The sequence below is a fragment of the Podarcis pityusensis genome, assembly GCF_964106645.2.
Source record: "Podarcis pityusensis genome assembly, chromosome: 16".
In the NCBI taxonomy this organism is placed as follows: Eukaryota; Metazoa; Chordata; class Lepidosauria; order Squamata; family Lacertidae; genus Podarcis; species Podarcis pityusensis.
Window position 1 is genome coordinate 2,048,058 of NC_138041.1, and position 72,089 is coordinate 2,120,146.

Below are 72,089 nucleotides of genomic sequence, written 5' to 3' on the forward strand. Positions count from 1 at the left end.
AAAAATCCAGGGAGTCTTCCCTCTCCTGCTGCGACAAGCTCCCCTCCCCCTGGTCTCCAAGAATGCACAGGATAATGAGAAGAGTGGAACAGAGACCAGAGTCATGCAGGCACAGTTTGAGACTGCTTGGGAAATATCTGGGAGAGGAGGAGGGTTAGAGAGGGTGGAAGGCAGAGACCTTCAGTCCTGGCAAGTGCTCCACTGTCTCGCCAGAGTGGTGCATGCTCTAGTTATCTCCTGCTTGGACTACTGCAATGCGCTCTGAGTGGGGCTACCTTTGAAGGTGACTCAGAAACTGCAATTAATCCAGAATGCGGCAGCTAGACTGGTGATTGGGAGCGGCTGCCGAGACCAAATAACACCAGTATTGAAAGACCTACATTAGCTCACAGTACGTTTCCGAGCACAATTCAAAGTGTTGGTGCTGACCTAGAAAGCCCTAAATGGCCTCGGCCCAGTATACCTGAAGGAGAATCTCCACCCCCATTGTTCTGCCCGGACACTGAGGTCCAGCTCTGAGGGCCTTCTCAGTAGTGGCGCTTGCCCTGTGGAATGCCCTCCCACGAGATGTCAAGGAAATAAACAACTATCTGACTTTTAGAAAACACCTGAAGGCAGCCCTGTTTAGGGAAGTTTTTAATGTTTGATGTTTCATTGTGTTTTTAGTATTCTGTTGGAAGCCGCCCAGAGTGGCTGCGGGAACCCAGCCAGGTGGGCGGGGGTATAAATAATAAATTGTTATTAGTATTATTATCCATAGGGGCAAGACCTGCTGGGAAGGGTTGCTGAGTTGTATGCTATTTCCTTGAATAAAGATTTAATTTCACGGACAATGAAGCCTTGCATCTTTCATTCTGACCTGTAGCCCTGACATGGGGGTATGTTTTACCCTTTAGCTGTTGCTAAACTACGTATCACATCAGCCCCAGCAAGCAGCAAGGCTGATGGGAGTTGTAGTCCAACAACATCTGACCACTGTAGCTCACATGTTGTTAACCTTGAGGCTTGATGACTGAAATGTGCTCTGTTTGGGGCTGCCCTTGATCGTCATTTGAAAGCTCCAGCTGATGAAGAATGCAGCGTCCAGATTGCTGCCCAACAACATGAGACTCCATTGTTAAAGCTACTCCGCCAGGTTCAAAGTTAACTTGTATTAATTTACAAAGGAATCACCTGAACCCTTATAGCACAGCTCAATTTGTATTAGATGCTTGATGTGGGAGATTGGTCCTAAGCTGTGAAATGGCAGCCGTTATCCTACCCTCAAGCCTAGAATGGTTTACTGATCATTGGTGTTCCAGATGTGGCCAGCTCCGCCACAATCTGGGGACATGAACCGAACACCCATTATTGTAATGAACGTGGTGGAATCTCCTTTGTTCGCAGTTTGAATCAAAGCACATGACCAAATACCTCTTAACACTGGAGTTGCACAAAACTCCATACACCATTAGATGACTAATTTTCATTGCTTGCATTTATAGATTCCATTGAGAAATGTTAGCATCCCTATAACTAATAATGAAAAGGTTGCAATAGCTGACCTGCTTGTATAAACTTCTAGGTGGTGATAAACCTCGTGTGCAACTTTACAAGGGCAATTTGGCTGGAATGTGCAGACGTGTGATGAGATACCCATCGGAATTGCCCTGGGGTCCCCTTCCTAATTAACCACAGCGGTTAATTACTGTGGTTTTGCCATGGTGATGCCTGAAGGCCCAAGGACCCCTGTGAGGAAAGGTTTCAGCATTTGGGACCTTAAGAGAAAAGGCAGGTTAAGTTTACAGACATGATAGAAGTTTATAAAACTATGCATAGCATGAAAGTAGTGGAAAGTTCTTTCTCCCTTTCTCATAGCACTGGAAAACATGGGCATCCAAATTTTGGAAGATTCAGGACCTTCTTCATGCAGTGCACAGTTAAACTCTGGAACTCAGTCCCCCAGAAGACTGTAATTGCCCCCAACTTGAATGGCTTTAAAAGTGGATGAGACAAATTCATGGAGGAGAAGGAGATCAGTAAATGCTAGCCACAATGGCTGTGCTCAACATCCTCTGCCAAATACAGTATTCCTCTGAATGTCAGTTGCTAGGAATTGTGGGTCAGGACAGTGCTGTTGTGCTCATGTCCAGGTTTCAGGCTTCCCAGATGCATCTGGTTAGTTGTGGTGTGAACCATACCCTCCAACATTTCCAATGGAAACAGAGATGTCCCATTCCATAACAATCATTCTACTATTTATAACCCACAAATCTTAATGGGTTGCCCCAGCCACTCTGGGAGGCTTCCAACAAATATAGAAACACAACAAAGCATTAAACGTTCAAAAATACTTCCCTGTACAGGATTGCCTTCAGACGGCTTAGGGGTCAGATAATGTCATACCCTCCAACATTTCTCCAATGAAAATGGAGACACCCTATGGAAAAGGGAAGGGACATGGGTGGCACTGTGGGTTAAACCACAGAGCCTAGGACTTGCCGATCAGAAGGTCGGTGGTTCGGATCCCCGCGACAGGGTGAGCTCCAGTTGCTCAGCCCCTGCTCCTGCCAACCTAGCAGTTCGAAAGCATGTCAAAGTGCAAGTAGATAAATAGGTACCACTCTGGCAGGAAGGTAAACGGTGTTTCCGTGCGCTGCTCTAAGCACTAAGAAGTGGTTTGGTCATGCTGGCTGCATGACCCAGAAGCTGTACACCGGCTCCCTCAACCAATAAAGTGAGATGAGCGCCGCAACCCCAGAGTCGGCCATGACTGAACCTAATGGTCAGGGGTCTCTTTACCTTTACCTTTTTAAAGAAAAGGGAAGGACAGATCCTGAAGCTGAGGTTCCAAGACTCTGGCCACCTCATGAGAAGAGACCCTGATGTTGGGACAGATGGAGGGCACAAGGAGAAGGGGACGACAGAGGACGAGATGGTTGGACAGTGTTCTTGGAGAGACCAACATGAGTTTGACCAAACTGCAGGAGGCAGTGGAAGACAGGAGTGCCTGGCGTCCTCTGGTCCAGGGGGTCACGAAGAGTCGGACACAACTAAACAACAACAAAGGAAAAGGGACATTCCAGGATCAAATCAGAAACCAGGACTGCTTCTCTAAATCAGGGACTTCCCTGGAAAATAGGGACACTTGGATGGTCTAGTGAACAGGATGCCAGACTAGATGGGTCGTTGTCCAAATTCAGTAGTTGCATTATATGATCTTAGAATGATGTTCCACACCCCCACATGAGAGGCAGGAGGAGAGATACTGTCATGTTTATACATTACCAGAACAAAGGGGATCCATAAAGTTTTAAATTAAAAGGAACCCACGGGAGGGTGCACTCATTATGACCCACAGTGCAATAAATAATGACAGCTCTTTGGGAGGGGTATTTCCTGGTCAACAAGGTCCTAACTGGATGGTAACTAATTAGAACATCAAAGGGGATTTGATGCTCAAATCACGAGTGGCTGGGAAACACAGCCAGATGGGCGGGGTATAAATAATAAAATTATTATTATTACTATTATTATACGCCAGAGACAAAGTATAAAAGGAACCAGAATGCGGATTGCTGATCACACAACACTTCTTGGTTCCAGCTGCTTCAAGATCACGGTAAGATTGACTCCGTCCTAAGCTCTTCTTGATCTTTTCCATTCCTAGTTTTGTGACGTGTTCTTTAGCGATGGAATGGCTTTTAAAACTATAAAGGAAAAGCAGGTCCACCAATAACATCACAAAAGTTATCCATATCTAGGCAATGATGAATTAACATGAGAAAGTTAAGTTTTGACTTCTTTCCGTGATATGACATAAGATTAGAAGGGCCCTGCTGGATCAGGCAACAACAGCAGCAGCAGCAACAACAACAACAACAACAATAAATCACGTTTTCTTATAAGCAAGAAACAAGTGGAAACGGGTCATTTTAGCATTTTAGATTATGCCTGTTTTTATGTCAGTTCTTAAATAAATGATTTCCAGAAGGAATAACGCTTTCAACTCTGTTTCCACAGATCTAACTCAAGTGAAGACCATGACTTACTACGGTGGCTACTGCAGGCCCTATGGCTACTCCTCCTGTAGCACCAGCTGCTATGATCCCTGCTGCTATGGCAGCGGTTATGGGCACTGGTATGGCTCAACAACGTGTCGTACTGGGTGCTATGATCCATGCAGATATGGAGGGTACAGTGGTTACGGCTGTTATGGAGGATCTGGCTGCTATGGTGCTTACGGATCCAAAGGATGCTACCCTTACTCTCGATGGGGATGTGGCTGGTAAATGACTATCCCACCCTGCAGGAACAGGAGGAAAGAAGACAGATGGCCAAGAAAAACCCACTGGCAGAATATCTGATTTTTTTGAAAATGCTGAGAAACCTATCTACCTCCTTTTGCATGCTAGACTCCTCAACGCTTCAAGCACAACCACATTTCCCTTCCACCTAGAAATCAGAATCCTTAGGCTTCCATGTTGTTGTGTTCTTTCTGTAATCGACTTGCTATTAAAAACAACTCATTGCATCATAATGTTCTTTGTTCTGTGACTGAATTTATCTCATAGCATGATAGAACTGTAGACTTGGGAGGGACCTAAAGAGTCGCCCACTTCGACCCCCTGAAATGCAGGAACCACAGCTATCTCCCTAGCCCTCCTATTAATGCTAAAGGTGGTTTAGAGATGGGGAGTGTTTTTCAACCCTGAGGAGCACATCCTCTTCTGGGCAACCTCCCAGAGGCCACATGCCACTGCTGGGAGGAGCCAGAGGCAGAAGTGGGTGGAGCCAATAATGTAAATGTGACCTTTGTCCAGTAGGATAGCTTCCACATATCCTGTGATATACCCTTATCTGTCCTCCATCCAGACAGGCAAGAGATATGGTCAGAGTCCAAGGCCACATTCCAGCCAGGCTAAAACTCAAGAAAGGTGTAAAGCCAGTGAGGAGTGTGTCATAGGGTGGGTTTGGAGGGCCAGATAGAAAGGGCAACATTTGTGGTAGGAAAAGACTGGGGCATACAGAGGTAGAGATGGTCGTATATGGAGTGTACTGCTCATTCTCAGTCTTAATGAAGCAACTTTTGAGAAGGTACAATTGCAGCTTCTGGTAGAATTTGGCTGGAGGATACTTCAGTTGGGCAAATGGAAGGAGCATTTAGGATTGAAATCTAGTCAGTGGCAGAGTTAGGGAAATGTAAGTATGGCGTTCGTACGGAGCCCCTGGTTGTCTCACGGACTATTGACCTGTACACCACTAATCCACTGCCACCAACCAGGTTCTCCCCGGTAAATCACTTAGTCTCAGTCAGGTTCTCAAGCTAACAATGAAGATTGTAGGTTATTGCAAACACACATAAACTTAAAATGCATTTGAAATGCTGTTACCCTTTACCCTCTTAGTCTTATTTTATCCTGGCTCTAACTCTTCTACCTCCCCTCACACAAGAACCAACTGCACTGTCTATTTCCATCTGTCTGCCAACTGCTTTCCCAACTGCCTTTTCCCAACCAACCAACTAACTGTCTAAACCATGGGCTAAGCCCTTTTATAAACAGGTAGGCTCTGCCTCTGCCTTTTATATTGGTCTACCTATTAACTCTTTCTCTCCCCCCCCCCCCCGTAAAGACATTTTCAAAAGAACAGGCAAATGCCACAGTAGGTTCTGGACTTGATGGTCTTACAGAAACCCACCCTCTCGAGAGCAGGGCTGGGGGACCTTCCTCAGCCTGAAGGCCACATTCCTTAGCCACTTCTGGTGGCCACATGCCAGTGGTGGGCAAGACCAGAGGGAAAAGTAGGGGAGCAACAGATGCAAAATTCACCTTTGCCCAGTAGGCTAGTTTCTGCACACACATGCCTATCATCCTTCCTACAAGCAACAGACACAATCTGAGGATGGAGACAAAACTAGAGTAAGCTGACTCTGCCTGTAATTTTCTCTGGCGCCACCTACTGTTCAACTCCCTGCTTTCCACCTCATCAGTCCCAACGGGCAACACCAGTCAGTACTGGAGGCTGCTAATATTTAACGGGCAGAAATTGTGTGAAGTGGGAGAGGTGGGTGTGAAAGAGGTATTTCCTGGCACTGTTTATATACCTCCCTGGAGCAGGATCTCAACCGTGGGGAGGGCACAGGAGCCAGCTGCTCATGAGAGACTGATCTACTGCTAGCTATGAATTATCACGCAACTCAGTTCATGCCGGGGGCTCATTCATCCAGATCAAATCCCATATGTGTTTGGAAGCTGACAGAATGAAAATTATGCCTCCTTCCAATCTGGTGCAGTGGCTAAAAACCAAACTTGCAGCGATGGTAAATGTGCGAGTTATATCCATGACTTGTAGCCTGCACTCCAAGAATTGAGGGAGGCAAGGAAGCCAGCCAAAGAAAGCTGCCCCTTTCTCCTTAACTGCACCTTCATCAAGTAGACATCTCTGTTTTTCTTTGTCTGCATCTGTTAAACAGTCCTTTAGCTTTCTCAGGCTTGAACTGGCCCAACCTGCTCCCGACAGCAGATTCAAGTGGGATTCCAGTTAGACAGGAGTAAAAAACAAGTCCTGAGAGAAAATGCTTTCCAAAACAAAATAGAATGTTACTTGTTTGTGGAATTCTCTCCCCTGGGAAAAAGTGAAAATTGAGCTGGAACACTTTAAAAGGGTACTACAGCGGATAGGGGCCAGTAGAAAACCGCAAAGGGTCGCAGCAGTTTCCGAACCATCTTCAGAGGCAGCCCTATGTATAACACATTGCAGTAATCTAACCTAGAGGCTACCAGAGCATAGACAACAGAAGATAGGCTATACCTGTCCAGATGGGGAATAACTGGGTCCCCAGTCAAAGCTGATAGAAGCCAGTCTGGGTCACTGAGGCCACCTGAGCCTCAAGCAACAGAAGTGGATTCAGAAGTACCCTCAAGCTGCAAACCTGCTCCTTCTGAGGAAGTGTAATACCATCAAGATTTGTGTAATATGCGCCCCCTCTTTCCTTTTTCCTTTCTCCTTCTGTGATGGAATTCCTATTTGGGGACTTCCCTGGCTTTTTTCTGGCCCACGTAGGATAGATGGCCTTGCTGAAGTTTTGACGTTTTCATCCCCAAAATTTTTTGATTTGAGTTTCTACTGAAATGAGGCTGCATTTTAATGTTGTACTTAATCTTGTTTTTAAGTTGTATTTTAATCAATTGTTTTTACCTGGTGTTAGCTGCCCTGAGCCTGGTCTTGTCTGGGGAGGGCAGGGTATAAATAAAATTTATTTATTTGTTTGTTTGTTTCTTTGTTTGTTTGTTTGTTTGTTTGTTTGTTTATTTTTGTATTGTCCCAGTGAGCAACCTGGCCGCTGAAGAGGTTGAGGAGAATTAACAGGGACACATTTCCCCTGTCTCTCTCCCCACAGGGCAACCAAAGTAATTTCTGTGCCAAAACCTTGATTGAAATGCTTAATAATAATAACAATAATAATAATGTCAAGTACTCATATTGCTTTGATGAAGACTAGGGGTTTTAATATGGGGAATGTGCACAGGGTACAAATGGCAGGAAAAAGCATAACAAGAGTGCAAATGAACTAACAGTAGTATGAGCACACACAAGTAGTTTCTTATTGGGTGGTATCAAATCCAAGAACTTGCTCTGTACCAAGCCCCATTTGGTCTCATTTAAGGCCCCTCCCAACATTCTTCCAAAGATCACCCAGTTCCTGCAACAACAATCATCAGTCATTCACTAACAGGGCACTCCTATGCATGTTGACTTAGGAGTAAGCCAAACTGAGTTCAGCAGGGCTTACTTACAGGGCAACATGTATAGGATTGAAGCCTAAAATGATCACCAAGAACAGAGGGAATAACACTGGTGTTCAGAGCACTCCACAATCATTTATCTTGGTGTCATCTTTGCAATGACCCTGAATTGCTATTGCTTATCCACGTATTGCAGGTGGGTTGGGTTGTATCCCATGCTAATCTTACTCAGAGTAGACCCATTAAAGTTAATCACTAACTTGGGTTCATTAACTTTCAGTGTGTCTATTCTGAGTTAAACTTAGCTGAGGGAGGTTCATCTACAGCCAAGAGGTCAGGAAACTAGTGGTGATGGTTCCTCACTAGGCTTTGCGTCTGCTGGTGTTACCAAAAGAGCCTTGTATTGACCATGGAGGCAGCTCACCACCATCGATTCCCTTACACCAGCTAAGCAAAGCAAGCAAGTCCTTGGGGTCAACATGCCGTTTTGTTCCCAAAGCAAGGCAGCAAGAAGAAGGTGGTAGTCATGGTGGGGACATAGCTCAATATCTTCGGAAAGGAAAGGTAGATCTGCTCTTCAGAGGACCTGGACACTCACAGCTTCTTCTGAAACGGCGAATGCTTACTTAGCCCTTCATAAAAGCAGAACCAAGAGATCTACTGTCCGTGTTGAAGCCATTCTCCTTGCCGATCAGTTCCCGTCCTCACCATCCACAGACTCCATAGCCTCCGGCACACCTTGGTCCGAATCCGCATCCCCGGCCACCATAGCCACCATAGCCACCGTATCCGCCTTGACCGCCAAAGCCTCCATGACCGCCAAAACCACCCCAGCCTCCGCCATAGCCGCCATAGCTCCCATAGCCGCAGCAAGGTGCATCAGTTGACACGGCACATGAATCATTGGCACAGGTCATGATGGGCCCTGGGACAGTGATGCAGAAAGGGGGCGGCTGGATGCCCACATGGTGAGGGGGGCATTGAGACTCGCAGGTGAAACCACAACCGCTTCCAGAGACCATCTTAGCAGTGAGGGTGGGAGTTCTAAAGGAAAATGATAGAGAGAGAGCGGGGAAAAATAAGTCCATGTTCTAATGCAGAGAATATGTGCAGTGTCATCTTAAAACAGTCCATCCCATGAATTCAGTGGGACTTTGTGCAAATACACTACAAGTCCCATCCTATCTGGCTGTCGACTAAGCTGACTGGGGTTGACTGAAACAGTGCTCTAGCAACATCTGGGGACCCATGGTTGAAGACCTTTGCTGCTATCATCCTTGACCCTTGGCCACATTGACTGAGACTCATGGGGTTTGCAAACACATGGAAGGCACCTCGTTGGAGAACCCAGCTATAGTCAACCCACCTTGAACCATTGATCTTAAGTACTACTGGAGAAGACCAACCAGATATCTATAGGAAGCCCACAAGTAGGCAGCAAAATCCTGTTTGTATTCTCCAGAGACTGATATTGAGAATATGCTCTCTCTAATCCTGAAGGTTGTTGACTAATAGCCACCCACTCCAGCTAAATAGCCCCCCACCAACTTAAGCCACTCTTGGTTCACATCTATTACATGTCAATTAATAAAATTCTGTGTAGTTAAATTTAATAGATTCACATCTATTAAGCTTACCAAAGAAAGGAGGGATAAAGAAAGCTACTTTCTACTGAATCTGGCCATTGGTTTGGACTACTGTCTGCCTTGAGTTACAGAATTTCACCAAGGTCTCAAGCAAAGGTACGTCTTTCCTAGTTTTGCTTTCCAAAATCCATTTAACTGGCAATGGTGGGTCTTGATCCTTGCACCTTCTGCACTCAAGGGATGAATTCTATCCCTGAGCTGCTGGCCTTCCAAGTGCACAATCCACCCCAGAGTCAATATTTGTAATCCATCCCATAGTCCAAGGGTGGGGAGACATGTGGGCCTCCAGAAGATGCTGAAATAGAATTTCCATCATCCCTGGCCATCTGCCATTCTTTCTGGGGCTGATGAGAACTAGAGTTCAAGAACATTGTTGAACTACAGATCCCATCATCCCTGGCCTTTGACTATGCTGGTGGCTGGGGTTGCTGGGAGCTGGAGTCCAAGAATGCTGTTCCCACTATCCATGACCATTGTCCAAGTATGCAGGGTCCAACAATATCTGGAGGTGTGGACTACAACTCCCATCACCCCTGACCATCAGCCTTCTTGGCTAGGACCGATGGGAGTTACAGTCCAGTGACATGGAGGGTCACAGGTCTCCCTGCCCTGCCCAGCTCGGTATCCAACTCCTTTTCTCAGACCCTTCTCAGCGCTGTCCAACTTACCCAATTCTCTGAGGTGAAGACGATGAGAGGAGCTGTTCCAGGTTAGGAGAAGCTGTTGAGAGAAGCACCGAGGCAGCTTCCTTTATATACGCTTTTGGGAGGCAGATGTGAAGAAACTTCAGCAAAGTACTAATTTGGGGCCAACCAAAATTTGCTGTTTGCCGCTTCAAGCTCTTTTAATAGGTTGCCTTGATGCGTGCATCAACGCGTCTATCGCTTGTGATCATCAGCATATAATTAAGTTATCACTTGCCCCACATAAATGGTAGAAATCCAGTGGTGATTCAAGCATCCCCATCTCCTGGACAGACATCCACTGCATCCGTGAACTGAACTCATATCGTTCCATCTGATACAAGCTTGCATATGGTTCAGGGATTGGGGAGCTTTGCCTCAAATTGGGTCTACTTCTTCACGCAGAGCATAGTTAAGTTAAGTTGCCATAGGAGGCAGTGATGGCCACCGACTTGGATGAAATGGACAAATTCATGGAGGATAAAGCCATCAACGGCTACTAGCCCTGATGGATGTGCTGTTCATCCACAGTTAGAGGCAGAAATGCTTTTGGATATCAATTGCTGGGAGCCACAAGAGGGAAAAGTGCGTTCTTGTGCCTGGTTCCTGTTTCTGCATTTCCCGCAGGCTTCTGGGTGGCCATGGTGAGAACAGGATGCTGGACTAGATGCTGGTCCAGCAGGCTTGAGTTATGGATAGCTTGAAAAGAGGATTCGATAAATTCATGGAGGATAAAGGTATCGAAGGCTTCTAGTCACAATGGTTAGTTGTCAGTTGTCACTGTCAGTTGCAGAGAATCACAAGAGGAGAGAGTGTTGGTGTTCGCAGCTCATGCTTGAGGACTTCCCACAGGCAGCTAGTTGGCTACTGTGAGAACAGGATCCTGGATTTAATATGCCATTGGCCTGATCTAGCAGGCTGTTCTGGTGTGCTTGACTGCAGCTCCTATCCTCAGCTCATGTTGGCCATAATGAGAACCCTGCAAGCAGGACCCAGCCTCAAGAGCAATTCTCCCTACTCTCAATTCGCAGCAATATGTGTTCTGGAGGATACCTGCTCTGGTAGTGGAGGTAGAAGATAGCTATCACCAGAGATGATGCAAGCTGCAGGTCAGCAACATCTGAATAGAAAATAATTGGAGGACCAGGGATGTCCAACAGTAGATCGCAATCTACCGGTAGATTGTGGGATCCTTATTGTGTACAAAAAGTGACAGGGGAGAGCTAAAGAACTCTGTGTAATCCTCCCCCCCTCAAAAAAAAAACAAAAAAAAACCAACAACTCAACAACACTTGGCACTTCCCTCCTAAAAAAAGCTCAGCAACTCTGGACAATCCACCCACTGCTCCCTCCATTGACAATGGATCAGATCAATGACAATGGGAGTAGATCACAGTCTCTTGGGAGTTGGGCATGCCTGGAGTAGACAGTAGTGGTCAACAACACTTCCAGAGTATCAGCAGCAGGAAATCAAAGAATCATAGAGTTGGAAGGGATCCCAATCTAGATCATCCCCCTGTAGTGCTGGAATCCTGTCCATGGCTGTCCCTTGGTGGGCTCAAACCACCAACCTTCTGGTTAACAGTCAGACATACTGTCCCACTGTGCCACCCAATTGGCTACTCCATAGAATTTTAGAGTTAGAGGGCACCATGGAAGGCCACCTAGTCTAACCAACTGCTCAACGTGGAAAAGATACAGCTAGAGAATGCCTACAAGACACATTTCGAGCTTCTTCCTGGAGAGCGCCCATCTGTCAGGATGCTATCGGTGGCCTTGGCTGGTTGCCCAGGAAAGTATAAAGACAAGGAAAAGTTTCTTACACTCCTTTTTTATTTCAGACTTTACAGAGAGAGACTATAGAACCCAGCCTCTTGGATAATGGCGTTGTCCCGAGTGAATCTCCACCCCACCCCCGTCTCTCCCACTTCCTATTTCGTCATCTTCTTCAGCTCCTCTACGGGTGCAGCTAAGAGTCCTCTGTCTTTGAGCTCTTTGCTCTCCTACTTTTAAGGCTCGCCAGGTACTGGGAGATGGTGGGTCTGGAATGCTACTCCTCCTCTCCCATTATTTCCTAACTCCCCCCCCCATCTGCCTCTGAGCGGTGACCTCCCCCAAACCCCTGTTGTAAATCTATACTGTCTTCCTCTTCCTCCTCCTTGGAAAGGACCCCTCTAGGTCACTGGTTCCACTGCTGAACTGAAACGAGCTTACTATCTACATTTCTTCCAGGCCATGATGTCAGGGTTGACAGGACTCTGACAGCACCCTGACACATGATGACATTCATGTGATGACTCTTTCAAAGTTTGACCTTTCCATGTAGGCCACCTTGAACGCTTCTCTGCCTTTAAACAGTGTTCTCGAAGCTACCAACATGAGCTTGACCAAACTGCGGGAGGCAGTGGAAGACAGGTGTGCCTGGCATGCTCTGGTCCATAGGGTCATGAAGAGTCAGACACGACTAAATGACTCAGCAACAACAAAGGAAAAGGGACATTCCAGGATCAAATCAGAAACCAGGACAGCTTCTCTAAATCAGGGACTTCCCTGGAAAATAGGGACACTTGGATGCTCTAGTGAACAGGATGCCAGATTTGATGGGCCGTTGCCCTAATTCAGCAGTTGTGTTATATGGTCTTAGAATGATGTTCCACACCCCTGCATGAGAGGCAGGAGGAGAGATGCTGGCTTGTTGGTACATTACTGGAACAAAGGGGATCCATAAAGTTTTAAATTAAAAGGAACCCACGGGAGGGTGCACTCATTATGACCCACAGTGCAATAAATAATGACAGCTCTTTGGGAGGGGTATTTCCTGGTCAACAAGGTCCTAACTGGATGGTAACTAATTAGAACATCAAAGGGGATTTGATGCACAAATCATGAGTGGCTGAGGAAACCCAACCAGATGGGAGGGGTATAAATAATAAAATTATTATTATTATTACTATTATTATGCGCCAGAGACAAAGTATAAAAGGAACAAGAATGCGGATTGCTGATCACACAACACTTCTTGGTTCCAGCTGCTTCAAGATCACGGTAAGATTGACTCTTCTTGATCTTTTCCATTCCTGGTTTTGTGATTTGATCTTTAGCGATGGAATGGCTTTTAAAACTATAAAGGAAAAGCAGGTCCACCAATAACATCACAAAAGTTATCCATATCTAGGAAATAATAAATTAACATGAGAAAGTTAAGTTTTGACTTCTTTCCATGATAAGACATAAGATTAGATGGGCTTTGCTGTATCAGGCAAAATTGTAGTATTAGTAGTAGTAGTAGTAGTAGTAGTAGTAATAATAATTTAAAATTACTTTTTCTTATAAGCAAGAAACAAGTGGAAATGGATCATTTTAGCATTTTAGATTATAGTAGTGTTGTGATGCTGGTCTCTTAGCAGATCACATGATATTTTTTAAAAAGAGATGCTTTCTGATGGTTGTACTACTATGGGCATTACTAACTTTGGTCCATTGATTTCAATGGGTCTGCTCTAAGTAAGACTAGCATTGGCTGCAACCGAGTATTTTTAGGTGTGTTGCAGTCTTCTCTTTTCCCTAATCAGTTAAACATTGCAGAGAACTCTGGTGGCAAGAGCTGTTTGACAGCGGAATGGAGTAACTTGGAGGGGGGGTCTTCTTCGCTGGAGGTTTATAACAGAGCTTGGGGGTCATCTGTTGGAGATTCCTTAGCTGTGATTCCTGCATCACAGGGTGTTAGACTAGATGACTCTTGAGGTCCCTTACAACTCTACAATGCTATGATCCCATGATTCTGATGTCAGTTCTGAAATAAATGATTTCTTGAAGGAATGACGCTTTCAACTCTGTGTCCGCAGATCTAACTCAAGTGAAGACCATGACTTACTACGGTGGCTACTGCAGGCCCTATGGCTCCAGCTGCTATGATCCCTGCTGCTATGGCAGCGGTTATGGGCACTGGTATGGCTCAACAACGTGTCGTACTGGGTGCTATGATCCATGCAGATATGGAGGGTACAGTGGTTACGGCTGTTATGGAGGATCTGGCTGCTATGGTGCTTACGGATCCAAAGGATGCTACCCTTACTCTCGATGGGGATGTGGCTGGTAAATGACTATCCCACCCTGCAGGAAGAGGAGGAAAGAAGACAGATGGCCAAGAAAAACCCACTGGCAGAATATTTGATTTTTAAAGAATGCTGAGAAACCTATCTACCTCCTTTTGCACGCTAGACTCCTCAACGCTTCAAGCACAACCACATTTCCCTTCCACCAGAAACCTAGAAATCGGAATACTTAGCCTTCCATGTTGTTGTGTTCTTTCTGTAATCGACTTGCTATTAAAAACAACTCATTGCATCATAATGTTCTTTGTTCTGTGGCTGAATTTATCTCATAGCATGATAGAACTGTAGACTTGGGAGGGACCCAAAGATTCACCCACTTCAACCCCCTGAAATGCAGGAATTACAGCTATCTTCCTAGGACTCCCTTCCCCTCCTATTAATGCTAAAGGTGGTTTAGGGATGGGGAGTGTTTTTCAACCCTGAGGAGCACATCCTCTTCTGGGCAACCTCCCAGAGGCCACATGCCGCTGCTGGGAGGAGCCAGAGGCAGAAGTGGGTGGAGCCAATAATGTAAATGTGACCTTTGTCCAGTAGGATAGCTTCCACATATCCTGTGATACACCCTTATCTGTCCTCCATCCAGACAGGCAAGAGATATGGTCAGAATCCAAGGCCACATTCCAGCCAGGCTAAAACTCAAGAAAGGTGTAAAGCCAGTGAGGAGTGTGTCATAGGGTGGGTTTGGAGGGCCAGATAGAAAGGGCAACATTTGTGGTAGGAAAAGACTAGGGCACACAGAGGTAGAGATGGTCGTATCTGAAGGAGCATCTCCACCCCCATCATTCAGCCCGGACACTGAGGTCCAACTCCGAGGGCCTTCTGGCGGTTCCCTCACTGCGAGAAGCCAAGTTATAGGGAACCAGGCAGAGGGCCTTCTTGGTGGTGGTGCCTGCCCTGTGGAACACCCTCCCACCAGATGTCAAAGAGAACAACTACCAGACTTTTAGAAGACATTTGAAGGCAGCCCTCTTTAGGGAAGCTTTTAATGTTTGATGTATTACGGTATTTTAATATTTTGTTGGAAGCCGCTCAGAGTGGCTGGGGAAACCCAGCTAGATGGGTTGGGTATAAATAAATTATTATTATTATTATTATTATTATTATTATTATTATTATTACACTGCTCATTCTCAATCTTAATGAAGCAAAGTGTGAGAAGGTACAATTGCAGCTTCTGGTAGCATTTGGCTGGAGGGTACTTCAGTTGGGCAAATGGAAGGAACATTTAGGAACTGAAATCTACTCAGTGGCAGAGTTAGGGAAATGTAGGTTCTGGACTTGATGGCCTTACTGTGACCCACCCTCTCCAGAGCAGGGCTGGGGGACCTTTCTCAGCCTGAAGGCCACGTTCCTTAGCCACTTCTGGTGGCCACATGCCAGTGGTGGGCAAGACCAGAGGGAAAAGTAGGGGGAACAACAGATGCAAAATTCACCTTTGTCCAGTAGGTTAGTGTCTGCACACACATGCCTATCATCCTTCCTACAAGCAACAGACACGATCTGAGGATGGGGACAAAACTAGAGTAAGCTGACTCTGCCTTAATTTTCTTTGGCGCCACCTACTGTTGGACTCCCTGCTTTCCACCCCGTCAGTCCCAATGGGCAACACCAGTCAGTACTGGCGGCTGCTAATATTTAACGGGCAGAAATTGTGTGAAGTGGGAGAGGTGGGTGTGAAAGAGGTCTTTCCTGGCGCTGTTTATATAGCTCCCTGGAGCAGGATTTCAACTGTGGGGAGGGCACAGGAGCCAGCTGCTCATGAGAGACTACTGCTAGCTATGAATTATCACGCAACTCAGTTCATGCCGGGGGCTCATTCATCCAGATCAAATCCCATATGTGTTTGGAAGCTGATGAAATGAAAATTATGCCTCCTTCCAATCTGGTGCAATGGCTAAAAACCAAACTTGCAGTGATGGTAAATGTGTGAGTTATATCCATGACTTGTCGCCTGCGCTCCAAGAATCGAGGGAGGCAAGGAAGCCAGCCAAAGAAAGCCGCCCCTTTCTCCTTAACTGCACCTTCATCAAGTAGACATCTTTGCTTTTCTTTGTCTGCATCTGTTAAACAGTCCTTTAGCTTTCTCAGGCTTGAACTGGCCCAACCTGCTCCCGACAGCAGATTCAAGTGGGATTCCAGTTAGACAGGAGTAAAAAAACAAGTCCTCAGAGAAAATGCTCTCCAAAAACAAAATATAATGTTACTTAAGGTTTTAGTGAGGCAATGGGTTGCCCTGTTTGAGAAAGCAATTTTTAAAACAACAATTTTACAGTGTGAGTAGGTAAACAGAGATTAACACACCAGCTAAAGCCATCTATTTTCATCTCTCATGTCAGCTACTGGGACCCTTTGTGGTTTTCTCCTGGCCCCTATTTGCTGCAGTACACTTTTAAAATGTTCCAGCTCAATTTTCACTCCTTCCCAGGGGAGAGAATTCCACAAACAAGGAGCCACTGCAGAAAAGACCCGTTCTTATGTTGCTGCCCTCTGGGCCTTGCATGCAGTCGGCAAAGAGAGAAGGGCCTCAGATGACGGACGCAGAGTCTGGGCAGGTTCATATGGAGAAAGGTGGTCCTTGAGGTATTGTGGTCCTGAGACATTAAAGGCTTTATATGTCAAAATCAGCACTTTGAATTGGGCCTGGACACAGGGACGTAGGAAGGAGGGGCGAGGGGCGGGTCACCCCCGGTGCCATCATGGAGGGGGGTGACAATTATCAAGGAACAATTATTGCCCTACTAGGGTGGTTCTTAAAAAAACTTTTTTGGGAAAATGCCTGCTCCAAAGGTCATCTCTTACTACACCAGGGGTTATAGAGCTATATATGAAATTTCATGCATATCAGTTAATATCTTGACCCTCCTCCATGAAAACAGCTGTTTACTTGGCCGTTTTCCTATGCCGCAAAGGCTGAAATTTCAATTCAGTGGAGCAGGGTCATGTTTTTCTGTTTTGGTAAACCACTTTGTAGGGTTTTTTTTTAAAAAAATGAATTTTATTAAATAAATAAACAATAAACATAAATAAAATAATACAAGCCAAAACACAATCCATCCTGTAGTACCTGTCCACAGTCGCCTGCTTGTTTTCAGAGGCCCAGAATCCACATTCCTTTGTAAGAAAATATGAAATAATGTAAAACCATTTTTGCAGGGAAAAAACAAACAAAAAAAATCAATGGGGGGGGGGGTGACAAGAAATTTTCCGCACCAGGTACCACCTGACCTTCCTACGCCTCTGCCTGGATGCAAACTGGCAGCCAGAGCAGTTGGGCCAGGATCAGTGTAATATGCTCAAACTGACTTGCTCCGGTGAGCAACCTGGCCGCGGAATTCTGCACCAGCTGAAGTTTCCAAGCTGTCTTCAGAGGCAGCCCTACGTATAACGCATTGCAGTAATCTAACCTTGAGGTTACCAGAGCATAGACAACACTAGTTAGGCTATCCCTGTCCAAACAGGGGTGTAGCTGGGTCCCCAGCCAAAGCTGATGGAAGGCACTCCGGGCCACTGAGGCCGCCTGAGCCTCAAGCAACAGCAGTGGATTCAGAAGTACCCTCAAGCTGCAAACCTGCTCCTTCTGAGGAAGTGTAATACCATGCAGAGCAGGCCACCTCCCATCAACCCAGTCCAAGGAACCACCCATTAACAGGGCCTCTGTCATATCTGTATTGAACTTCAGTTTGTTGGCTCTCATCCAGCCCATAACAGAGGCAAAGCAATGGTGCACCCAGGGCTTTTTTTTCAACTGGAACTCACTGGAACTCACTCCTGGCACCTTTCTGGTGGGTGCCATTGCCATTCTAAGAGATTGAGGGAGGTGTTCATGGTGAGTTCTGGCACCTCTTTTTCTAAAGAAATAGCGCTGGGTACATCCACTGCCACGCCTGCAAATGTAAATGAGAAGCAGAGCTGTCTGTCATAAGCATATTGCTGACGAGGTTCTCAGATGACCCTACTCGAGGGGTCAGCAAACTTTTTCAGCAGGGTGCTGGTCCACTGTCTCTCAGACCTTGTGGGGGGCTGGACTATATTTTTTTTTTGGGGGGGGGAGAATGAATTCCTATGCCCCACCAATAACCCAGAGATGCATTTGAAATAAAAGCACACATTCTACTCATGTAAAAACACGCTGATTCCCAAACTGCCCACAGGTCGGATTTAAAAGGCGATTGAGCTGGATCCAGCCCCCGGGCCTTAGTTTGCCTACCCATGCCCTACTCAGTAGTTTCATGCAGATGTTAAACAGCATGAGGGATAACAGTGAACTTTGAGGACACCTAAGGACCCCTGGACGGTTGAGTCCAGTCAAAGGCGACTATGGGGTTGGGGCACTCATCTCGCTTTCAGGCCAAGGGAGCCGGCGTTTGTTCACAGACAGTTTTCCGGGTCATGTGGCCAGCATGACTAAACTGCTTCTTGCGCAACAGGACACCGTGACGGAAACAATAACGCATGGAAAAGCCGTTTACCTTCCCGCCGGAGCGATACCTATTTATCTACTTGCACTAGTGTGTTTTCAAACTTCTAGGTTGGCAGGGGCTGGGAAAGAGCAACAGGAGCTCACCCCGTCATGGGGATTTGAAGCACTAGTCTTTTGATCAGCAAGCCCAAGAGGCTCAGCAGTTTAGACTACAGCACCACCTGTGTGTGTGTGTGTGTGTGTGTGTGTGTGTGTGTGTGCACGAGCGCACAAATATGTGTGGGGTGCCAAACTGGGTCTTTGGCCCAGATGGTATCAAAAGTCATGAAGAGGTTAAGGAGAATTAACAGGGAAACATTTCCCCTGTCTCTCTCCCCAACAGGGAAACCAAAGTAGTTTCTGTGCCAAAACCCTGACTGAAATGCTAAATAATAATAATAATAATAATAATAATAATAATAATAATAATGACAACTACTCATATTGCTTTGATGAAGACTAAGGGTTTTAATATGGGAATGTGCACAGGGTACAAGTGGCAGGAAAAAGCATAACAAGAGTGCAAATGAACTAACAGTAGTATGAGCACACATGAGTAGTTTCTTATTCGGTGGTATCAAATCCAAGAACTTGCTCTGTACCAAGCCCCATTTGGTTTCATTTAAGGCCCCTCCCAACATTCTTCCAAAGATCACCCAGTTCCTGCAACAACAATCATCAGTCATTCACTAACAGGGCACTCCTATGCATGTTGACTTAGGAGTAAGCCAAACTGAGTTCAGCAGGGCTTACTTACAGGGCAACATGTATAGGATTGAAGCCTAAAATGATCACCAAGAACAGAGGGAATAACACTGGTGTTAAAGTGTTCAGAGCACTCCACAAGCATTTATCTTGGTGTCATCTTTGCAACGACCCTGAATAGCTATTGCTTATCCATGTATTGCAGGTGGGTTGGGTTGTATCCCATGCTAATCTTACTCAGAGGAGACCCATTAAAGTTAATGACTAACTTGGGTTCATTAACTTTCAGTGTGTCTATTCTGAGTTAAACGTAGCTGAGGGAGGTTCATCTACAGCCAAGAGGTCAGGAAACTAGTGGTGATGGTTCCTCACTAGGCTTTGCGTCTGCTGGTGTTACCAAAAAAGCCTTGCCTTGACCATGGAGGCAGCTCACCGCCATCAATTCCCTTACACCAGCTAAGCAAAGCAAGCAAGTCCTTGGGGTCAACATGCCGTTTTGTTCCCAAAGCAAGGCAGCAAGAAGAAGGTGGTAGTCATGGTGGGGACATAGCTTGATATCTTCGGAGAAGTGAAAGGAAAGGTAGATCTGCTCTTCAGAGGTCCTGGACACTGACGGCTTCTTCTGAAACGGCGAATGCTTACTTAGCCCTTCATAAAAGCAGAACCAAGAGATCTACTGTCCGTGTTGAAGCCATTCTCCTTGCCGATCAGTTCCCGTCCTCACCATCCACAGACTCCATAGCCTCCGGCACACCTTGGTCCGAATCCGCATCCCCGGCCACCATAGCCACCATAGCCACCGTATCCGCCTTGACCGCCAAAGCCTCCATGACCGCCAAAACCACCCCAGCCTCCGCCATAGCCGCCATAGCTCCCATAGCCGCAGCAAGGTGCATCAGTTGACACGGCACATGAATCATTGGCACAGCTCATGATGGGCCCTGGGACAGTGATGCAGAAAGGGGGCGGCTGGATGCCCACATGGTGAGGGGGGCATTGAGACTCGCAGGTGAAACCACAACCGCTTCCAGAGACCATCTTAGCAGTGAGGGTGGAAGTTCTAAAGGAAAATGACAGAGAGAGAGAGAGGAGGAAAAAAATAAGTCCATGTTCTACTGCAGAGAATATGTGCAGTGTAATCTTAAAACAGTCCATCCCATGAATTCAGTGGGACTTTGTGCAAATACACTACAAGTCCCATCCTATCTGGCTGTCGACTAAGCTGACTGGGGTTGACTGAAACAGTGCTCTAGCAACATCTGGGGACCCATGGTTGAAGACCTTTGCTGCCATCATCCTTGACCCTTGGCCACATTGACTGAGACTCATGGGGTTTGCCAAACACATGGAAGGTGCCTCGTTGGAGAACCCAGCTATAGTCAACCCACCTTGAACCATTGATCTTAAGTACTACTGGAGAAGACCAACCAGATATCTATAGGAAGCCCACAAGTAGGCAGCAAAATCCTGTTTGTATTCTCCAGAGACTGATATTGAGAATATGCTCTCTCTAATCCCAAAGGTTGTTGACTAATAGCCACCCACTCCAGCTAAATAGCCCCCCACCAACTTAAGCCACTCTTGGTTCACATCTATTACATGTCAATTAATACTTCAACTTAATAAAATTCTGTTTAGTTAAATTAAATAGATTCACATTTACAGTGGTGCCTTGGGTTAAGAACTTAATTCGTTCTGGAGGTCCGTTCTTAACCTGAAACTTTCTTAACCTGAAGCACCACTTTAACTAATGGGGCCTCCTGCTGCCGCCGCAAAATTTCTGATCTCATCCTGAAGCAAAGTTCTTAACCCAAGGTACTATTTCTGGGTTAGCGGAGTCTGTAACCTGAAGCATCTGTAACTTGAAGTGTCTGTAACCCGAGGTACCACTGTATTAGGCTTACCAAAGAAAAGAGGGATAAAGAAAGCTACTTTCTACTGAATCTGGCCATTGGTTTGGACTACTGTCTGCCTTGAGTTACAGAATTTCACCAAGGTCTCAAGCAAAGGTACGTCTTTCCTAGTTTTGCTTTCCAAAATCCATTTAACTGGCAATGGTGGGTCTTGATCCTTGCACCTTCTGCACTCAAGGGATGAATTCTATCACTGAGCTGCTGGCCTTCCAAGTGCACAATCCACCCCAGAGTCAATATTTGTAATCCATCCCATAGTCCAAGGGTGGGGAGACATGTGGGCCTCCAGAAGATGCTGAAATATAATTTCCATCATCCCTGGCCATCTGCCATTCTTTCTGGGGCTGATGAGAACTAGAGTTCAAGAACATTGTTGAACTACAGATCCCATCATCCCTGGCCTTTGACTATGCTGGTGGCTGGGGTGCTGGGAGCTGGAGTCCAAGAATGCTGTTCCCACTATCCATGACCATTGTCCAAGTATGCTGGGTCCAACAATATTTGGAGGGCCACAGGCTCCACAGGTGTGGACTACAACTCCCATCACCCCTGACCATCAGCCTTCTTGGCTAGGACCAATGGGAGTTAGAGTCCAGTGACATGGAGGGTCACTGGTTTCCCAGCCCTGCCCAGCTTGGTATCCAACTCCTTTTCTCAGACCCTTCTCGGCGCTGTCCGACTTACCCAATTCTCTGAGGTGAAGACGATGAGAGGAGCTGTTCCAGGTTAGGAGAAGCTGTTGAGAGAAGCACCGAGGCAGCTTCCTTTATATACGCTTTTGGGAGGCAGATGTGAAGAAACTTCAGCAAAGTACTAATTTGGGGCCAACCAAAATTTGCTGTTTGCCGCTTCAAGCTCTTTTAATAGATGGCCTTGATGCGTGCATCAACGCGTCTATCGCTTGTGATCACCAGAGTATAATTAAGTTATCACTTGCCCCACATAGATGGTAGAAATCCAGTGGTGATTCAAGCATCCCCATCTCCTGGACAGACATCCATTGCGTCTGTGAACCCATATCGTTCCATCTGATGCAAGCTTGCATATGGGTCAAGGATTGGGGATCTTTGGCTCAAATTGGTTCTACTTCTTCTATGCAGAGCATAGTTAAGTTGCAGAACTGGTGGCCACCAACTTGGATGGAATGGACAAAGTCATGGTCTGGTGGGGATGTGATAAAATTAAAATTTTGGGGGGAAATATACATGAGGGACTGAAAAAAAAAATGTTTAAAACAACAATTGGTAAGAAGCCGGAAACATTCCTTTTAGGAATTATAACAAATGAGAACCCAAAAGACATGAAAAGAATCTTTTTATATGCAACAGCGGCAGCAAATTATTGATTGCAAAAAACTGGAAATCAGAAGAAGTACCAACATTGAAAGATTGGCAACATAAATTTATTGAAATGATTGAATTAGCAAAAATGACGACAACAATTAGAATGCAATCTAATCAAAACTTTGAACAGGAATGGAAATGTCTAGAAGAATACATGACCAAAAGATGCTCCAACAATAATTTATTGACATGTGTAGACTGATTTCACAAAGTTAAGGGAAGCAGATATATAAGATTGAATGTTTAATTATTAAGATACAAAACTGCAATCTCAATAATAAAGTTACAAAATAATAACAAGGTGGAGGGAAGACACAGGGCAAGAAATAAGAAATGGATAAATGTTGGTAAATAATGAAATGTGGAAATGTGAATTTACGGATATAATGTATATGTATCATTATGTAAAGATTTCATATATGTATTGCAACATTAATAATAAATAAAAACATAAATAAATGAGAGAAGAAGAAGGAAAAGGGAATGGACAAAGTAATGGAGGATAAAGCCATCAACGGCTACTAGCCCTGATGGATGTGCTCTTCATCCACAGTTGGAGGCAGAAATGCTTCTAGATATAAGTTGCTGGGAGCCACAGGAGGAGAAAAAGCGTTCTTGTTCTTGGTTCCTGTTTCTGCATTTCCCGCAGGCTTCTGGGTGGCCATGGTGAGAACAGGATGCTGGACTAGATGCTGGTCCAGCAGGCTTGACTTTTGGATAGCTTGAAAAGAGGATTCGATAAATTCATGGAGGATAAAGGTATCGAAGGCTTCTAGTCACAATGGCTAGAATACCTTCACCGTCAGTTGCAGAGAATCACAAGAGGAGAGAGTGTTGATGTTCTCAGCTCATGCTTGAGGACTTCCCACAGGCAGCTAGTTGGCTGCTGTGAGAACAGGATTCTGGATTTGATGTGCCATTGGCCCGATCTAGCAGGCTGTTCTGGTGTGCTTGACTGCAGCTCCTATCCTCAGCTCATGTTGGCCATAATGAGAACCTTACAAGCAGGACCCAGCCTCAAGAGCAATTCTCCCTACTCTCAATTCGCAGCAATATGTGTTCTGAAGGATACCTCCTCTGGTAGTGGAGGTAGAAGATAGCCATCACCAGAGATGATGCAAGCTGCAGGTCGGCAACATCTGAATAGAAAATAATTGGAGTACTAGGGATGTCCAACAGTAGATCGTGATCTACCGGTAGATCCTCAGCTGATCCTGGTAGATTGCAGGATCCTTATTGTGTACAAAAAGTGATGGGGGGGAAGCTAAAAATCTCTGTGCAATCCCCCCCCCACAAAAAAAACTCAACAACTCTGGGCAATCCACCCACCCCACTCTTGCTCCTTCTCCCTCCAATGACAATGGGTCAGATCAATGACAATGGGAGTAGATCACAGTCTCTTGGGAGTTGGGCATGCCTGGAGTAGAAAATAGCAGTCAACAACACTTCCAGTGTCTCAGCAGCAGGAAATCAAAGAATCATAGAGTTGGAAGGGATCCCAATCTAGATCCTGTAGTGCTGGAATCCTGTCCATGGCTGTCCCTTGGTGGGCTCAAACCACCAACCTTTTGGTTAACAGTCAGACATACTGTCCCAATGTGCCACCCAATCGGCTACTCCATATAATTTTTGGGTTAGAGGACACCATGAAAGGCTACCTAGTCTAACCAACTGCTCAACGTGGAAAAGATACAGCTGGAGAATGCCTACAAGATACATTTCCAGCTTCTTCCTGGAAAGCATCCATCTGTCAGGATGCTATCAGTGGCCTTGGCTGGTTGCCCAGGAAAGTATAAAGACAAGGAAAAGTTTCTTACTGTCCTTTTTTTTATTTCAAACTTTACAGAGAGAGGCTATAGAACCCAGCCTCTTGGATAATGGCGTTGTCCCGAGTGAATCTCTACCCCGCTTCTCTCCCACTTCCTCATTCATTGTCATCATCACCTCCTTTGTGGGTGCAGCTAAATGCCCTCTGTTCTTTGAGCTCTTTGCTCTCCTACTTTTAAGGCTCGCCAGGTTCTGGGAGATGGTGGGTCTGGAATGCTACTCCTCCTCTCCCATTATTTCCTATCTCTCCCCCCCCCCATCTGCCACTGAGCGGTGACGTCCCACAAACCCCTGTTGTAAATCAATAGTGTCTTCCTCTTCCTCCTCCTCGGAAAGGTCAGAATGGGGAGGTGTTCTCCACCACTCCTCCTCCTATGCCCAGCCCCCTGTCGGAATCTCCGCTACGACCGAGCTGAAAAGCTCATCCTCCGGTCAAGCCTTCAGAATCTCCTCCGACAATGATTAACGACCTGAGCCTTTGATAAGGCTCCAGGCACCTTCTCCATTCAGCAGAGTATCAAAGCACTCAGGGAAGGACGAGAAATATGAGCTACATTGCAAAGAGTTTTATTTCTAATTACGCAGACAGAAAAGAAATATACATGCTCTCTCTGTGAAAGCAGAGAGCAACCTGGAAAACAAAGGAACAGGAAACCAGTAACATCACATCTGTCTCCTGTCTTCCGTGAGACTTCCAACAGCCTGGAATCTCTGGAATGCAAAACAGAGTCTTGTGACTCCAAGCACTGCACAGTGGCACAAACAGAAACCAACACCCCTGACCTCTCAAGGTCACTGCTGAACCGAAATGAGCTTACTATCTACATTTCTTCCAGGCCGTGATGTCAGGGTTGACAGGACCTTGACAGCACCCTGGCACATGATGACATTCATGTGATGACTCTTTCAAAGTTTCACCTTTCTATGTAGGCCACCTTGAATGCTCCTCTGCCTTTAAACACACCTAGATCTTTTGACATTCTTCAGTAAAAAAAATACACCAAACAAAACCCAAGGATAATAACCCCTTGATGAGAAAGGTGTGTTTCTAATGCTCCCATCTAACAAAGGGCTTCAACACATGTTTATGTGTTGTGCAAATAAAAGCCCATTTAATTACAAATCACTCCGGTTGACTCTTGAGTTATATGCCCAAAGAGGACAGTCTGTCATGACCCCCTGCATGGCTGCATTTCTGAGAGTTCATGGTAATGAAGGTGATTAATTATAGCTTAATAAGACCTATTTCTTGATCATGCCAGGTGGAGCTTAATTTATATCCCTGACAGTGCTGGTCCAAGTTACAGGTATGTCGCCTGCTGGTGTGCCATAGTCGAAATAAAATAAAATAAAAATCCTTCCAGTAGCACCTTAGAGACCAACTAAGACTCTTGAGAGTCCCATGGACTGCAAGAAGATCAAACCTATCCATTCTTAAGGAAATCAGCCCTGAGTGCTCACTGGAAGGACAGATCCTGAAGCTGAGGCTCCAAGACTTTGGCCACCTCATGAGAAGAGAAGACTCCCTGAAAAAGACCCTGATGTTGGGAAAGATGGAGGGCACAAGGAGAAGGGGACGACAGAGGACGAGATGGTGGGACAGTGTTCTTGAAGCTACCAGCATGAGTTTGACCAGTTCTGGGCACCACAGTTCAAGAAGGACACTGACAAACTGGAACGTGTCCAGAGGAGGGCAACCAAAATGGTCAAAGGCCTGGAAACGATGCCTTATGAGGAACGGCTAAGGGAGCTGGGCATGTTTGGCCTGGAGAAGAGGAGGTTAAGGGGTGATATGATAGCCATGTTCAAATATATAAAAGGATGTCACATAGAGGAGGGAGAAAGGTTGTTTTCTGCTGCTCCAGAGAAGCGAACACGGAGCAATGGATCCAAACTACAAGAAAGAAGATTCCACCTAAACATTAGGAAGAACTTCCTGACAGTAAGAGCTGTTCGACAGTGGAATTTGCTGCCAAGGAGTGTGGTGGAGTCTCCTTCTTTGGAGGTCTTTAAGCAGAGGCTTGACAACCATATGTCAGGAGTGCTCTGATGGTGTTTCCTGCTTGGCAGGGGGTTGGACTTGATGGCCCTTGTGGTCTCTTCCAACTCTATGATTCTATGATTCAAACTGCGGGAAGCAGTGGAAGACAGGAGAGCCTGGCGTGCTCTGGTCCAGGGGTCACGAAGAGTTGGACACAACTAAATGACTAAACAACAACAACAAAGTTTGTTATTGGCATGAGCATTCATGTGCATGCACACTTCTTCAGATACGCTGAAACAGAAGTCACCAGACCCTTATATATAGTGAGAGGGGGGGAATGGGTGATTGGCTGATAGGTGTGGTAAACCTGTTGATGACTGTTAACGACTGTAATGGGTGTTACAGGGAAAAGCAAGGGGTGAGATGGCTAAAAACAGCTTTATCATGTATAATGAGATAATGAGATTCCTTTGTTAATTGCTCCCTTGTTTTAATTTTCTAATCTCCTTGATAGAATTCTCTCAGTTCTTGGTATGTTTTCCATTTCTCTTTGCCTGTCATCTTTTTTTTGCAGAAATATGCTTGCTGTGAAATCCATAGAGGTCTCCTTTGTCACAGCCTAGGTCTGTATTTATTCCAGATTCTTAATATGGCACTTCTATTAAAGTGATTTTTTAAAGTCCGCATGAACTGTAACTTTATCATACCACAAATAACTATGCTATCCAAACGTTAGGTCCTTTCCTATCTCCAAGAACTTCTCATTTCTCAGTCTCAACTAGTCCTTCTTCCACATTAAACAACAGGCTACAAATTGCAATTTCAGATTTGGTACACCCAATCTCCCCCTTTCCTTTGCATCTTGTACTAATTTGTTTAACACGTGGTTTCTCCCACCCCTTGCCATAAAAACCAGGATAAATATTTTTGGCCATTGTTTAAACAGTAAGTCATTAGCTAGAACAGGTATTCTAAGTTCAAATTCTAACATCAAAGAGAGTATGACAAGTCTGTGCATTAGCTCCCTTTTTGTATAATATATATGTAAATGATGTCATACTTGAACTTAAACGATCTAAATACTTTCCTTCCTTGGTTTTATTCCATAAAGTGGTACCTTGGGTTAAGTACTTAATTCATTCCAGAGGTCTGTACTTAACCTGAAACTGTTCTTAACCTGAAGCACCACTTTAGCTAATGGGGCCTCCAGCTGCCGGAGCACGATTTCTGTTCTCATCCTGAAGCAAAGTTCTTAACCTGAAGCACTATATCTGGGTTAGCGGAGTCTGTAACCTGAAGCGTATGTAACCTGAGGTACCACTGTACCCATTTTGTTATATGGCAGGCATGTCCAAAGTCCGTTTTGGGGGCCTAATCAACAACTTCAATCCTTAAAAAAGTCAACAACTTTGGTCGGCCCTTTGGTTGGCCCTCATGCATGTTCACTTCATCAAATCTGGGCCTCTTTGAAAAAAGTCTGGACACCCCTGCATGCTGATGATATGGTTTCATTATCACAATCACAAGCGGATATGAGGCGATTATTAAAATTTGGGGGCAATGATTTGCCACAATGAATATTTGAGCATAAATCATGCCAATAGAAAAGTTGAAGTGTTTGGAGCAAGTCCTTATAAACACAAATGGTCAAATAATTGAGCAAGTGAGGCACTTTAATTAGGTCTGGATACAGTTTTCTGATAGAGGCATTTGGTCCCATCTTATGGCAGCCGCAGCTTTGAAGGCCTCAGGATCCTCACAAGCAGTTCTCAGCTGCAGGAGAGAAGCCGTAACCAGGACAACTGCACATCAGGTAAAACTTCTGACACCATTTCTTTGCTCTTGTTCCTCCTTGAAGGGAGAGGCAAGATGCCAGACCATCCATGGAAGAGAATGCTGGACCCACCTGGCACTGATTTTCAGCAGCTGGCCCGATGTCAGACTTTTGAGTGGGGTGGGGAAATTGTTGGTTCAGTGTGAAAGGTTTTTGGTCTAGGTAAGGGATAGAGGTTTTGTTTAGATAGGGTTGCCATATTTCAAGAAGTAAAAGTCCAGACACAAAAGGTTTGGGAAATCAACATCAAAGTTGAGGTTGAAAAACCAGACGTATGGCAACCCTAAACCTAGAGCTCATCAGGTAGCAAGTGACTAATAGTTTTAATGAACAAACAAATAAATATCTGAAGAAGTGTGCATGGACATGAAAGCTCATACCAATAACAATCTTAGTTGGTCTCTAAGGTGCTACTGGAAGGATTTTTTAAATTTTGTTTCAAATAAATAGAAGATAGAAATCAACAGTTTGGGAAATTGTGGGATGGAATAGTGGGATGGTCAGACCACAATTGGAATTCTGTGTCCAGTTCTGGGCGCTACGATTTAGGAAGGATGTTGACAATCTGGATCGTGTGCAGAGGAGGGCGACCAAGATGATCCAGGGTCTGGAAACCAAGCCTGATGAGGAACGGTTGAAGAAGCTGGGTATGTTTAGCCTGGGAAAGGGGAGACTGAGAGGAGATAGGATAGTCATCTTCAAATATCTCAAAGGCTGTCACATGGAAGAGGGAACCGCTCTGGAGTGTAGGACTTAAGGCAATGGCTTCATGTTGCAAGAAAGGAGATTCTGAGTAAACATCAGGAAGAACTTTGACAGTGGAAGGTGGTGGACTCTCCCTCCTTGGAGGTTTTTAAGCAGAGGTTGGATGGCCATCTGTCATGGAGGCTTTAGCTGAGATTCCTGCATTGCAGGGGGTTGGACTAGATCAGTGGTTCTCAACCTGTGGGTCCCCAGATGTTGTTGGACTACAACTCCCATCATCCCTGAGCTCTGGCCTTGCTAGCTAGGGGTGATGGGAGTTGTAGTTCAACAACATCTGGGGACCCACAGGTTGAGAAAGGCTGGACTAGATGAACCTTGGGGAACCTTCCAACTCTACAATTCTTTGATTCTATTAATGAACTGCTGGGATAGTCACTTCACTCTTCGCTTGGTGACTTTTTGTCATCTGGTGGAAGAGAGAGGTTGCAGCTCAGTGGTGGAGAATCTGCCTTGCATGTAGAAGTTCCCAGGTTCGATCCCTGCCTAAAAACCCAATGAAACCATTGTCTGTCAGAGGAGAAGAGAAGAAGGGATTCTGGTGCCCTGCAGATGTTTCTGCACTGCAACACGCATCAAGCTTGAACGCTGGTCATGACGGCTCCAGCGTGGTGTAGTGGTTAAGAGCGGTAGTCTCGTAATCTGGGGAACCAGGTTCGCTTCCCCGCTCCTCCACATGCAGCTGCTGGGTGACCTTGGGCCAGTCACACTTCTCTGAAGTCTCTCAGCCCCACTCACCTCACAGAGTCTTTGTTGTGGGGGAGGAAGGGAAAGGAGAATGTTAGCCGCTTTGAGACTCCCTAGGGTAGTGATAAAGTGGGATATCAAATCCAAACTCTTCTTCCTTCATAGCTGGAGCTGTCGTGTGTGTTGTATTCAGAGGCGGATTTAGCGGAGCCTGGCCAGTTTGATTGCACTGGGCACAGGGATGCTGCAGGGGGGACCACAACTATGATGTATAGTGAAAGATGAGAGTTATAAGGGCAAATTGTGGCCTCCACGGGGCGTCGCTAAAATTTAAGACCCCACGGTCCATGACTGCTATATTTCATTCTATTTCCAGAAGTAGCTTTTATGTCATGTGAATTATAGAAATGTAGAGTTGGAAGGGATCCCAAGCCCCATCTTGTCAGTTTGCATTTCTTAGTGCAGAAAGTATTGATAAGATGTGTAGAGATCTTTTCTATTCTACTTAATTCAAGAGGGTTCTGGAAGCTTCTCTATGTGAAAGAAGCAAGCAGAAGGTTCCTGATGTTTGGGTTATTCCTTCAGAGAAGCTGAGTACACCTGGCTTAGACTGGTTCTGTTATTGAGGCATCTAAATTAGACTCATGGCATGCATTTTTGTGATAAGGGCAACACCCTGCCATTTCTTAGTATTTCTTGCATAGATCAACACCCTGCCAATTCCTTGAATTGCTTGCATAGTCATCACGGTACAGGATGAGCCATAAAAGGAGTTAACGGTATTCAACATGTGCCTTATCGTTTTTATCCAGGTAAAGAAGGGTGCTGTTAGATTCAAATTTGCTGAATGTTCTCTTACATGTTATGACGTAAAAAGTCCTATAAATATTTGCTGAGCCCTGAGTTGAGGGCTCAGACTTTGGAAATTATTCCTCTGAGTCAACTTGCTAGCAAGTACTGTACTTTACAATCAACTTTCTGAGTTTCTCCATAGCGGCGTGGAGTTCTTTCTTTCAGCCAATACTGGTTTGCTACATTATCTCTTTCTGTCAAGGTCATGCTGACTATAAAAGTAGGGTTAGAAGGAGTCTGTGTTTCAATTTCTCTTTCTATCTCTTTTCCTTCTATTGTGGTGTTCTGTACATAGTATGCTTAGTGTTAAGGTTTAGACTTATTATAACTTATTGTAAGTTTAAGTGAAGTCTGCTGCAACTGGATTTCTTGTGGCCAGTGCCAATCCTGAATGTATATGGATTTGTGATCAGTATGCTCATTTGCCTTCAGTCGCAGTAAAGCTCTGCTGGATGAAATAATAATTGCCTCTGGTCTATTTTGGGGGGAATCCTGCAATGTGTTTAAGTTATTACTCTGCTAACAACACACTGGAATCTGCTCTGGATCAATACTAAATAGAATTCCATGAAACCCAACTGCTGAAAATCGGGAATTTCAGCTAGATTCAAAGGAAAACAGAATGGAAATGAAAACTCAGTAGACATTGGTTCTGATGCAGTATGGTATTTAATTTGGAACAGGTAGGAAGGAAGGTACAAAGGGGATGAGGAAGGGGATGGATGTCCTCTTGTGAAGAAGACCAAACCATACAGGGTGGAGTCATGAGGAAGCAACAGTGAGGAACAGCATGGGAAAAGCAGGCATCTGAGCTGGAGACTGAGACCCTTGAAGACCCTATTCAGGGAGCTTCCAGGAAACTCAACTTAGAGGAAAACCTTCTGTTGTGTCCAACCAAGTCCTGCTCATAGTAGACCCACTGGCATGAATGAGCCTAAGTTGGCTGTGTCCGTTCACTTCATTGGGCTTACTCTGAGTAGGGCTAGTGTTGGAGGCAAGTCCTTTGCTCAGATGCTTCTCGCGTAGGTGAGGGAGAATTACCATCCCCAGCTGCCACAACATCTGCTGCTGCAGCAGTTGCCACCGTAGCCGCCATAACCTCCGTAGCCTCCATAGCCGCCACATCTGCTGCCGCAGCAGTTGCCACCATAACCTCCGTAGCCTCCGTAGCTTCCATAGCCTCCGTAACCGCCACAACATCTGTTACCACAGCAGTTGCCACCGTAGCCGCCGTAACCTCCGTAACCTCCGTAGCCACCACATCTGTTGCCGCAGCAGTTGCCGCCATAACCTCCGTAGCCTCCGTAGCTTCCATAGCCTCCATAGCCGCCGCAACATCTGTTACCACAGCAGTTGCCGCCGTAGCCTCCATAGCCCCATCCTCCGGAGCCACAGGGGCTGCAGCAGTTTCCGTAGCCACAAGTCATCGTGCGGGTAGTGGTGGTGGATTTGGAAAGCAAAGTACTGGGAAGCAAAAGGAGCCTGATTAGAATTGTGGCATCGCAAGGGATTTCAAAGGCCAAGTAGCCCAAACCTCCTGGGTCAATGCAGGGTCTCAATAAAGGGTGGGTGTGGCGTTCGTATGGAGCCCCCAGTCTTCTCACAGACTATTGACCCATACACCACTAATCCGCTGCCACCAACCAGGTCCTCCAGATAAATCATTTAGTTTCAGTCAGGTTCTTAAGTTAACGAAGAAGAGTGTAGTTTATTGCAGACACAAATGAACTTTAACTGCATTCCAAACGTTGTTACTCTTTACCTTCTTATCCTTATTTTTATCCTGTCTCTAACTCTTCTACCTCCCCTCAAACAAGAACTCACTGAACTAACTGTCTCTCTAATTCCAGCTGCCTGCCAACTGCTTTTCCAACTGCCTTTCCCAACCAACCAACCCACTAAAGCCAACCAGCTACCCACTACCCAAACCTCAGGCTAAGCCCTTTTATAAACAGGTAGGCTCCGCCTCCGGCTTTCCTATTGGTCTACATATTAACCCTTTCTCTCCCCCTGTACAGACATTTTCAAACGAATGGGCAAACACCACAGTGGGGAACCTCAGGCCTAAGGGGAGAATGAGATTGCTGCCTTCCAGGTCCCAGTGGTTATGGGTGTCTAAGGCACAGGGTTTGGGTTTTGTGAGCCTTCTGAAAGGAGCACATAAAAAGTTCAGAGATTGTTAAAGCATCTCGGCCACCAAACTGATAAATAATGCTTCTAGCCCTCATGGAAATGGCTGTATGCTTAAAAGGAGCCCATGGAAAGCTCCTGACCCTTTCTAGAAAATCCATGGTGATTATGGTGATGGTGATGATTTATCTGCCCTCCACATTAAGATCCCAGGGCAGGTTACAACATTAAAACATAATATTAGAAATGATTTTCAACAAAAAAGAAGGTGTGTCCTAAAAATGTGCACCTCAAGTGTCACAAGCCAGGGTAAAGAGGCACATCTTCAGCCTTCTGCAAAAGCTGTTTCATGAAGATGCAAGACACACCTCTGTGGTGAGGGAGTCCCACAGCTTAGGGGCCACCACAGAAAAAGCCCTTTCCTGGGCTGCCACCCTCTGAACCTCTGGGGTGGAGGAACTATCAAGAGGACCCTCTCTGCCAATCACACCCGCTGAGAGGATGTTTCTGGTAGGAAGCCGTGTTTGGGTATGTGAGGCTTTAGTTGTTCGCTGCCAGACCTCTGCACCATCTCTGTCCTTGAATTATCATCAACCAATTGAGTTGCCTCTCATCCCAAAGAGGAAGTTCTTACCCCAACCTCCTACCCACTCCACAAACACTCATGAAAGCCCAGGCTGACATTTAAGAACCAGTTTTTGTGCTTTCATCTTGATGTGCATGGCTATAAATCCCAGAGATGCCTTGTCATTAGTTCTGCTTTATAAGCAGAGCAGGCTGGGAGCAAAAGCTAAACAAGGCATGGCTTGAGAAGCCAAGTAAACACCCACAAAATCTTAAACTTCCACCACCAGGACAGGAAAAGAGCCCTGTCTAGTTCAGTGTCGTGCTCTCACAAGGGACAACCTGGTTCCAGCGGGGAACCCACAAGCAGAGTCTCAGCACAACAGCACCCTTCTCTCTTGTGAGTCCCGAAACGCTGCTTCTGATGGTGAAGGCAGAACATACCCACCATGGCTAATAGCCCCTGATAGCCTTATTTCCCACTGATATGCTGAATCCCCTTCTCAAGCCATCCACGTTGGTGGCCGTCATTACTTCTTGAAGTAATGAAATGAACTCATGGTGCTCACTAATGGTTTACCCCCATAAGATCTTCTACTGAGTCAGAACTTTGGTCCATCCAGCTCAGCATTGTCTATGCCAGCTGATGGTGGCTCTCCAGAGCTTCAGATAGGGGGGTTTTCCAGCTCTACTGGAGATGCCTTCTGCATGAAAAAGCACACACCACGTCCCATCCCCTAAGAGAAAGATTCTAGTCCTCATGCTGGGAATTGAACCTGGAGCCTTATCCATAACACCATGAGAAGAGCCAGTTGGATTAGGCCAAAGGGGCCCCATTTAGTTCAGCATTGTGTCCTCACAGTGGACAACCAGTGGCCACTGAGAAAGCTGCAAGCAGGACTTGAATGCAACAGCAGCTCCCTACAGTTTCCTGCAACTGGTATACAGAAGCATATTGTCTCTAACAGTGGAGGTACTCTGTTAAGAATAAGAATAGTATTATTTATACCCCACTCATCTGGTTGGGTTGCCCAAGCTGCTCTATGTCCTGTGGCCCTTCTCCTAGAACTATTTTTCTCCTAGCGAACACATTCTTAAAACTGCAATTCTAACAGCACAGATCCAGATTCAGAATGTTTCCAAGCAGGACTACGTTACCTTGATCTCTGAGGAGCTGAAGTCCAGAAGAGTGTTTGGAGGAACCCCGAGAGTTGAGGGCTTTTATACCCGTTTCCCGAGCCACCTCATGGGTAGGAATGTGCGTGGCATGACACCTGTTAGCAGCTAACTCATACTTAACTCACACATGCATCACGGCTCAAATTGCTGTATGGGAACAGCGCTCCTGTTTAGGAACACCAGAGTTAAAAATAAAAATAAAAATGAGGACGTCCTCGTCCGTTCCCAATGGTTCCGGTTGCTCCATAAATTTATGGGCCTCATTCCTTCCCATTTAATCAACTGTTTCCATCGGACTCAAACCGGGAGTGCAGCCAGTTGGACTGGTTTGCTTCCGAAGCGTCTGCCCAAATGGTCCACCACTGAGGGACAAGCAAAACACGGCAAAAGCACGTGCTTAGCATCCAAATGTAGAAAAAATATGCTCAAGACGCTGAAGTCTAGGCCAGATGCCACGTGTGTGTGTTTGTGTGTGTGTGTGTTCTGATTTAGTGGTGTTTCTTTTCTTTCTTTTATAAAGTTTTTATTTCATTTTAATACACCACATTAGTATGTATGGAAGTGAGAGCTGGACCATCAAGAAGGCTGATCACCGAAGAATTGATGCTTTTGAATTCTGGTGCTGGAGGAGACTCTGGAGAGTCCCATGGACTGCAAGAAGATCCAACCTCTCCATTCTGAAGGAAATCAGCCCTGAGTGCTCCCTGGAAGGACAGATCGTGAAGCTGAGGCTCCAATACTTTGGCCACCTCATGAGAAGAGAAGACTCCCTGGAAAAGACCCTGATGTTGGGAAAGATGGAGGGTGCAAGGAGAAGGGGACGACAGAGGATGAGATGGTGGGACAGTGTTCTCGAAGCTACCAGCATGAGTTTGACCAAACTGCGGGAGGCAGTGGAAGACAGGAGGGCCTGGCGTGCTCTGGTCCAGGGGGTCACGAAGAGGCGGACACGACTAAACGACTAAACAACAACAAGAACAAAAATACACCACATACAAAAAGAAAATATGAAGATACACAAATATCCGTCACCTCCTAAAAACTAAAAAGAAGAAAAGAAAAATAAACAACAACAAAACCAATACATTAAATATTACTCACAATGCATTTAACATAAAAATGACTTTTTCCTATATAGCTGACTTCACGTCTACTCCTTACTTCTACTTCTCATCCATTATTCACTGCCATATTATACCATATTTTGGCTTTAATGTTATTTATTCTATCCTAGGTTTTCCCTCAGATTTAAAACTCCTGCTGAAGTTGTTCAAATGCTGCTTTTGTGATGTTTCAAACTGCGAAGGCCAAAACATCAATGATGATTTGAAAGAAACATCACCAAGGCATAAACCCAGCAGAAATAAACAACTGGCTTGCAAATTAGGAGATTTACGAAGCATATGCACGCAGAGCTAGGAATGTGTGGTGGGCTGGCGAGAGGTTCCCCATTTTTGTTGCATTTCAAAACAAGATTCCAGTCCTCATGTGGTATGAAGCTTAGAAATGTATTCACACCTCAGCCCCAACCCTCGCCAAGCCTTTTCCTTTGCACCCCCTTGGTTGCTAAAATTATATACTGCCTAACTGTAAAAAGAACTAACTAACTAACAACCAACCAAACCCTCACCTCAGAATGGTTTGAATTGAAAACAATTGTGTTCCAGTGGAGGTGGGAGAGAAGCGTTAACAAAACCAGAGACTCTGAGAATCTCCCAGTCTCCCTATTTTCCAGGGACAGTCCTAGATCTACAGAAGCCGTCCCGATTTCTGATTTGATCCCAGAATGCCCCGCTTTTCCTTAGGATGTCCCTGTTTTCATTGGAGAAATGTTGGAAGGTATGAACTCCAAAGCATATACAGTCATACCTCAAGTTGAATGTGCTTCAGGTTGAGCACGTTTGAGTTGCGCACTGTGGCTACTTGAAAGTAATGGAGCGCGTTACTGTTTCGCCGCTCGTGCATGCGCTCAAATGATGTCAGCGCATGCGCGGAAGCGGCGGAACGCGACCCGCACACGCGCAGACCCACCGTCGCATCTTGCATTCCGTTCGGGATGTGAACGTTGCTCCGGAACGGATCCTGTTCGCATCCCGAGGTACCACTGTAGAAGCTAAACACATACAAGACCTCCATTCTCTTTTAGTTTTAAATCAGGGGCCAGCAAACTTTTTCAGCAGGTGGCCGGTCCATTGTCCCTCAGACCTTGTGGAGGGCCGGACTATATTTTGGAAGAAAAGAAATGAACTATGCCCCACCAATAACCCAGAGATGCATTTTAAATAAAAGGACACATTCAACTCATGTAAAAACGTGCTGATTCCTGGACCGTCCGCGGGCTGGATTAAGAAGGCGATTGGGCTGCATCTGGTCCCCAGGCCTTAGGTTGCCTACCCATGTTTTAAATATATGATCCTTGTCAGCTGTGCAATCCAGTTCTCATGACTGGATACTATCGCTACTGAGCAACATGTCATCTGCAGGTGAAGATAGCATGAAGCTCACCTGCAGCAACGTCTAAATCATGGGTTTTTACATGAGTAGAATGTGTCCTTTTATTTAAAATGCATCTCTGGGTTAATTGTGGGGCATAGGAATTTGTTCGGTTTTTTCCCCTTCAAAATATAGTCCGGCCCTCCACAAGGTCTAAGGGACAGTGGACCGGCCCCCTGCTGAAAAAGTTTGCTGACCCCTGAAATTGTCTGGAGCCTGTCCTTGGTGGCAATGGGTGTTCGTTGACATGAATACGCACTGGAGGCTAGGTGTCCCGCTCCCTACAAACAAAGGATTAACTTTCAGAGAACACACAGGAATGGACTTGGAATGGACATGGAGTGGAGATGCTAATACCTTTTGGTTTTGGGTTTTTTTTTTAAAAAAAGTGGACCTCCCAACTGCCACACAAAATTAGCATTTTTTACTAGCCAGCTAGGTCTGTCACAGATAAATTGGGAAAACTAGAGCAGAAGAAGTCCACCTTCCAGCTTCCCACAACCTCCAACCCATCACGACGTAAACTGGGGAGACTTGTGACACATTCCGCTGTGGTTGATGACCTCTTGCGAGGCTATTATACCAAAATAACATCAGAGCCCATTAAGATTGGGTGTCAAGCCATAGAGGCAATAATAATAATAATAACAGCAACATATTTCAAGCATATAAAACACTAATGACTGTTTGTGGAGAGATCTGGAAGCCTATTGTCTGCTTCCCGGCTTCCCAGCACTACCATCGAATGAAGACGCAAATAGATGTCATCAGTTTGCTGACCGTGTCATCCTGAGCCCTATGGTGCGGTCAGAAAGGGGATTGTCAAATCCTGAAGATGAATGGGAGGAGCTGGGGGGGATAATAATAATAATAATAATAATAATAATAATAATAATAAATAATTTATTTATACCCCACCCTCCCCAGCCAGTGCTGGGCTCAGGCATAGCTGTCAACTTTCCCCTTTTCTTGCAAGAAATCCTATTCAGAATAAGGGAATTTCCCTTAAAAAAAGGAAAAAGTTGACAGCTATGGGCTCAGGGCAGCTAACACCAGTAAAATTACGGTAAAAACATAATAGGGGGGGGAAACCAATTTAAAATACAGGTTAAAAATACAATTTAAAATGCAGCCTCATTTTAATAGTAGCCCATAGATCAAAACCATAAGGGGAGGGAAACATAAGGGTCATACTGAGTCCAAACCAAAGGCCAGACGGAACAGCTCTGTCTTGGTGTTTACTGTTGCAACAACTGTTTCCTCAAAAATTATCTTCTGTACGATGAAAATAAATAAAAACAGTTTTTAAAGTGTTAAGGGGAAGGGAGAAAACAGTCTGGAAAACTGGCAAAGGACCATGTGGGTTACTATTTATTTAAATTCATAAAATTTTATACACCAATTGATTTAAAAAAACAACAACTCAAAGCGGTTTTGAGAAAAGATAAAGCAATAAAATTATCACCCATAAAAACTAACAACAGTAATTTAAGACTTTTGAAAAGTTAATGCAACAACAGACTAAAAACAGAATGAAACTTGCACCAACTTTTTAAACAGCTGGGTAACTTTGTCAAAGCGAACAAATGTTTTTAGCAGCTGCCAAAAAGAGTACAGTGGAGGTGGCTGCATGCTATCAATAGGCAGGGAGTTCCAAAGGTGCTGCCGTGGCATTGGAAAAGTCTTGACTGGCTGGCTGGGCCCCCTGAGCGAGAGCGGTTTACGCTGCAACATTGCATTGCATCTCTTTCAAACCCGCTCTGTCTCTTACCCAAGAAGAGCACAAATGCACATCCAGAGCCAGTTACCGTATTTTTCGCTCTATAAGACGCACCAGACCACAAGACGCACCTAGTTTTTGGAGGAGGAAAACAAGAAAAAAAATATTCTGAATCTCAGAAGCCAGAACAGCAAGAGGGATCGCAGCAGCAATCCCTGTCAGGGAACTGACATCGGAGCTAGAGGCAGAGGGAAAGCTCTCAAATGATGCTGGAGAAGGGCCCAGCCGGGAGAGAGGCAGCTCAGCAGATGGGGAAGCAATTCAGCGCAACACCAGGAAGAAGAAGAAGAAGACGAGTTTGGATTTGATATCCCGCCTTTCACTCCCCTTCGGGAGTCTCAAAGCGGCTAACATTCTCCTTTCCCTTCCTCCCCCACAACAAACACTCTGTGAGGTGAGTGGGGCTGAGAGACTTCAGAGAAGTGTGACTGGCCCAAGGTCACCCAGCAGCTGCATGTGGAGGAGCGGAGACACGAACCCGGTTCCCCAGATTATGAGTCTATCGCTCTTAACCACTACACCAGGCTGGCTCTCAATAAAGAGGGGCAGATGGGGGAATCGGCGAGAGGGCTCCCAGACTCTTCACCGGACACCAGCGGGGAGAGCACTGGTCCTCCGCTACCCACGCCCTCCCTGCGCAGAAGACTTCCGCGCAGGGAGAGTAGGAGGAGACTGGGTGTCAAACAACTTTTATGTTGGAAAAGGTTTAAGAAACGCCCACTGACGGATTCTGCTAGCGACTGAGGCAGCCACGAAGTGAAGGGCTGTCCAGACTGAAAGGTTTAACAAAGCAACAAAGCCAGGAGAGGCGGCAACTTACGCACGAGCAACCCATACTCTTTACAAATCCCTTTTGCTGTTCTGGCTTCTGGGATAGCTGCGCAGCCTGCATTCGCTCCATAAGATGCACACACATTTCCCCTTACTTTTAAGGAGGGAAAAAGTGAGTCTTATAGAGCAAAAAATATGGTATTTTGAGAATCGTTGCAATCAATACAGTGGTACCTCGGGTTACATACACTTCATGTTACATATGCTTCAGGTTACAGACTCTGCTAACTCAGAAATAGTAACTCGGGTTAAGAACTTTGCTTCAGGATGAGAACAGAAATTGTGCTCCGGTGGCGCAGCAGCAGCAGGAGGCCCCATTAGCTAAAGTGGTGCTTCAGGTTAAGAACAGTTTCAGGTTAAGAAGAGACCACCGGAACGAATTAAGTACTTAACCCGAGGTACCACTGTATTAGTCTTTTAAAAGAAACAAGAGGGGGGTGTCTAACAGCACAGTTCAATAATGGCCTATGCAGAAATGTCAGTGGGTTCTATCTAAAATTAGTCCTGATCAGAGTAGACCCACTAAAATTAACAGACTTGCGTTACTCATGCCCATGAATTTCAGTGGATCTGCTCTAAATAGTACTAACTGTGAAGACAACCCATTGAGTTTAATGGGATCTACTTTTAGGTCACCGGAGTGATCCTATTTTGGTGATTCCAGCCCCCTGTCAGAGTGCATCTGTTAGAAAGAAATAATCATGATATCATTGTGGTGGAGGGGATTTCATGAGGTTCTTTTGTTGCAAAGGATTTCAGCACTTCTTGCAAGCATTCATTAGCGGTTGCACATGTCAAGCAATCTTGGGTTATGCCCTTAATTTGTTCTTGCAATTATATAACCCCAGATTTAATAACAGACTCGTTTGGAAAACAGCAACAACAAAAAATGCAGTAATTGCTTCACAGGTAATTTCCCCCCAAATGGTAATGATTTGTGACTCTCGATTTGATGGTTGCACCTGATCTGAATGAAGATGAAACGGTAATTGTCCTTTTTATGAACATTTTAACCATCAGGGTTTTTGCCCTTGCCTTTCCAAAGGACTGGGTTTGAATTCTGGGGATAGTGATACCATCTATGCAATCATAACATTTCTAAATTATACGTTGTTATGTAGAAGAGGTTTTTCGTTTTTTAAATAAGCTTTTCTTTTTTAAAATTCTTATCTAGCCATGGAGGTCACACTGCTTCTGGAACACTGGCAAAATCTGTTACAGTTTTAACCATACGACTGGATCAATGCAGAGATACTTTAATTCGTCAAAAAATTAAGGTAGGGAATATCCAGAAGACTATTGTATTATGAGGAGTTAGGTGAGATGCCCTGCAAATTTCCCCTTTTGATGCTCTCAAAGCTGCATCTAGGCTGAGACCTAGATTTCGCAGTAAATAATGCCGCTCTGTCAATTAGCGCTCTCTGAGAGTTAATCACAGCTTGCTGGAATCAGCGCTTATTATAGAAAGGCCACCTGATGAAAGGAGTGAAGACGTGGGGTCATGTATCCTCAGACCCATGTGGGTCATAAGACAGCAGAGCAGCATGGGAATATTAAGGCTGCGCCATCCCTTCATAGCCTGACATTTGCTATGACCTTTGTTATGACCTTGCAGGACATAAACATAGACAAAGCCATGGGGAGGTGACCCCAGCCACAGGTGATGAGGTGTTCTCAGCACTCCCAGATAGTATTTAAGGCTTCAGTGAGAACATCTCAGTGCAGACCAGTGCTGCACACTGTGGTGAAATGGTTGGTTTTGCTGGACTGGTTGGGACAACAAGCACTGGCGGAGGAACGGGAGTGCGGAGGGAGTGGACCGCTCCCGGCACCACTATTCCGGTAGGGTGCCATCGCAGTGGCCACCCCGGGCACGCTCCACGCACCCCCCTGCGCTCGCCGGACACCACGCCCCCACAGGCAGCGCACCACGTCCACAGAACGCGCACCATGCCCTGTGGGCGGTGCACCATGCGCCCGAGGCATGCGCCACACCTCCAGGGAGCTCAAGCCACGTCCCCGCATGTTCTCCACCCCCGGTAGTGTTTCTTTTTTTCTGTCTTTCCCTGCCGGCAAATGGTTAATGAACGGCAGCCTCTGATTGGCCGTGATTCCAGGAGGGAGGATTTAAAAGGAGAGGATTTGAAGAGAGACAGGGAGTTGAGAGGGTTGGTTGAAGTGGGTTGGAATTGAGGTTGGAGCATAGCTGTCAACTTTTCCCTTTTCTTGCGAGGAATCCTATTCAGAATAAAGGGATTTCCCTTAAAAAGGGGGAAACGTTGACAGTTATGGGTTGGAGAGGTTGGGAGATAGAAGGGAGACAAGACAGGCTGAGGTATAAAGAGTGAATGGGGGAAAGAGTTGGTTCTGGAAAGACAACTTCCACTCTAAGGATATTGTGAAGGACAGAGTGTGGTGCCCTGTAGGAGGAATATTATTTTTTTTTAAATGATATTTATTAAAGTTTCAACAAAAAAAATAGAAATACTTGAAAGTACAAAATACAGAAAAAAGAATAAGATTTTTAAAATATAACAAAAAAAAAAGAAAAATAAAGGAAAACATACAAAATACAGTTAAAAAACACATTAACTTTCCATAGTGTACCTTCCCTATCCTTATTTCCCCGGACCTCCTCATACCTCCCTTTTTTGTATTCCAGTTTGGTTTGTTAGTTCAGCAAATCCTTACCATTAAGCTTATACCCATTTGTAAACCGTTTTTCATATCTCTTAAAGCATTGCAGCTGGAAACCACTTAGTTTCTATCTAACATCCTTCTAAAGTTCATTAATTTTGCAATATTTCTGTAAATAGTCTTTAAATTTCTTCCAGTCTTCTTTCACCGACTCTTCTCCCTGGTCTCGGATTCTGCCAGTCATTTCTGCCAATTCCATGTAGTCAATCACCTTCATCTAGTCTACGGCCATACTACCCTGAACACGCCTGATCTCGTCTGATCTCGGAAGCTAAGCAGGGTCAGGCCTGGTTAGTACTTGGATGGGAGCCCTGTAGGAGGAATAGACTGGAATCTTACTGGGAGGCAGAGGCTGAGCCAGGAGAAGTAGGAGATGGAAAGGAACAGCCTCCTTGGGACTCAAATATACTCTGGAGGGGGAAGATTCTTCTAAGGAAAAGAAGAAACTCCCAAACCCAGTGAAGGATGTGTTAACAGAGGCAATTAGAGATCACACTAGACAAGAGTTTCAAAAAGCATGGGGGAAATGCGGAGAATACTTCACAAAACAATGCCCTAAAATACATACCTGGACTTGTTTCGATTAATGTCTGCAGGAGACTTTAAGTTAAAATTAGAAAAATCTTAATAATTATTCATAAAGGAAACAGCTTATAAGAAGTAAATAAGGAGACCAGATACAGGATAAAGGAAGTCTTTTATTTGGTTGTTTGTATTGTTGTATGTTGGTACGTGGGTGGCACTGTGGGTTAAACCACAGAGTCTATGACTTGCCAATCAGAAGATCGGCAGTTCGAATCCCCATGATGGGGTGAGCTCCCGTTGCTCGGTCCCTGCTCCTGCCAACCTAGCAGTTTGAAAGCACACCAGTGCAAGTAGATAAATAGGTCCCGCTCTGGCGGGAAGGTAAATGGCGTTTCCGTGTGCTGCTCTGGTTCGCCAGAAGCGGCTTAGTCCTGCTGGCCACATGACCCGGAAGCTGTACGCCGGCTCCCTCGGCCAGTAAAGCAAGATGAGCGCCGCAACCCCAGAGTCGGCCAGGACTGGACCTAATGGTCAGGGGTCCCTTTACCTTTACCTTTATTGCTGTATGTTATGCTCACTGTATGTTACGTTCACATTTAATGAGGGTGAATTTGTGTATTGGGGGATGGGGGTTTATGTTATGTTGTAAATAAAATTCCAATATATTTTTTAAAAAAATCCTAGCTAAAAGCCGGAGCAAATGACAGATGGAGAGAGGCTACATATGAGGCAGTGGAGGACAGATGCCAGAATCTGAGAGGGCATCTATTGGTCTCATTTATGTTCCTTTAAATTCCAGCAGGGGGCACTCTCAGACCTTTCACTTCCTTCTTGTGGAATAACCAGTGTGATAAATTCTCTACTTGCTTAGTTGATGGGGAAGGGATCTCCCTAACTGACTAGTTTTTGGTTTGGTTTGGTTTTTAAAAAAACAACCCTAGGATTCAGCTATGCTGGATCTGGACACATCAAAGAAGCGTTTCAACTTAAAGCGTTATAAATTCAAACACAGATTTATATGCGTTATATGTGCGAGGCAACATTGTGCCACCAGATGGCGACGCGGAGTCGCGTTTTTCTTTACCTGTTTTCCCTGTTTATATTTACAAAGCTGAAACCAAAATGCTTCTTTGATGTGTCTAGCGATCCAGCCTCACTCTTTGTTTCCCAAGCGTATAACTTTCGTTTTGTAGGAAAACCCACATTTCACAACCCTACCCACATCTGAAGAGCTAATTACAGTAAGTCTGGAAGCTTTCTTCAACAGACTCTCTTCAGAGGAAATCTCCCTCTCTCTCCCCATTGTTAATGTTTCAGTTTTATAGGTGGATAAATATATGTACATCGTAGCTGAGATCCCGAAACCTACCATGAAACACACCTAAGAGCTTGGCTGTGTCGTGTTTTGTTTGAATGCCGTGCCTAAGAGCCTAAGAAAAGCCCAGCTGCTGTATCAGACCAGTGGCTCACCTGGTCCAGGGTCATGCTCTCACAAGGCAAAACAAGATGCCTGTGGGAAATGCACAAGCAAGACCCAAGAACATGAGCATCTCTCTCCTCCTGCAGCATTCAGAAGCATCACTGCCCCAGTAGCAGAAGCAAAGCCGAGCCATTGTGACTTTGTTGTTTAGTCGTTTAGTCGTGTCCGACTCTCGTGACCCCCTGGACCAGAGCACACCAGGCCCTCCTGTCTTCCACTGCCTCTCGCGGTTTGGTCAAACTCATGCTGGTAGCTTCGAGAACACTGTCCCACCATCTCGTCCTCTGTCGTCCCCTTCTCCTTGTGCCCTCCATCTTTCCCAACATCAGGGTCTTTTCCAGGGAGTCTTCTCTTCTCTTGAGGTGGCCAAAGTCTTGGAGCCTCAGCTTCACAATCTGTCCTTCCAGTGAACACTCAGGGCTGATTTACTTCAGAATGGAGAAGTTGGATCTTCTTGCAGTCCATGGGACTCTCCAGAGTCTCCTCCAGCACCATAATTCAAAAGCATCCATTCTTCGGCGGTCAGCCTTCTTTATGGTCCAGCTCTCACTTCCATACATCACTACTGGGAAAACCATAGCTTGAACTATATGGACCTTTGTTGGCAAGGTGATGTCTCTGCTTTTTAATATGCTGACTAGCAGCCACCAATAGTCTTCTCCTGCATGAATTTGTCCAATCCTCTCCATAAAAGTCCTCCAAGTCAGTGGAGCATAAAGCCATAAACCAGGGGTCATCAAACTAAGGCCCACGGGCCAGATAAGGTCCAAGGGAATCATTTATCCAGCCCGCAGCGCCCCCACCCCCCGCAGCCGCCGTCTGCTCTTACCGGTGCTGCATGACTGCCCACTTCTGGGTCGGAGGAGCACCGGAAATAGCTAGTGTGCATGCGCAAGCATTATTTCCGGTGCACATCCAGGTCGGAGGAGGCCTGTGCACATGCGCACAAGCCATTTCTGGTGCTCCTCCAACCTGGAAGTGCGCTGGAAATAGCGTGTGCGCACGCACTCCCGCTGTGCAATCAGCACTGGAGATACCGGCCCAAGGCACGGTAATTTTGCTGACCCCTGCCATAAACCATGCCTTTCAATGTGAATTGCACCAGGAAGATTTGGGGCATCACATGGCAGGAGAGAGTCTCAAACAAAGATGTGTTCTCCCAAACATGTGCACAGTTCTGTCCTGAGGTGCCAACTTGAATATAAATTCTGTCCTGGGTTGTGAAATGAAATACCATCCAGAGGCTTCCTAGAGGCACCTGTAAGGTAAAGAGCATGGGCAGGCAAAATAAGGCCCGGGGCCCAGATCAAGCCCAATTGCCTTCTAAATTCGGTCCGTGGGCAATCAGCATGTTTTTACATGAGTAGAATGTGTCCTTGGATTTAAAATGCATCTCTGGGTTATTTGTGGGGCATAGGTGTTACGTACTGAGTTGAATAGGATCCAAAATGCAGCAGTCTGATTGGTCCTAGAACAATAAGATTCAGAATGCAGCAGTCTGATTGGTCCTAGAACAACAGGATCCAGAATGCAGCAGTCTGATTGGTCCGGAGGAGCCACCCAATCCAACTCCGGGTGGAAGTGAATCCGCAACCTGATTGGCCTACAGCAGAATCCCAGAATTAGCCAATCACATGCGGCCCATTGTGTAAATAATGTATATAAAACAGATATTTGGGGGGAACTTTCATTCCTCACTACTATAAGCTGAATAAAGAGCATGAAATCCACACTCGTCTCCGAGTCTATTTCAATAGGAATCCGTTCATTTCTTCTTCTTCTTCTTCAAAATATAGTCTGGCCCCCCACAAGATCTGAGGGACAGTGGACCGGCCCCCTGCTGAAAAGGTTTGCTGACCCCTGGTGAAGAGTGTCTTTCATGCCTTCAACAGTCATGGCTTCCCACAAAGAACCATGGGAAGTGTAATTTCTTAAGTGTGCTGGGACTTGTTAAGAGGAGACATAGCTGTCAACTTTTCCCTTTTCTTGCAAGGAATCCTAAAGGGAAGTTCTCTTTCTGCACATAACTGTGGCATTATGGGAAGTTCTGCTTCTTTTCTCTGGCATTCTGGGAAGTCTCGCTTATAAGCTTTTCTCTGCTTCTGTACACACTGTACAACCTGTTCTAAATACCAAGACATTCCCTCATTTCCCTAGGAAGCTCAGTTCATCTTAAGTTCATGAAAAACACTATGACCTGTTCTTAATGCATAGTGGACCACATCTACGGACTGCGATTGTTATGTTCTTTCAAGTCATGCAATATCAATCATTAGTAACCATGTCTTCCCTTTCCCAACCTTCATGATTAATGCCCTTACATTGTATTCCTGTTAACCAATCAGCAACGAGCGCACCTGTGGCAATGCTTTGTAATATTCAATAAAAGAGAGTTCTCGGGGGCTTGCTCCAAGAGACGCCTCTCACATGACACCTGCTACTCGTCTGTCGTGATTTCATTCCAACAGAATCCTATTTGGAATAAGGGAATTTCCTTTTAAAAAAAAGGGAACAGTTGACAGCTCTGAGAGGAGACCCTCCTCTTCCTCTCACAGGGCTACAAATCTCAGAGTTTCTGGGACTGACTGATGAACAGCTTTGGGAATTGTCGTTCTGTGAAGAGGGATGGGGATTTCCTAACAACTCTCAGCAGCCTCCCTCATAAGAAGTCCTGAACATGGTCTGAACATCTCACTGCTCTTTTTGTTTTTGCATTTGAAGGGGCAGCGGAGAGTTGGCGTTGAAGCCTGCGTGTCTTGAATTGCACATCTTGTGGGAGCTAATAAACAGTAGCCCAGGTTCACTCAAGCATCAGTTCATTATTCCAGGGTGTGCTTGGAAAGGGATTCTCCTCTCTTCCCCACAATGTGTAAAGAAAATGCATGTTGAATGCAGTCTGCTAAGTCTACAAAGCAAGAAAGTTCAAAAGCTAATAAGCACATACAAACATTGAGGCGACAAGGGGGGGGGGGGCGACAACGAGATACTTCTGGCTGCAAAGCCTTCAACAATCCTGGGCCTATAATTACTCTGAAAGTTGCACAATGAAGGTGTTTTGTAAGGGCACAGCTGTCCATGGCAAGAGTATAAAAGTGTCCAAGAATCAAGGCATTTGCTAAACGCATTTTCTTGGCTTCTCTCGTTTTGCATTGTGAGGAAGACTTGGGTGAGTCCAGCTTGACTAAATCTGCCTTTAAAACCCTAGGAGTGTTTGCTTGAGCTATTTGATTTTTCAGCTGAGCATTACGGAGAGAGAGAGAGAGAGAGAGAGAGAGAGAGAGAGAGAGAGAGACTTAGGAAGCTGTCTTGTACTGAGTCACACCATCGATCTATCTACCTTAGTTTTGTCTACACTGACAGGCAGTGGCTCTTCAGGGATTCAGGCAGGGAATACCATATTTTTCACTCTATAGGACGCACCGGACCATAGGACGCACCTTGTTTTAGAGGGGGAGAACAAGAAAAAAAATTCTCCCCCTCTCTGCTCAGCGCCCCTTCAGTGAAGCGGCAGGAGAAACGGAGCCCCTTCCATTTCTCCTCCCGCTTCGCTGAAGGGGCGCTGCACAACTCTCCCTCTTTGCTGAAGCCAGGAAAGTCTTGCTCTCCCGGCTTCAGCAAAAGGAACCGAAGCCTTCGGAGCACAGCGCGAGTTCCCGCTGTGCTCCAAAGGCTTCAGGTGGCTATCCCTGAAGCCTGGAGAGCGAGAGGGGTCGGTGCGCACCAACCCCTCTCGCTCTCCAGGCTTCAGTGAAAGCCTGCATTCGCTCCATAGGACGCACACACATTTCCCCTTCATTTTTGGAGGGGGAAAAGTGTGTCCTATAGAGTGAAAAATACGGTATATCCCAGTAGAAAAAAGACCGAGAAATTGCACAAAACAAATGAAATACCGTGAAAATCCCTGAAACGATAAATAATCAACCAGAAATATTATCTTGTTGAAATAATCTAAATAATAAAAATCAAAAAGTTTAAGGAAAAAAATAGAAAAACCTAAAATTGAACAGTCTTTAACATCAGCAGTAACATCTAGACCATGGGAACGTTTCAGCCCTGTTCTTGAGTTTGTTTAAAATCTAAAACAGCTTATCTTGTATTCCTTTCTTTGAATTTGTGCCATTTAGGTTTTTCAAACCTTTTCGTAAAGGCAACACTAGAATTTTCACAGCTGAATCCTCAATCCTTTATTACTGTGCTTTGCTTCTCCTAGGTCAAGCTAGGATTATAATACTTCAGAATTTTTGGGAGTTCTACCCCCTTTTTTGAATTTTGGTCATTTAAGGTTTATGATTTTTCTATTTCCTTCTGAGGAAACTGAATAGTTCAGTGAAACGAAGTTTGTAACCGGCATCCCATTAAGGCTTTCTTCAGTTTTAGGTTTTTCTAATTTTTTTTATTCTTATTATTTAGTCTATTTCCACAAGATAATATTTCTAGTCGATTACTTCTCATTTCAGGGATTTTCAGGGAATATATCCCAGCTGAACCTGCAGATGCTATTGGAGGTTGAGGCTGGAGCCTTCTGCATGCAAGGCAGCCACTCTGCCACTGACCTTTTCCTTAAAGATAATAATGGCAAGGTTGTAGTCCTTATGTTTCTGATTAAAGAGGCAATTTAAACAAGGAGTTGGGAAGCGACTTCTTAGAAAACCCAATCAAAATAACTTTATTGTGCTAGCCATTGGCCATGACAAATCCGAATAAATCCTGTATACCTGAAGGAGCGTCTCCACCCCCATTGTTCAGCCCGGACACTGAGATCCAGTGCCAAGAGCCTTCTGGTGGTTCCCTCATTGCGAGAAGCAAAGCTACAGGGAACCAGGCAGAGGGCCTTCTCGGTGGTGGCACCCACCCTGTGGAACGCCCTCCCTTCAGGTGTGAAGGAAATAAGCAGCTATCTTCTTTTTAAAAGACACCTGAAGGCAGCCCTGTTTAGGGAAGTTTTTAATGTCTGATGCTGTATTGTTTTTAACACTTGATTGGCTGGGGAAACTCAGTCAAATGGGCGGGGTATAAATAAATTATTATTATTATTATTATTATTATTATTATTATTATTATTAAAAACAAATACAAGTAAAGGGCTGCTGTGCCTCAAATCATATTCTCTGCTTAGATCTCTCTGTCTCCCTTACAGTTCAATGCTATAATGTCCAGGGTCTTCTTTCTCATCTTTTGGGCCGCCAGAGCAAAAAGAGCAACTTTATGAGGCACTGAGATGTTTACATCGCCAAGAAGCCATAGGGCCTTCTCTGGTTTGGCGAGAAATCGTAGCAAACCAGAACATTGGTCCTGCAAGCTCAGGGGGAATCTACACAAATATTTTAAAAAGCTGTTGGAATGTTTTGTTTTGCTTTGCTTTATAAAAAAAATATTCATTTTTCTTTTTCATTCATTACATACATATCAGAGTCTTAACTTTTATTATGTACAGAGGTACCTCGGCTTAAGTACTTAATTCGTTCTGGAGGTCCGTTCTTAACCTGAAACTGTTCTTAACCTGAAGCACCACTTTAGCTAATGGGGCCTCCCGCCGTCACTGCACAGTTTCTGTTCTCATCCTGAAGCAAAGTTCTTAACCTGAGGTACTATTTCTGGGTTAGCGGAGTCTGTAACCTGAAGCGTCTGTAACCTGAAGCGTCTGTAACCTGAAGCGTATGTAACCCGAGGTACCACTGTATTCCTCCCTCCCTCCCCTCCAAGACTTCCCCCAACTTCCGCTTCTGGTTTGTTTCTCCTTTCACCCACTTTGCTACCTCCTAACAGAAAAAGTTATTAATAACATAACATCAAACCTAAAAACATAAAAGTAAAAGTAAATACACCATCATATTTCTCTATCTTCTGAACATTTTCTAATACTAACAGTGTGAATGTTTATTTAAATCCTGCCATCAAGTCTATCGACTTTCTTTGTTTCTGCAAGTATAATATAAATGGTTCCCATTCTTCTTCAAAGTCGCTGTTGTCTTTTTCTTAATTTGTCTGTCATTTTTGCCAGTTCTGCATAGTTCATCAACTTCTCTTGCCATTGTTCTTTACTTGATATTTGTTTTATTTTTTAAACATTTTGAAAACTATATGGAATTTACCATAGCTCACTGCCGCCATCTAGTGTCAAATTTGTATATTGCACTTTACAACACAATTAAAACATTTTATTTGCAGATGTAGAGCTGAGTCCTCAGTATTGTCTATATTTTATTCAAGTTGGCACTAGCACCCCTGGTCCAAGTGAATTAAGGACACGTTTGTCCCGACCTGTCTGCCCCATTTCCCTCTGATTCTTTTCACACCTGTCTCTTATTATGCTTCTCTCTGTGTATGTCTCTTTCTCTGTCTCTCTCTGCCTGCCTCACATCACATTCCCTGCATTAGATTTGTCTCTGCTTTGTCTGTTCCAGGCCTTTCTTTGCTCTCCCAGGGATGAGTAACTACGGGACGTACGGACTGTCATCATGCAGCGGCAACCAATCAGGCCGGGAACCATCTAGCCAAGGCTCCGGTCACTGGTTTGGTTCAACGACGTCTCGGCCCAGATGCTATGAGCCAAGCAGCTATGGATCGTATGCCAGCTCTGGTGGCTTTGGAGGTTGTGGAAGCTGTGGAGGTGGCTATGGTGGCTCTGGCCGGATGGGTGGCCATAGCGGTTTTGGCAGTTTCGCTAGTTTCGGCGGATGTGGCGGCCAAGGGGGCTACGGTGGATGGGGCAACCCGAGACCCTGCACTTCTCCCCCCTGGGTGTCTGGCTGGGGAAACTGAAATCTCCCCAAGGCCCCTGGGAGTAGATGCGGTTCATCAGCGATGGATAGTATTTAAGCCATCCACTCATTCCCAGATTCCTTCTGACAAATTGTAAGCAGCAGTCAGGTTCAAATATGGAGGAGACGCCCCCAACCCCTCTTAAAAGCAAACCTTGGCAAACAAGCCAGGGGTCTTTTGATTTTGTACATGAATGTGCTTGAGTTATCAAAACAATAAAAGGTACATTTGAAAATGATGGTGTCTCATTCCTTGTCTGAGTAGTTCTGAGCTACAACTTTGCACAGGAGGGGCTAACCCTAAGGCTGTTCCTGCGTATCCACTTGCGTGGCGAGTTCCCGCCCCCCCGCCCAGGGCTAAATAATGCCACAACTTTATTGGTTACAGGTGATGAGCGGAAACCACTGTTGTAAATCTACACTGTCTTCCTCTTCTCTGGAAGGCCCAGGAGGAGGGGGAGGCACTCTCCACCATACCTCCTCCGCAGTGTAATATGTTCAAGCCATCCCACCCTGGTGTAATGGCTTGGCTCTCCCACACCAGCAGTAATCATCTCAGGTTTATTGCTCTGTGTGGCGAGTCCCCCCCCCCCAGTGGAAATAAAGACGCATGACACAATTATTAATGTTAATTGGCAGCTTGTTCCCTAAGTTTTATGGCAGTCACACAGAATTTGGCCACCTTTAGCGTAATCTCTAGATCCTTGTCCTCTACCAGGAGTTTTAGACATTGGATATGGACCCATTTGGAGATTTTTGTATAACAGGAGTTATACAAAACTGGTGCTTCTTCTTCTTGCTGCTCCTCTCCCATTATTTCCCAGCTTTCCCCCTCTTCAGCCTCGGGGCTATGACTTCCCTCAAACCACTGTTGTAAATCTACACTGTCTTCCTCTTCTCTGGAAGGCTCAGGAGGAGAGGGAGGTGGTCTCCACCATTCTTCCTCCGCTGTCCATTCCCTGACAGTGTAATACGTTCAAGCCATCCCACCCTGGTGTAATGGCTTGGCTCTCCCACAGAAGCGAGACACCAGCAGTAATCATCTCAGGTTTATTGCTCTGTGTGGCGAGTCCCCCCCCCCCCCAGTGGAAATAAAGACGCATGACACAATTATTAATGTTAATTGGCTAAATAAGGCCACAACTTTATTGGTTACAGGTGATGAGCGCTATTGGCTTAGGCATTGGTCCTAACTGACTATATCCGACTTCAGCCAGTTTGCTTGAAGTCCGGGAAGGGTTAACCACCATTGGGTGAGTCCTGCTGATGCACATCAACTAGGAACTCCCCCGGGGTCACTGATAGGGGGCGTGCCTTAGGCCCTCACCTCCATAGGCTTCGGACAGGGCCACACCCCCCAGAATCTTTTACCAGACTATCCTTCAATATGTGGGGCAGGGGATGGCGCTTCCTCCCCTCTTCCATCTACAGAACAATACCAATGCCTAACCGCCAATACCAAGAAAGTTGTGGTGATTTGCTACAAAGTAGGTGAAAACCAAGTGACTGGTGCCAATTTGCCAAGTGCGAAAATTCCTACCAGGCCCCGCAACGGTGGCCAACCAAGGTCCATAGCAAGGTCAAGGAACGAAAACCTTATAGGGTGGGAGGGTGGGTGTCAGATGGCTGCTGCGGTTGCTCAAGAGTAACCAGGCAGGACTCCAAACCTGTGTTTTACAGGTTTTTATTTTGGTGCAAACTATTTACAGTGAAGAGCCCCAAAGCTGGCTCAAATGCTAGCAGAATCCAGGAGTGGTTTTTTCTTGGACTTCCCCCAACATAAGAGTTTCATTACCCCCAACCTTCTCCTTCCCTCTTTGCACCTTAGGCTACTGCGCAGGATGGGCAATGGCAAGGGCGTGTTTCCTCCGCCTTGCCCAGGAGCGGTGTTAAGGCTCCCACAAGCATCCTCTGGTCCTTGCACCACTTCCCCACTAGAGGTGGGACTCTCCCCCTCCCCGGAAGATTTTCGGAGACTCCCTGTAACACAACTGCCCTTCTATCCCTCACCTCTGAGCCAATGGCAGCAAAGAGGGAGATTTCCGGCCATGTCCTGCCTTAAATAGGGCAGGCCATGGCCCCCAGAGCCAGCCGATTGGCCGACCAGGGGGGTGATGCGCCCAGGAATCCGCCCAATCATGTGGGGGCTGGGCTCCAGCCTCCATGCTCATGGAGGGGCCATGAAGCCCACAACCCCACCTCCTCCATAGGGCAGAAGTGGCTATGATAGAACTCATGGAATTGCATGGAATTCATAGAATCACATACAACTCATAGAATCCAAATGTAGAGTTGGAAGAAACCTCCGGGAATCATCTCATCCATCCCCCTGCAATGCAGGAATGACAGGTTAAGAATCCCTGAAAGATGGTCCTCCAAACTCTGTTTAAATACTGCCAACGATAGTCTGTTCTGCTGTCAAACAGCTCTCGTCATCAGAAAGTTCTCTCTAAGAGCTGCTTGACAGTGAAATGAACTACTTCATAATATATAAATATCATGGGGAGCTCTCATATAAAGAATCTGTCCATTGCTCCACCTAGTTCTGTATTTGTCTATATGCTTACTGGAAGTCACACTCTGGGGTTTTGGACAGGGCATCTCTCCCAGCCCTAACTGAAGCTGTTAAAAAAAAAAAAAAAGTTTTATTAGGATTTATAAAGAGAAATTCAAAGCTTAATATCAAATCTCTCTCTTTCTCTTTTTTGTCCAAAACTGAAACATTGATCTAAATACAATAAAAACATAGGAAAGAGAGAGAGAGAGAGAGAGAGAGAGAGAGAGAGAGAGAGAGAGAGAGAGACCAGGAAAAATTGAAAGAGAGAGAAATAAAAAAGAAGCAGACAAGAGATTTAAAGAGAAAGAGGGGGTTCAAAAATGGGGCTAAAGGTAAAGGGGCCCCTGACTGTTAGGTCCAGTTGTGACCGACTCTGGGGTTGCGGCGCTCATCTCGCTTTACTGGCCGAGGGAGCCGGCGTACAGCTTCTGGGTCATGTGGCCAGCATGACTAAGCCGCTTCTGGCGAACCAGAGCAGTGCACGGAAACGCCGTATACCTTCCCGCCGGAGCAGTACCTATTTATCTACTTGTACTTTGATGTGCTTTCGAACTGCTAGGTTGGCAGGAGCAGGGACTGAGCAATGGGAGCTCACCCCGTCGCGAGGATTCGAACCGCCGACCTTCCGATTGGCAAGTCCTAGGCTCTGTGGTTTAACCCACAGCGCCACCTGTGTCCCAAAAAATGGGGGGTCGATCACTGCAATTTTTTAATTCTGTAAGTAGATCACAGTCTCTTGGGAGTTGGCCATCCCTGGTTTAGAGGAAAGGTGAATATGATATAGAGGTATCTAAAATTAAGCATGGTGTGGAGAGATTACTTGGTATCATTAAGAGAGCCAAGATTGCTTTGAGATTGCTCTGTTTCCTCAACTAAAGTGGTTATTTTCCCTTCAGGGAATATTTCCTAATTTTTGAAGGGTGAAGGATTGGTTTTCTGTGAAGTATGTTTCTGCTATTGCATGTGTGCGTGTCCCTTATATACCACATTGGTCCCTGTGCTATACAGCAGAGAGAGCCTCCTACTTCTTTTGAAGAGGTCTGCTTCGCACACAACTGAAATCTTTCCTTTAGTGTTGCGCCACCTACACACGGGAATTTGTTTCTGTGAAGTAATAGCCAAAGGCTGACTGTTGCCTTTCCAGCACCTATGGAAGACCTTCCTCTTTTAACAAGCCTTTTAAGTAAATATCTTCCCCAGCCTGCACCTGAATTGGAGTTGTTTGTAAATCTATTTAGAGATTTCAGTGATTTCTCAGCTTGTGTGTTTGCCACCCCAGGCTCCAGCGGGTGCAGAATGCCACGGCAAGACTTCTTACAGGGTCCTCACTGTGGGATCACATTCACCCGGTGCTATACCAGCTGCACTTGCTCCCGGTGGAGTACACGATCAGGTTTAAGGTGCTGGATTTAACCTTTAAAGCCCTATACAGCCTAGGACCCTCGTACCTATGGGACCACCTCTCCTGGTATGTCCCATGGAGAACCTTACGGTCTTCAAATAAAGACATCTGGGAGATCCCGGGCCACAGGGAGGTTAGGCTGGCCTCAGAGCCAGGGCTTTTTCGGCTGTGGCTCCGATCTGGTGGAACGCTCTGTCACAAGGGACTAGGGCCCTGTGGGACTTGACATCTTTCCGCAGGGCCTGCAAGACAGAGGAACTCCCTGCCTATTGATAGCAAGCAGCCACCTCCACTGTACTCTTTTTGGCAGCTGCTAAAAACATTTGTTCACTTTGACAAAGTTACCCAGCTGTTTAAAAAGTTGGTGCAAGTTTCATTCTGTTTTTAGTCTGTTGTTACGTTAACTTTTCAAAAGTCTTAAATTACTGTTGTTAATTTTTATGGGTGAGAATTTTATTGCTTTATCTTTTTTGTAAACTGCTTTGAGTTGTTGTTTTTAAATCAATTGATGTATAAAATTTTATGAATTTAAATAAATAGATAACCCACATGGTCCTTTGCCAGTTTTCCAACCTTCAGACTATTTTCTCCCTTCCCTTCAACACTTCCAACACTGTTTTTATTTATTTTCATGGTACAGAAGATAAATTTTGAGAAAGCAGCTGTTGCAAGAGTAAAACCAAATAACTTGTCTCGATAAAATTACAGAAATTTTTATCATGCCGTGTGTTGAAGCTTCATTTGATTAGTTGAAGAGATCACGTCACATTTTCCCGTGAGTGCTGGGTGGATTCCAGCCACAGTCTGAACAATTTATATATTCAATAATACATTTACCATGCATAAAAGGAATATGGATTGTGTTTGCTCTTTGCCGCTCTCACCTGGCATGTTCGCTTCTCAGCCAATGCTGAAGAATCATTGCTGAGCCCAACACTGGTTTTCCAACATCTGGCTAGCTCCATACGGACAGCAGTCAATAGAAAGGTTAAGAGGTCATCTTTAGGATAATCCTGAGCAGACGGGATCCTAAGCCCAAGTAGGGTCCAGAGTTCACCTCCCCATTCCACTAGGACCCTACCGACTGCACTGGCTCCCAGTGGAGTACAGGGTCAGGTTTAAGGTGCTGGTTTTGACCTTTAAAGCCCTATGTGACCTAGGACCCCCATACCTACGGGACCGCCTCTCCTGGCATGCTCCACAGAGGACCTTAAGGTCCACAAATGACAACATTTTGGAGGTCTCAGGTCACAAGGTGGTTAGATTGGTCTCAACTAGGGCCAGGGCCTTTTCAGTACTGGCCCTGACTTGGTGGAACGCTCTGTCAAAAGAGACTAGGGCCCTGTGGGACTTGACATCTTTCCTCAGGGCCTGCAAGACAGAGCTGTTCCACCAGGCCTTTGGCCAAGGCACAGTCTGACCCCCTCCTTCTGTAATCCTCATAGAACTTTAGCCCAATGGTTGCCATTAATTTGACTCTGAATTGATTTTAGAATGAATTGATTTTAGAATAGATTTCAATTAATTGATTATGATTTTATGTAAACTGTGTTATTTTTACTGTTGTTAACCACTCTGAGCCTGGCATTTGCTGGGGAGGGCAGGATATAAATAAAAAAATATTATTATTATTATTATTATTATTATTATTGAAGAAGGGGAGGGTATAAATTGAATAAATCAATAAATGATGGGAGATGTTGTCAAACAGCATCTGTGGGTCCACAGACCCCCTTGTCCATGTTTTATATGGAGGGTGTTACCTGGGGGCTTCATCAGGGAATGACCGCTCCCCACATCAAATGGGGGGGTACCTTTTGCATGGTCACACGCAGCCCCCCTGGACCTATGCAGCTCCCAGCAGTACAGCTGGGCTTCACACACCCCCAAGCCGGACACCTGGAGGTCTCCGCCTACCTCTTCCAGTTATCCTATCCCTAAACAAGTTGGAGTTCTTGTTATTAAATATACCTAGAAAAAAAGCACACCAAGAACTCAGGCCAATGTAAGTTTCAACAGTGGGAGTGGTCCCTACTCGCAAATCAATAGTCAATAGTAACAAAAACTAATCCATTCAAAAGTATTCTGACCAGGATTACAAACTCCAATAGAGATTACAAACTCTAACAGAGACTACAAACTCAAACTCGTAACACAATAATTCATTACAGAATTAGAGATAAGAGTTTGTGAGTAGAGATAAGTTCATGTTAGTCTAGATTCATCGTGGAGGTCTTACTTTCAATCACTGAGCAGAAGCCAGAAGTCAGTTATGGATTAGAAACCAGGACAGGTCCCTGTTTCGATGTATTCACCTTCATCAGCTGGAAGTATCAAATATTACATGAAAAAACATTTAAATTCAAAATTGTCATAAATTATAATTTATAAAACAGTATTATATAACATTTGGTTCCTTACCTAATTTTTAAAGGGTCGTGTAAGTTGGAAGACTTTTGGATAAATATATCCTGTTATTTTCTACGTTCCTCAAGGGCCGGAAAGGAATTTTCCTGCATTGGCAGGTTTTGCCTTCCCCGTAGCAAAACGTCACAACTTTGGTGGTTTCAGGCCTTGGGTGGAATCCTTTATCTTCCCTAAATGGGGGGGGGGCATGAAGCGGTGACCCCCCCTTCTGGCAGCAATCCCAGGGTTCCCCGTTAAAGGGGTTGTTTGAGGGGAGGCATTGGCCATACGCCGAGAGGTTGTCATTGTTCTTCCCTTCAACGGTGGCGAAACGTGGGGCAGGCTCTCTGCTTTAACAGACGTTCTCCAGAGCCAGCCCAATCCCCACACATTCTGGATAACCCTGATGTTCCCCAGCTCCCTGGCTGGGGACTGGGAGGGATAAACGCCCAATGCCTAAGCCAAGGTCTCCCTACAGCTGAAGTTTTAATAAAGTTGTGGCCAATTTTAATCCCATAACATAGTGTCTTGAGTCATTATTCCACCCGGAGGTCACCTGGGGTTGGAGGGACTCTGCCTGTCCACGCAAATCATGGGCCATACCATCCATCTGTGGATTGCCTTTCAGTTGGGATGGGGATAATGGCAAGTGAGGGGAGGTCTGTGCTCCAAATCAGGCTCCAGTAGACTTCCTCTACTGGAAAAAACTAGGGTGTTTTTTTCCCAGCTGGAACCCATTGGAACTCAGTTCTGGCACTTCTCAGGTGGGCTCCATTGACATTATAAGAAAACAAGGGAGGCATTCATGGTGAGTTCTGGCACCTCTTTTTCTAGAAAAATAGCACAGCCCTCAACCATCGTCTGGGAGCATCCATTCCATACCCTTCTCAACTCATCAGTTGTTCCAAAAGCCTAGCTCCATCAGGCACTTGAAATATGCCAGTTTCTCATTACAGGGAACAACTGATTAGAAATTGGGTTTTGATTTTGATTTTCCTCTCCCCTCCCTGTTATTTCCACCTTCTCTGTGGTACTTTGTTTTTAGATCGTAAGCCTCTGGGCAGGGACTGTCTTGTTCAGATTGTGTGTAAACTGCTCTGGGAGCCTTTCTGCTGAAGAGCAGGGTGCAGATGCTACAAATAAATAATAAGTAAATAAATGTAAGGGACACAGGTGGCGCTGTGGGTTAAACCACAGAGCCTAGGACTTGCTAATCCGAAGGTTGGCGGTTCGAATCCCCACGACGGGGTGACCTCCCGTTGCTCGGTCCCTGCTCCTGCCAACCTAGCAGTTTGAAAGCACCTCAAAGTGCAAGTAGATAAATAGGTACCGCTCCGGCGGGAAGGTAAACAACGTTTCCGTGCGCTGCTCTGGTTCACCAGAAGTGGCTTAGTTGTGCTGGCCACTTGACCCGGAAGCTGTACGCCAATAAAGCAAGATGAGCGCCGCAACCCAGAGTCATCGGCGACTGGACCTAATGGCCAGAGGTCCCTTTACCTTTACCTTAAATAAATGTAAGGGGCAAACAAGATGGGAAGAGAGCTCTAGCCTCCATAATCTGTTCGTGGACATCCTGGCTCCATCTGGTTGGCCATCAGGGTGAGCAAGACGTTGAACTCAACTGAACTTTTGCTCTGATCCAGCAATCTCCTTTGTATTCTAACCTTGAGTGCATGTGTGGATTTCATGCAATTGAGGAAGAAAAGTAAAACACGAGAGGCTGAAGTTTAGATGCAACAACACTTTATTGAGAAAGAAACAGGAGTTTCCAATGAAAGCTCTTGCTTTCAGGGAGAAAATGAATAGCCAAGATCACATCAATAATAGCAGAGAGACATCACAAAAACTTCAAAGGAGAGAGGGTCACAGTTCTCCTTCTTCTGCTCAGCTTTAGAGCTTGATACCGGAGTCTATTGTTCCTTTACCTTCATCTGACCCAGTTCCTACCTGCATGTTGGTAGGACTACCAAGACAGATTGGGACAAAAGAACCAAACCAAAATTGATCAAGCATAGAGCAGCCTGTGAGTGAGAAGGTAAGGGAGGAAGACCTCAGAGGAGAGGAAGGGAAGAGAACACAGGAAGAAAATGCAATATCTTGAAAGACCCAAGACCCAACTTTCCTAAAGGGAACTCAGTGAGGAAATTTAAAAATGATTCAGCATGTGAGTTCCTGGAAACTTTGGCCCAGAGGCTCAGGCACAAGTTGTCATGGTGGGTTTCCATTGCTGGATAGCTCTACTTTCTGAAAATGACCATGTGGGGATGCCCTTGGCCAAGGACCTCACCAGCCCCATCCTCTGCCTCCACAGCAACCACCTCCATAGCCACCCCAGCCTCCTCCATAGCCACCCCAGCCACCACCATAGCCACCCCAGCCTCCTCCGTAGCCACCGCAACAGGGTGCATCACAGGACACAGCACAGGAGTCACGGGCGCAGCTCATGATGGGTCCTGGGATGGTGATGCAGAAAGGGGGCGGCTGGATCCCCACATGGTGAGGGGGGCATTGAGACTCGCAGGTGAAGCAGCAGTTTCCGTAGGTCATCTTTCCTGGAGATGGCAAGGTCTGAAATGGAAAGGGTGTGTGAATAAATCTAGGGACACCATTTGGCATTGGGGTGGACGGTTGGTGAACAGCAATCCTGGAGTAATTATTATTTTATAGGGTTGGGGGAGAAATTCAGTTCAGTTCACATTTAAAGAAGACCTACTTAATTTGCAGTTTCTTAATCAATAGGTGAGTGGAAATGCAGCTGTCCTTTACAATTCTCACTTCCCTGAATTTTGCAATGCATTACTGCGGCAAAGTATTGTGTACAAGAATGCATGTACTAAGGTAAGGTGTGCTTATGAATGTATACATTTCCTAAAATAACATTCAACAATGTATTGTGTAAAGGGGAATAGCTTTCCAAAAATGTGCATATTAGGCAAAATTGCATGCAAATGTTGGGGTGCTCCCTACTAAAATGCTGATCTCTCTCTCTCTCTCTCTCTCTCTCTCTCTCTCTCTCTCTCTCTCCCTCCCTCCCTCCCTCCCTCCCTCCTTCTCTCTCTCTCTCTCGCATATCTGAAGAAGTGTGCAAGCACACGAAAGCTTATACCCAGAACAAACTTAGTTGATCTCTAAGGTGCTACTGGACAATTTTTTAATTTCCTTCCTTCCTTACTCTCTCTCTCTCTCTCTCTCTCTGTGTGTGTGTGTGATGTAGAGAACTGAATAAAGATTGATAAGCTAAGACAATGAGAGAAACCAAAATGGACAGATTTCCCCATCCCTAGACTTATTCCCAACTTCAAAAAATCAATGGACTAACTAGAAAGTTTAATATGTGCTAAAGATAATGTGCTCAGAAAATGCAAGCTATACCTAGTATAGTAAATTCAGAGATGAAGTATCATCCTTGTAAGGTACATCTAGTCCACCCTTCTCCACACTGCAGGTCATCCAGCAGCAGAATGTCCCCTGCAAAATTCTGTTCAGCCTCTGCCTGAGACCCCCAGTGAGAAGAGAGAGTCCACCACTCTTCTAGGTATACTTGGTTCCACTGTTAAATTCCTACTAGCCTCAAAAGCATTTTCCCGATCCGTGTTCAACCAAAATCTATCTCACGTAAACCCATTGGATTGAGTTCTGCCCTCCCAATGCACATAGACACAGACAGACAGACACAACCTTTTACTGCAAACATTGCTTCCCAAATATTCAATTCTTACCAAGATCCACTTCAAATCAACAAAGAGTCTTTAGCTCCACTGCAAAGATTCAATTGGACTTACTTTCTCAAAGGAGAAGGAGTCTGGAGAGGTTGTTCCTCAGAAGAGCTCTTGGAGAATCTGAGCATCGGTGGAGCTTTTTATACTGAATCTGAGGCGGCCGAATGAGCAGGCAAAGCCACCGCGTTTGACAGCCCATCCAGAGGCTGTCTACCTTCTGTCGCTCCAAACAAATGTAATTGTTACCCTATTTGTTTGTGCTAATTATTTGATGGCATGACATAACCAATGCAAGCAGATTCCGCCCTGCACCATCCTTTAATTTTCAGCTGTTTTATGAGCTGTACCTTTCTCTCTCCCTCTCCCCAATTATTATTATTATTATTTCAGAATCTCCTATTCTGGGATTAATCTGAAAGCCTTAGCTTAGTTTGTTAACATGATGGAAGGCACTGGAGACAGTGGGATCATCTTTGGGTGGAATATTTTGCAGAGCATATGATTTGAATGGAGAACTGCAGGCCTAGATAGACAAATGGACTAACTCCGTAACAACTCCGTCTCTACGTAAATTGAGATTTAATTCAGAACCATGAAAACTGGAATGTTGTTTTTTAGGGGAACGGCAGAGAGGTTTAACACCCAATCCCTCTTCCCAGGGAAATCTGGGAAATGCAGTTCTGGGAGAGGAATTGGGCGGTGGCGGCAGGCGGTGTCCACCTAACACCTCCCAGCATCCACAACAAACTGCAGCTCCCAGAATTCTTCAGGGAAATTCATGACTGTTCAAAATGGTATCATAGTGCTTTAGATATATAGTGTGAATGTAGGCATGGACTACCATTTGACCTCCCACCACACCTTGGAGCTGATCACATGTTTAATTAGGGCTTTTAACCTTGATTAAACCTGCCTTTGGACTTTTTTGGGGGGGGGGTCTCGGCCTGGGTCTCCTTCTTCTTCTCCGTACATTTCTAAGCACAATTCAAAGTGTTGGTGCTGACCTTTAAAGCCCTAAATCGCCTCGGCCCTGGGTACCAGAAGGAGCGTCTCCACCTCCATCACTCAGCCCAGACATAGAAGGCCTTTTCAGGGTGAGGGTACAGGAAACCAGGGAGAGGACCTTCTCAGCTATGGCTCCCACCCTGTGGAACACCTTCCCATCAGATGGCAAGCAGATAAAGAGCTACATAACTTTTAGAAGACATCTGAAGGCAGCCCTGTATCAGGAAGTTTTTAATGTTTGACATTTGCTGTATTTTTATATGTGCTGTAAGCTGCCCAGAGTGTCTGCGGAAACCCAGCCAGATGGGCAGAATATAAATTATTATTATTATTATTATTATTATTATTATTATTATTATTACTAAAGCAAAACTCATGTTTAATTAGGATTTAAAATTCTTAAGGTTCCGCAAAGCCACCAGCTCGCTCAGGTCTGTGTTATCCTGGACTGGATTGGACCTGATCCAACACACCGGCTCAGATTCTGAACCTGACTAGGGGAGAGAAGCACAAATACAGTCTATAATAATAATAATAATATTATAATAATTTATTATTTATACCCCGCCCATCTGGCTGGGTTTTCCCAGTCCCTTTGGGCAGCTCCCCACAGAATATTAAAAACACAATAAAACCTCAAATATTAAAAACTCCCCTAAATGGGGCTGCCTTCAGATTTCTTTTAAAAGGCAGATAGTTGTTTATTTCCTTGACATCTGATGGGAGGGCATTCCACAGGGCAGGTGCCACCGCCAAGAAGGCCCTCTGCCTGATTCCCTGTAACTTGGCTTCTCGCAGATAGGCAACCGCCAGAAGGTCCTCGGCACTGGACCTCAGTGTCCAGGTAGAATGATGGGGGTGGAGACGCTCCTTCAGGTCTACTGGACCTAGGCCGTTCATCATCTCTATGGTCCATGAAGACAGAGCATAGGCTCCATCATCGCTAGCAGCCATTGATATGAATTTCTACGAATTTCTTGAATTCTCTTTTAAAGCTGCACCAGTTGGTGGTTATACCTGGTTGGTGGTAAAAAATCACACAATCTGACCATTAGACAGTTAGACAATCCCACCAAAATACGATCCCAGTGAAGCAGTTGTATCTCCAGAGCTATCCATAGTGTTAGGAATCTAGCCAAAGCTTTCGGGTCAATCCCAGAGCACAGTAGGACATTATGAAAATAATTGTAAATGGGGAAGAAGGGGAGATGGGAAAAGAAGAGCTCATAAAGGACTTGAAAATTAAAGGACAGTGCAGGGCGGAATCCGCTTGCATTGGTTATGTCATGCCATCAAATAATTAGCACAAACAAACAAATAGGGTGACAATTATATTTGTCTGGTGTGACACAAGGTATACAACCTTTGAATGGGTCAACTGCAGTGGCTTTGCCTGCCCATTCAGCTGCCTCAAATTCAATATAAAAAGCTCTACCGATACTCAGATTTTCCAACAGCTCCCCCGAGGAACAACTTCTCCAGATTCCTTCTCCTTTGACGAAGTAAGTCTAACTGAGCCTCTGCAGCGAAGCTAAAGTCTTTGCTTTGATTTGGAGTGGGCTTTGGTAAGAATTGGGCATTCAGGAAGCAATGTTTGAAGTAGGAGGTGTAGCATGGGCTTAAGTGACATGAGGGTAGACTTGGATCGAGCGTTGGTGGGTGAACCCCTCTTGAAGGAAAGAGTGATTTGACAGTGGAACTAAACGTACCTTGAGTGTGGATGGCCTGTCCCACAGTGGAGGGATTTAAGTGGAGGCTGGTCATACTTCTGCAGGGGCTGTTCAAACACTGAATCCCCTTCAGAGAGATCAGGCATTGACTAGATCTCTGGTGATTAACTGGTGGGTCAGGACCCACTAGTGGCTTGTGACCTGTTGCAAGTTGGATTGCAATAGGAACACTAAAGGCAAAGGACCCCTGACAGTTAAGTTCAGTCGTGAATGACTCTGGGGTTGTGGCACTCATCTCGCTTTACTGGCCAAGGGAGCCGACGTTTGTCCACAGACAGTTTTTCCAGGTCATGTGGCCAGCATGACTAAGCTGCTTCTGGCAAAACCAGAGCAGCGTACGGAAACACCATTTACCTTCCCACCGAAGTGGTACCTATTTATCTACTTGCACTTTGACATGCTTTTGAACTGCTAGGTTGACAGGAGCTGGGACCGAGCAACGGGAGCTCACCCCATCAGCATTGTACAAATACAGTGGTACCTCAAGTTAAGTACTTAATTCGTTCCAGAGGTCCGTTCTTAACCTGAAACTGTTCTTAACCTGAAGCACCACTTTAGCTAATGGGGCCTCCCACTGCCGCCACACCGCCGGAGCACGATTTCTGTTCTCATCCTGAAGCAAATTTCTTAACCTGAGGTACTATTTCTGGGTTAGCGGAGTCTGTAACTTGAAGTGTCTGTAACCTGAAGCGTATGTAACCCGAGGTACCACTGTATATAGTAACAAATTAAGAAATGTATTCCCAAATGCATGTTGGGTTTAAAAGTGAATCCTGGGTCTGAGAAATTGAAGATACCTGGGCTAGATGACCTTAGAAGGTCCATCTACTTCCCTATGGCTGGTCGGGTATTTGTTCTGCAGTTCTGGATTTAGTGCATTGGGCATAGTTCAGTTCTTTAGCACCCAATCAACTATCTTATTTGCATTTTGGGAGGGTAGGGGAAAGAGACAACTTCAGTGTTCACTGTTTTCCAGTAGTCTGTTACAACTAGCAATGGTGCCATCTCTTGAATGACATGCTCACTTCGATGGTCTCAGATTAGGAATGGTGAAGAAATCCAATACAGTCCATATTCAAAGGCAAACCTACTCAATTATCATTTTCTGGGGGAAAATGTGAACTAAAACACATCCATTGTTTGAAATTTAGCGTGCTCCAAATCTTGCAATGCTCTTCTCCACTCAATTACTGAATACACAAATGTATATACAATTAGCACTAGAATGCAGATACATTTTTATAAGGGTGTGTGGAATTACTAATAATATTATTTTGAAAAAAGATAAATTAAACCCATAAACTGATAAAGGAGTGTGGGGCACTGGAAACATTAAACAATCTGAAATTGAGAGACCCTAAAATTGAATGATTCACCCATTCCATTTCAGACCTTCCTGTCTCCAGGAAAGATGACCTACGGAAACTGCTGCTTCACCTGCGAGTCTCAGTGCCCCCCTCACCATGTGGGGATCCAGCCGCCCCCTTTCTGCATCACCATCCCAGGGCCCATCATGAGCTGTGCCCGTGACTCCTGTGCTGTGTGCTGTGATGCACCCTGTTGCGGAGGCTGGGGCGGCTACGGTGGTGGCTGGGGTGGCTATGGAGGTGGCTGGGGTGGCTACGGAGGAGGCTGGGGTGGCTACGGAGGAGGCTGTTGTGGAGGCAGAGGATGGGGCTGGTGAGGGCCTTGGCCAAGAGCATCCCCACATGGTCATTTTTGGAAAGTAGAACCATCCAGCAATGGAAACCCACCTTGAGGATTTGTGCCTGAGCCTGTGATCAAAGGTCTCCAAAATCTCATTTGCTGAACAAACGTTCTTCATAGAGTTCCCTTGGGAAACCTGGGTCCAGGGCCTTGTATTTTCTTTTCCCTGTTACTCTGTTGTCTTCCCTTCCCCTCCTCTGAGATCTTCCTCCCCCAACTCCTCTTCATGTGAAAGAACCATCTTGAATTCCCTGCAAGACTTCTGGAAATTTCTAAGCAGAGTACAAGCCGAGTATCTAAAACCAGAGCCGCGCTCAATGCACAACGAGATGTGATTTGTTTATTTTTGATTTCTCCTTTGGTTCTGTTGACTCCATCTGCCCTGGTAGTCTTCCAAGCATGCAGCAAGGAGCAGGGCAGATGAGGACGGTGGAAATGTGGATCTCAACATCACACCCTGTAACTCAGCAGAACAACTGTGTCCTTCTCCCACCAGATGCTTTCAAGATCTCTCTCTGCTATTGTTGTGGTTTTGGCTGTGGACCTTTGCATTTTCTCCTCTTTGAATCAGAATTCTTCCATTGGAAACTCTTGTTTCTCAATAAATTCATGTTGCATCTTACTTTTGGCCTCTCGGTTTTTGATTTGCAATCTGTCTCTCTCACAGACATGACAATCACACCTGCACACAAGCAAAAGGTCGTTTCCAAATCTAGTCCTACTCTGAGTGGACCCTTTGAAGCTAATGGTCATGACTAACTTAGGTCCATTGCTTTAAATGGGTTTGCCCTCAGTACAAGACTAGGAATGCATCTGCGAGTTGCTGGATTGGTGCATAAATGCATCTTGCCTTCAACACCATGTTTCTCCTCAGATGCCCCCAGGAATCCCACAAGGAGGTCATGGAGGGCACAGCCCTCTCCTGCTGTTGTCTGCCCATAGTATTTGGGTCACAGGCATCCCCTCACTCTTCATTCTCCACATCACATCTTGGGAAGGACACATAGCTTGGTGGGACTACTTATTATTTCCGTTATAATGCCTCAATGATGCTTCCAGACCTTCATATCTGATGCTTCTGTACCAACCTCAAGGGCAGCACCACATAGAGCACATTTAAGCAATCCAACTTGGAGGTTACCCTTAGTCAGGACGGCTGGAGTTGGTGGCTGCTGTAGCCCCACTCCTCTAGTATTTGGTTCAGGACCCTTCCCCCGCTTTCATTCTGAACATTGAGGAGGAGCCATAGGTTGACAACCCATGTTTCCATGTTGAAGCACGTGAAACCCATGTTTTCCATGTTGAAGCACTCAGGTCCCATCTTCATGTGAATTATGGGTGTGGGAACCTTTGCTCTCCCTGTGTGGTATCTGGGTCACAGCCATCCCCCCCGCTTTCATTATCCACATCCTAACTGAGGGAGGATGCAAAGCTCAGAGGGACAACCCATGCTTTCCATGATGCAAGCCCCAAGTTACATTTATTATTAGTACTGGTAGTGGAAGCAGGAGAAGAAGGAGAAGGAGAAGGAGGAGGAGGAGGAGAGTTTGGACTTGATATCCCACCTTTCACTCCCCTTAAGAAGTCTCAAAGCGGCTAACAATCTCCTTTCCCTCCTCCTCCACAACAAACACTCTGTGTGGTGAGTGAGGCTGAGAGACTTCAGAGAAGTGTGACTAGTCCAATGTCACCCAGCAGCTGCATGTGGAGGAGTGGGGAAGTGAACCCAGTTCACCAGATTACAAGTCCACCACTCTTAACCACTACACGACTCTGGCTCTCAAAAGTATACTGCCCTTCATCCAAAGATCTCAGGGAAGTCCATGGCATAAAATGCAGAAGAAAACCACAAAGTGCAACATAAAAACAAGGGGGGGGGCTACCAATAATCTCACTCCCCGCACACCACTTCTCACATAGACATTTAAAAGGATATACTGCAGGGTGGTAGTTAGCCCAAAGCCCGGATGAAGAGGAAAGTTTTCATCTGGTGCCTAAAGACCTATGATGAAGGTGCCCAATGGACCTCTGTGTTAAGAGCATTCCACAAACAGGGAGCCACTGCAGAAAAGGCAAATTATCATGTTGTTGCCCTCCAGACCTCTTGCGAAGGAGGCATACAAAGAAAGGCCTCAGTTGATGATTGTAGAGTCTGGGTCATTTTATTCGGGGAGAGGTGGTGCTTGAGATATTGCACTCCTGAGCCATTTAAGGTCAAAACCAGCACTGTGAATTGGGCCTGGAAACTAACTGGCCAGTGCAGTTGAGCCAGGATCAGTGTGTGTCAGGCGTCAGGGAATCCGATTCCCCATCCCCACCCCAGTAGGCTGCCAGGAATAGATAAACAAAGAGAGTTCTTCCCAAGGTCTTTTATTCAATATTCACAGGGAGGCTTAGAAAAGCAGCCTCTTGTAGTAATGGTGTTGCTCAGAGTGAAATCCCGTTATATGTCATCCCTACGGTGGCTGATCTGTGCCTTCTGCCCCTGAGGTCTCTGCTCTCCTACTTTCTAAAGACACTGGGTCTGTCACTTGTCTCTCCCCTGCTGAATTTGAATCTGAATTTTATTATTACGGTCCCAGACCAGTTCTGGTTCACTTACAATATCAGAAAAATCATAAAACACAACAGGAATACATTGAATTGCAACTGGGTTTAACAGAGACAATTCAGATTTAACGGCTGTTAAAAATATACATTTAGGGGACGCGGGTGGCGCTGTGGGTAAAACCTCAGTGCCTAGGACTTGCTGATCGCAAGGTCGGCGGTTCGAATCCCCGCGGTGGGGTGAGCTCCCGTCTTTCGGTCCCAGCTCCTGCCCACCTAGCAGTTCGAAAGCACCCCTAAGTGCAAGTAGATAAATAGGTACCGCTTTATAGCGGGAAGGTAAACGGCGTTTCCGTGTGCAGCGCTGGTGCTGGCTCGCCAGAGCAGCTTTGTCATGCTGGCCACGTGACCCGGAAGTGTCTCCGGACAGCGCTGGCTCCCGGCCTCTTGAGTGAGATGAGCGCGCAACCCTAGAGTCGGACACGACTGGCCCGTACGGGCAGGGGTACCTTTACCTTTACCTTAAAAATATACATTAAAGCTTGATCACTAAAATATAACCTAAAATTGTCATTTAAAACCTTAATCATTTTGGTAGTACAGCTTGTTCCCTAAGTTTTATGGCAGTCACACAGAATTTGGCCACCTTTAGCGTAATCGCTAGATCCTTGTCCTCTACCAGGAGTTTTAGACATTGGAAATGGACCCATTTGGAGATTTTTGTATAACAGGAGTTATACAAAACTGGTGCTTCTTCTTCTTGCTGCTCCTCTCCCATTATTTCCCAGCTTTCCCCCTCTTCAGCCTCGGGGCTATGACCTCCCTCAAACCACTGTTGTAAATCTACACTGTCTTCCTCTTCTCTGGAAGGCTCAGGAGGAGAGGGAGGTGGTCTCCACCGTTCTTCCTCTGCTGTCCATTCCCTGACAGTGTAATACGTTCAAGCCATCCCACCCTGGTGTAATGGCTTGGCTCTCCCACAGAAGCGAGACACCAGCAGTAATCATCTCAGGTTTATTGCTCTGTGTGGCGAGTCCCCCCCCCCCAGTGGAAATAAAGACGCATGACACAATTATTTAAGGTTAATGGGCTAAATATGGCCACAACTTTATTGGTTACAGGTGACGAGTGGTATTGGCTTAGGCATTGGTTCTAACCGACTATATCCGACTTCAGCCCGTCCTCTTGAAGTCCGGGAAGGGTTAACCACCAGTAGAGGGAGTCCTTCCGATGCACATCAACTAGGAACTCCCCTGGGGTCACCAATTGGGGGCGTGGCTTAGGCCCTCACCTCCCTAGGCTTCGGACAGGGCCACCCCACCCCCCAGAATCCTTTATCGGACTACCCTTCAATATGTGGGGGAGGTGATGGCGCTTTCTCCCCCCTTCATCTACATAACAATACCAATACCAATGCCTAACTGCCAATACCAAGGAAGTTGTGGTGATTTGCTACGAGGTAGGTGAAAAACCAAGTGGCTGGTGCCAATTTGCCAAGTGGAAAAAATTCCTACCAGGCCCCTTAATGGCGACCAATCGAGGTCCACAGCAAGGTTTATGTTTGACTCCAAGTTCGCAGTTGCCAAGTCTAAACTCCACCCCTTCCTCTTCCTCCAACAGGGGGGAAAGCCCTTTCGCTTTCGCTCTTTTCCCCGCCTCTCACATACCTTTCGCGCCTTTGAGTTTTTGGGCGGGCTATTCCTGGCTTCCCTTCCCCTGCATCTGAGCTCAAACTGCCAGTCTGTGTATCTCTGCTTGGGCCCTGCTTTCTTTGCCTACTATGCTCAGGGATCAGGTTACCATTGCCATCTGCTGCCTGCTCTCTGTTCTCTGAAGTCAGGCAGCTAGGCTCTCCCTCCTTCCCCCTCACATTCCACTATTCTTATCTCTCTTTGAGAGCCAGTGTGGTGTAGTGGTTAAGAGTGGTGGACTCGTAATCTGGTGAACTGGGTTCGCTTCTCCGCTCCTCCACATTCAACTGCTGGATGACCTTGGGCCAGTCACACTTCTCTGAAGTCTCTCAGCCCCACTCACCTCACAGAGTGTTTGTTGTGGGAGAGGAAGGGAAAGGAGAATGTGAGCCACTTTGAGACTCCCTAGGGTAGTGATAAAGCGGGATATCAAATCCAAACTCTTCTTCTTCGTCGTCTGTCCTCATTCCCAGCCTCTGTCAGCTCCGGAGCAAAGCTGACACCTGGTGAGCAACTGGATACCCTCCAACATTCCTCAGATGAAAATATGAACATTCTATTCTACATCAGTGACACCCGCCTCCAATATTTGCACACTGACGATGGAATGCAGGAATAGGGCAGGGCTGGCCGAGCTGCCCTGACGGATGTTACCAAGAGGAGTCGCAAACAATACCATACCGGCAAATGTCTTGGTTTTATGTGGAAGCCTTAGATCATGGGTAGGCAAACTAAGGCCCGCGGGACAGATCAGGCCCAATTGCCTTCGGGATCCAGTCCATGGACGGTCCCGGAATCATCACGTGGCTCACCAGCACTCACATTCTTTCCCCCTCTCACACATGGCGGTGGAAGCGGCGCCTCCTTCCTCTCGGCTTCTCCCCACCCTGCCTAGAGGAGGAAGGGGGCTGGGCTTTGTTGGTGCCAGCAGTAGCAGTGCTTGAGTGACTGCCATTTTAAGCAGCCCCTCTCCGGAGCCCTTTTGTGTGCCACTCATCACCCCTTCACCGCAGCCACCAGCCCCTGCCACTCCCCACGAATGGAGAACCTTTTTCAGCTTGAAGGCCATATTCCTTCTGGACAACTCTCATTGGCAAGGCATTGGCAGGAGGCAAAACAGGGTAGAACAGCAAAGATGGATGTCACATTTGTGAATTAAGGCTTCCTTCTTCACACTCTCTCTATCCACCATCTACACAAGAAGAAACATGACCAGATTATGTGGAACTGTTCCATCCTGCTCCTTCCATGTGTATTTTTTCTGGATGTTTTGATGAGGATTATGGCATGAGAGAATCCCAGGCCTAAGATTAAACATCCCTGAATTGCACCCACCAGCAGCTGGTCCTCAGGGTGCCTGGCAAATATCATTTCCTGCTTCCTGAGATTTCATAATATCAGGAATGAGAAAATATGTTGCCCTCCACATGGAGAGGGGCTACAGCAGCCACCAACTCCAGCCGTCCTGACTAAGGGTAACCTCCAAGTTGGATTGCTTAAATGTGCTCTATGTGGTGCTGCCCTTGAGGTTGGTACAGAAGCATCAGATATGCTGGTCTGGAAGCATCATTGAGGCATTATAACGGAAATAATAAGTAGTCCCACCAAGCTATGTGTCCTTCCCAAGATGTGATGTGGAGAATGAAGAGTGAGGGGATGCCTGTGACCCAAATACTATGGGCAGACAACAGCAGGAGAGGGCTGTGCCCTCCATGACCTCCTTGTGGGATTCCTGGGGGCATCTGAGGAGAAACATGGTGTTGAAGGCAAGATGCATTTATGCACCAATCCAGCAACTCGCAGATGCATTCCTAGTCTTGTACTGAGGGCAAACCCATTTAAAGCAATGGACCTAAGTTAGTCATGACCATTAGCTTCAAAGGGTCCACTCAGAGTAGGACTAGATTTGGAAACGACCTTTTGCTTGTGTGCAGGTGTGATTGTTATGTCTGTGAGAGAGACAGATTGCAAATCAAAAACCGAGAGGCCAAAAGTAAGATGCAACATGAATTTATTGAGAAACAAGAGTTTCCAATAGAAGAATTCTGTTTCGAAGAGGAGAAAATGCAAAGGTTCACAGCCAAAACCACAACAATAGCAGAGAGAGATCTTGAAAGCATCTGGTGGGAGAAGGACACAGTTGTTCTGCTGAGTTACAGGGTGTGATGTTGAGATCCACATTTCCAGCGTCCTCATCTGCCCTGCTCCTTGCTGCTTGCCTGAAGACTACCAGGGCAGATGGAGTCAACAGAACCAAAGGAGAAATCAAAAATTAACCAATCACATCTCATAGTGCATTGAGCGTGACTCTGGTTTTAGATACTCGGCTTGTACTCTGCTTAGAAATT

At 45.7% G+C, this 72,089-nt stretch overlaps 2 long non-coding RNA genes across 2 annotated transcripts; one reads left to right on the plus strand and one right to left on the minus strand.

Moving 5' to 3' along the window:
• Positions 1-31,187: 31,187 nt before the first annotated feature.
• LOC308465844 lies at positions 31,188-32,442 on the minus strand. Its single transcript, XR_013980580.1, has 2 exons — positions 32,300-32,442; positions 31,188-32,001 (listed from the first exon to the last, which is right to left on the minus strand). It is a non-coding gene; the product is annotated as an uncharacterized lncRNA (long non-coding RNA).
• Positions 32,381-51,216, plus strand: LOC308465839. The gene is made up of 3 exons (XR_013980575.1): positions 32,381-32,492; positions 40,689-40,791; positions 50,621-51,216. It is a non-coding gene; the product is annotated as an uncharacterized lncRNA (long non-coding RNA).
• Positions 51,217-72,089: the final 20,873 nt, after the last annotated feature.